The sequence below is a fragment of the Ictidomys tridecemlineatus genome, chromosome 11 (genome assembly GCF_052094955.1).
Source record: "Ictidomys tridecemlineatus isolate mIctTri1 chromosome 11, mIctTri1.hap1, whole genome shotgun sequence".
Taxonomy (NCBI): domain Eukaryota; kingdom Metazoa; phylum Chordata; class Mammalia; order Rodentia; family Sciuridae; genus Ictidomys; species Ictidomys tridecemlineatus.
In genome coordinates this window covers 118563392-118635480 of record NC_135487.1, presented here as the reverse complement: position 1 = coordinate 118635480, position 72089 = coordinate 118563392, and the positions used below count along the sequence as shown (strand labels likewise).

Genomic DNA, 72089 nt, shown 5'->3' with positions numbered 1-72089 from the left:
GGACAATATTATAAACATGAAAGCTTTCTGTATAGAAAAGGCACAGACAACTGAATAAGAATGTGTACAGGGCAATGACCAAAAGACAGCAATAGGACAACTGTGGCAAGAAGAAGAATGAGAAGAAAGGCAGCCACAGAAGTCTCAAGGAACATGGAAGATGCTTTCTCTGTGAGGAAAAAGGATGTCGCACACAGAAAATTTTCTAAATTCACATGACACACTTACAGAGGACCAGGAGATATTTGCATTAATAATTTTCCTTCATTGTGTCCAAGCCCTTTAGTTGTCATATTTATACCATTTGTCCTGGTGACAATGACAGTATCTGAGCCAGGAGAAGAGAAAGAAGAGCTGTGGAGGACCAGAGTTAGAAAATCTATGCCAACACCCCAAATACAGAGGAAATACCTGAATCTAGGGAGTAAAAACAACCAGTGTCAAGGACATCACAAACAGCCTGCACCCCAAATCATGCACAGTCTGGCCTTCACCACACAAGATCTAAGGTGCCAGGACTTCCCTCTCATATCATTAGCCGATATATGTCACATAGAAAAGCAAAAGTCAACAGATTGATATGTTTCTATTATTTAGAAAAAAAATGTTTGATGGATGGATATTCCACATGAATGTAACTTCCAGTAAAAACTTGTTAGGTACAATTTCATAAACCAACTTTGAGTATAATTTTCTATGTGCTTTCTAGTACAATGCCTTGTATTGAAACTTAAATATGCACAAAATCACATACATATATAAAATACACATACATATGCATATATATGAAATATGTATATGTTAAAATATTTATCAAGGGCTGGGGTGCAGAGTTCAGTGGTAGAATGAAGAAAAAGAAACCACTCTATATAGTGTGGCAGGTCTAGCATACACAGAAGAACTTGGGTTCAAATTCTCTGTATTATAAAAGTAGATCAAAATGTAAACTATCAACAAAAGGAGTTCCTGGTAAGAGGAGAGTGAGTCATAGCCAGGTTCCAGTTCAGGCCTCTGGAAGCTGAGAACAAGAGGAAGAGCAGGGACTGAGCCATGCTGCTGCATCTCAGCTGGTACATGGGAACACAGTGACAGGGAAGCCCTGTCAGGAGGAAGTGAAGAGGAAACTCAACACCACACCCACCATGGCAGCTCCAAAAGGGCAAGGCAGCAACCTAATGTATGCTGAGCACTTCCTGCCAGCTGGGTACTGTGCTTAGCAGTTTACAGATATATCTTACTTACAGGCCACAATAAAAAGTCCATGAAATAGTCCACTTTCATCTGACATTTGAGGACATTAACTGAAAAATGAGTATTCAGTGCAACCAGAGAAAATAAGGATTAATATGACCCAAGAATATCTGGCATGAGAATGTCAAGGCTCAGACTTAGAGGAATCTGAGCAGAAGTGATTGAGGATATGGCCATGCAGGTTATTGGAGAGGGTGAATTAATTGGTGCCCCCCAAAAGACAAAACAGAAGACACAGAGTGGAATGTTGTGTCAAGAGGCTGGGGAGTGGGGCCTCTGTTAACACTCAAATTAAAACTAGGGAGGCAAGATACAGGCTGGATATGGAAGAGAGCCAGAGAAATCTGGTGAACATGCTTATCTGAACAGGCAGGCAAGAGACTGGGGCAGGACTGAATGTCAACCACGTGAAATAAGTGTGCCTTCCACCCAGCACTTTTCCACAGCCCTGATTTCCTTAGGGACACGAGCATTGTGCCACAAACTGAGGTCCCCCTAGGTGAAGAAAAGGAAGCCCTTCTAGAGAGTGTGGAAGGTCTGTGATGCTGAGACGGAGCCTAGTGAGGTGGAAGGAAGACCAACTAAAAAGCCAAGCACCTGATTAGGTCTCTAAGCCCTGTAAACCCAGCTTGTCTATTAATGTCTCAGTTTCCCCTTTGTCAGTTGGATCATGTAAAATATAAAAATGTAGTAAAACCTGTCCTACAATAAATGACATTGGGAAACACAGGCTCCAGGCCAGTATGTGTCTCCCACCTATAGCCAAACTTCCATAGAAATTTGTTTTTGCCTTTTTAGGTTTCATAATGATTTTCTTACCTATATTTCTTTTTTAAAATTAGAACTGTGTAGTTATATATAGTAGTGGGTTCATTCGGTCAAAAAAATACACACATGCAATTTGACTTCAGTTCATGATTGCCCCCTTCCCTCTCTCTTTTTTCTCCCATTCCCCCTAACATTTCCCAAATCTCTTTCATCTACTCTATTAGACTTCTTTTTTGCTCATCTATTAATTTATATTTGATTGCTTCTTTCTACCTATGCATAAAGGTGGAGTCCTTGTGGTATATTTATATGTCCACCTAACAACTTTTTAAGAATTCATTCTGGGGCTGGGGTTGTGGCTTAGTCGAGAACACTTGCCTCAAATGCCTGAGTCCCTTTGATCAATCCTAAGCACCAGGTTAAAAATATATATAAATATATTGTGTTCATCTATAACAACAACAAAAAACAATCATCTGCATTGCCTCCCCTTACCCATCTCTGCACTCTGCCTCTCAATCTTCTCCATTACTGCTCTTTCCTTTATCTGTATGATATCCTATCCTGCCCTCCCCATTTCCTTTGTTCTACTCTAGTTTCTGCATGAGAGTAAACATTCAAGTTTTGAGTTTTTGTGTTTGGCTTATTTCACATAGCATGATATTCTCATTGCTATCCATTTACCTGTAAATGCCATTATTTCATTTTCTTTTATGCCTTTGAAGAACCCTAGTGTGTGTGTGTGTGTGTGTGTGTGTGTGTGTGTGTGTGTGTGCGCGCGCGCGCGCGCATGTGTGTTTACATACATATCATATATATGTGTCAGAATCATAAAATTTATTTATCTATTAAGGTGATTCCACCATTTAGTGAAATGTGCTTCTATAAACATTGAGGTGGCTGTCACTGAAGTATGCTGATTTTAGAAGTTTTGGCAAAATACCAAGGAGTGGGCAGATCCTCACAGGGTGCTTACATCTCTAGTTTTTTGATGAATCTCTACAGTGGTTTCTGGACTTGTACTAGTCTGCAGTCCCATTAACAATATACAAGTGTATATTTTCCCCACAACCTTGCCTGCATTTTTATGTATATTCTTGAACATTGCAATTCTGGAGTCAGATAAAATTTTAATATTTCTTTCATTTGCTTTCCCTAATTGCTAGTGATATTGAACCTTTTCTCATTTGGCTATTTGTAATTTTTTTCTTAAGAAGTTTCAATTTCATTTTTTCTATTGCCCATTTATTGATTGGGTTATTTGGGATATTTTTGTATGAAGCGCTTTGAGTTATTTATATATTTAAGAGTATTAATCCCTTATCAGATGAGTAGCTGGCCAAGATACTTTTACCATTCTGTAGGCTCTCTCTTCACACTCTTCTTTCTTTCTTTTGCTGGGAAGAAGTTTTGTAATTTGATGGTGTCCCACTTATTTATTCATAGTTTCAGTTCATGTACTTTTGAGGAAGCTTGTGCCAGCAATTATATGTAGAATGTTGGCCCTACATTCTTTTCTAACAGTTGCAAGGTTTCTGGTCTAATTCCAAAGTGTTTGATCCATTATCATTTGAGTTTTGTGCAGGGTGAGAAATAGGGTTTTAGTGTTATTTTTCTAGATAGTTATCTAGTTGTCCCAGAACCATTTATTAAAAATCCTCTTTCCTCCAATGTATATTTTTGCACCTTTGTTAAGTATCAGAGGGCTCTAAGGATTGGATTTGTCTCTGTCTTCTATTCTGTCCTATTGGTCTTTGGGTCTATTTTTGTGACAATATCATGCTGTTTTGTTACTAGAGCTCTGCAGCATTACTTATTGTCTGGAGTTTTGTACCAATAATAAAAAACAAACTGAAATAGAAAACTACTTCAAGAATTAGATAGTAGGAGACAACTATGTAGGCTAATATATTAACATCCCAACTTGAAGTGGTGGGAATTACAATATATATTTAGGAATACAGTATTTTTCTTCTGGCAGAGCTATTTTTGTTTAATACTTTTACTTTATTTATTTTTACCTAGTGCTGAGGATCCAATCAGTGCCTCACACATGCTAGGCAAGTTCTCCGCCACTGAGCTACAATACCAAATCTAGGAATACAGTATTTTTATTGAAAATTCTTTTTAAAAATATTATTATTTTTACATAATAGCATATTTTGGCATATTATACATACATAGAATAAGTATAACTTGTTGAAAATAGGATCCCCCATTATTGTGGTTGTACATGACGAAGAACTTCATTGTTTGTATATTCATACATGAAGATAGGAAAGATGTGTCTTATTCATTCTCCTGTCTTTCCTATTACATGTTCCCCCCTTCTCTTAATTCCCCTTTGTCTAGTCCAATGAACCTCTAATCTTTCACTCACTAGTTGTAAGTTAGCATCCACATTCTGCCTTTGGGTTTGGGACTGTCTTATTTCACAAAGCATGATAGTCTCCACTTCCATCCATTTACTGGTGAATGATATAATTTCATTCTTCGTTATGGCTGAGTAGTATTCCATTTGTATGTATACCAAATTCTTTATCTACTCATCTGATGTAGGGCACCTAAGTTGGTTCTATAGCTTAACTATTGTGAATTGAGCTGATATTAAATATTGAAGTGTCTATGTCACTGCGGTATGCTGATTTTAAGTTGTTTGGGTACAAAGTGAGTGGGATAATGGGGTCAAATAGCGGTTCCATTCCAAGTTTTGTAAAAAATCTCCACACTGCTTTCCAGAATGGTTGCACCAATTTCCAATTCCACCAGCAATGTATTAAGTGAATCTCTTTCCCCACATCCTTGCCATCATTTACTGTTGCTTTTATTTTTAATATTTACCATTCTGAGTGGGGTTAGTGAATTCTCAGTGTAGTTTTGATTTACATTTCTCTAATTGCTAAGATTTTAAATACTGCAACCTCTAAATCAAACAAGTTCAGGCAGCTTCTCTGATTTCAGGTTTTTCTGTACTCAATCTGTGTTTCTCTGTGTTCTCCCCTCCCTTTGTGGGGTCTCTTTGCTGCTTTCAGTACCCATGTGGCAGGTGAGTTGGCATCTATATATTCTTATATTTTGTTGTTGTACTCAAATTTCTGATTCCCTAGTCCAACTGAATGTACACTATTATATTTTGTGAAATTCCTTTTTCATCAACCTCAGTAGGTGTCTATATTCCTGCTGCTGTGCTCATGATACAAGGTAATGCAGCTTTCCACTATCTCACCATCTTCTGGTCTTGCAATACAGCTTTTTATCCAGGATGATTGCTCATCAATTTTAACACTTTTCAGATTGATGCCATCCCATTTGTGGATGTTTCATTTTATTTCTTGAACTTTAGGAGTGTACTTAAGGAATTCAGTTCCTGAGCCTCAATGTTAGGGTGTTAGGCCTACATGTTCTTCTGGTAGATGCAGGGTTTCTGGTCTACTTCTCAGGTCTTTGATATGCTTTCAGTTCAGTTTTAAGAGAGAGGGGCTAAATTTCATTTGGCTACATATGGATTTCCAGTTTTTCCAGCCCCATTTGTTGAAGAGGCTATCCTCAGCACACTATAGTGATATAATCACATCAATGTTTTTAGCAGCACAATTCACAATAGCTAAGCTATGGAGTCAACACACACACACACACACACACACATACATGTATTACTCAGCCATAAAGATGAATAACTTTATAATAGTTGCCATTATATGGATGAATCTGGAGACTACCATGCTAAGTGAATTAAGTCAGTCTCCCCAAATACAAATATCAAATGTATCAAATGTTTTCTTTGACATTTGGAAGCTAATCTACACTAAGGAGGGAAGAGTGGAAGAATACAAATTCCAGGTATTAGACAAAGAGAAATGAAGGAAAAAGAGTACGGTAAGGAAAGGAAATGAATGGTAAGAAAAGGAATGAACCTGACATTGTGTTCCTATATGTACATTTGCTATGTACATATAGGAACACAATGCAGAGAATGTCACCTTTATGTACATCAAAAGCCTGGGGTCCTAATTAGATTAAGATATATTCCATGCTTCTATATGATCTCAAAATGGGCTCTACTCTCATGAAAAACTAAAAAGAAGTCATAAAAAACATAATAAAAATGACACTTTTGCATGTCTAAGTTAACAATCCAGGGGGCTGGGTTTGTGGTTCAATGGTAGAGAAATTGCCTCGCATGTACAAGACCCTGGGTTTGATCCTCAGCACAACATAAAAATAAATAGGTGAAATAGAGGCATTATGTCCAACTACAACTAAAAAACAAATATTAAAAAAAGATAACAACCCAGGTTTGAGTTAGACTTGTTCCCTATGAAAACCCCCAGAGAGAGATCCATGAGCTACTAACTTAGTAAAGACTCATTCACAGCACAAAGAGGTAATGAAGTCAAGCAATTCAGGTACAGAAGGCAAAAAAGTGTAGAAAGTATACAATTTAAGAGAAGGGAGCATGTGTCTGAAAGATGCTCTTCATAGGGTTGGGACTGGGCTTCCCTGCAGCAGTTATCAAGAATATTAGGACAGCAGGCATGAGAACAGAGCAGATTTCAGAATGTAAATAGGAAATGTAGATGGAAGGGCAGGTCAGGGCTACAAGGCCATGGGAAGTACAGATAAGACCAAACAGAGGCTCCATCTCCTGTTGGAGACAAGCACAGATGAAGAGAAATCACTGCAGAAGGAGGAGCTACAATCTTACAGAGTTAAAAGGAGTCAAGTCCATTCCAGAGCCAACATACCTGAAGCCTGAAGGCCAGGGAATCTGCATGCTAGTTTCCTCTTGCTCATCAGAATTTTTCTTGTAATCATCTTCTCTTTGCTGACACCTGTGGCATCATCGAGGACATGCTCTGTAAGTATGTGCAAATAAGACAGGATTTGTAAAATGCAATAGCACCCAGATATATTTCCAAACACTAGAAAATCAGAGTGGAGGTAGGTTGTGCTTTGGGGAAGGAAGAGATAATAAAAATCAAGCAAAATCAAAGGAGAAACACATTATTAAAGAAAGGAAAACTCATCCTAAGGAATTTAAAAATATGCATAATAATAATACACTGCACGTATACCCATTATATATGAAAAACCACGTATAAAAAATGTGTAATACACACAAGAGGGATCTCTATATTTATCTGATGGACAACTGCTCCTTTGGGCTCTTGACTCCACCTGTGCATGGGAAACTTGCATCTATGATATGTACGGGCTCACATGTCCACTCAAAGGCCCTTGGGCCTTCTCAGAGGAAATTGAAAGGAGAAGAGGGTTCAGTAACAATCCCAATTCTCCCTTTGCTAACTACTCCTAGAAAACCCATTTCTTATGTCCCTGCCAATTGACCCAACCTATCAACCCAGGCACAGTGACAGAAATCACGTGTCCAATGGACATGTCATCTTTTGTACATGTGCCTAGGTATTCTTGGGTGGGTGGTGCCCATGCAAAAGTTCCTAAAATAAAGTAATACAATTGACAAAAAGGGCTTTAAAGTAACAATGAATTCATGTTTATTATCCAAATATAATTAATCTTAGTCACTATTTCTGGAGAGAACATTCTACAGAGACACCAGGGCATGGGACAAAAAAAGGAATTTATTGATCTTGATCCACAGGCAGAAAAGATCATGAATAGAAATGATGGACATCATATTTTTCTTTGGGGGGGGGGACAACAGGGATTTAACTCAGGGGACTTGATCACTGAGCTACATCCCAGCCCTATTTTGTGTTTAATTTACAAATTGGGTTTCACTGAGTTTCTCAGCACCCCGAGGCTTTGAATTTGAATAATACTTTTTGCTGAGGCTGGCTTTGAATTCATCATTCTTCTGTCTCAGCCTCCTAAGCCACTGGGATTATAGGCCTGAGCCCCCATGCCAAGCACAGCAGACATAGTTTAAAGACAAAATCAGTCAGATCCACCTGACCTCTGTACCTACTCTGAAACAAGATGGGTCTCCTGCCTCTGCATGCATATATCTCAGCCTACACAGTAGAGTTGAGTGCAGAGAATTTTTGCTTTCCTAGGGAGAAAAGTTAGATTCATTTGAATTATGATAGGAATACTCACTGGCTTCATCCATAGCAGAACTGACTGTAGGCTCAGCTGATGGGAAGACAGAGCTTCTGACAAGTTCTTGTGTGTTAGATGAATTAGGATGATCCAAGGGTAGAAAATAAGTTTTCCCCAGCAGGAGGTCATCCTCTTTCTCCTCCTGCAGTTCACCATTGGGAATGCTGAGACAAGGAAGAATAACCAAAAAATCAAGGTGGTTTAGAAGCTACAGCCTCCCAGTTGGTTATGATTCAAAGTTGAAGAGTGGAGTCCCCTAACAGGTGCCTGCCTTCAAAAATAATCTAGAAAACCATTTTCAACTCATGGACATAATTTAGGTGCCATAGTATGAGAGAGAGAGTGAGAGCCACCAGTGTCCAGTGTACTGGCCAGATAACAAGCTGATGAGAAAGGAGGCTCAACTTCATCTATAAAGTACAACTACAGAAGGATCATACAATGAGAAGCAAAGCTGTAGTTGAACCTAGGGCATGACTGATGCTGACACTTGCATATAGATGGCCAGCAAATACAGTCTGGTACATGAGAGAGTGCCCTCAAAATGTGTGCCTTCTAGAACTTTTTCTATCCATTTTTTTGACATAATACTTTTGGGGGGGGGAAGGGGTAGAAAGGGAGTGTATTTCTGTTTTTCTTGCTATGACATACCTGTCCGGGATTATCAGGCCATAGTATAGAAAGATAGTATGCCTCTAATTCTGATTATTCAACTTAAAATAAACAAGTGATTTTGTTAAAAGGAAGAAATGCCCAAGACTGACTGTGCAGTTCTTCTCAGTCACGCTCAGTGTACCAGCACCAGGAAGATAAAAGATAACCTTGCTAAAGGGCTCCATCACACTGGGCTTAGTCAACATCACCCCTGCCAACAATAGTCTTTTTTACATTTGGTGATCAAATGTGTCTACTTTTGACCTCATGGTCTAATCTTTCAGGTTATCCTTAACCCCTTATTTTGCCTTTTCTTACAATCTCCAGATTATTTGTTGTTACCTGGAATTCAGTGAATTTTGGTCTTTTTCATCATCATTTTCATGGTTTTCTACAAACAATTCAAAAACATCCAGGAGTCATTACATAGTGCTATTTCACCCATTTCAACACAGAGCCCAAGTGGGTTCTTCAGTCACCTTGGCTAGACAGGAATAAGAATCTGCAGGAAATCTTGAAAGTTATTACAATTTCGATCAGGAATGAGCAGAAAAAAGAGTCATGGAAAATGGAGTGGGCTAAGGGGTGAAGACAAAATGACTTCTGCCACGTATAGCCCAGATAAAGTTCAGTTGTCATAATCTTTCCCATCAGTTTTCACAATTTTTCTTTGTGTGTTGACTTAGTCCTGTTTGCCAAGGAGGGTCCAAGAAGGAGCCATGTGCTAGTGACTTATGAAGGCCATGTTCCCAGAATAAAGAGGCAGCAGAGTCAAGGAAGCAGGGTAGATCAAAAGCCTAGACAGTGTGTGATTCCAGGGAAGGTGGCATGTGTCTGAAAGATGCTCTTCATGGGATTAGGACCCCCCATTAAGCTGGGCTTTCCTGTGTCAGTTACAGGGAATATCAGGACAGCAGATGTAGGAACAGAGCAGATTTCTGAATGCAAACAGGAGGTGGAGATGGAACAGCCTCTCAGGGTGGGAGACCATAAAATAGAGACATAAGACCAGACAGTCTCCATCTGCTGTTGGAAAGAACCAATGGTGAAGAGAAATCACAGCAGAAGGAGCTACCTCCTCATAGAGAGAGCTAAAAGAGGTAAGTGCATCCCAGAGCCACAGAAGCTGTCACCACTCTACCCGAAGCTTGAAGTCCTGGGAATCTGCATGCCATTCTCCACTTGCAGAAGAGTTGTTTTCTTTTCATGATCTTCTGCTTCATGACACTCATGGTATCAGTGAGGACATGCAGCTCACATCCAGGTGTTTTGACAGCCAAGCCTCCAAGGGCATCACCCTCAAGCTTGGGAAGGTTCTGCAGTTCAATGCAAGTATCCAAATTCAGTTCTGAAAATAAAACAGGAACTATTATCCTGTGACACAACTATTGACCCCAAAGGGTCACCTAATGAAGAAAGCAGCCTTGCACAAAAAAGTCTAAGGATTTATGTGTAGCTTATAGAGACTGATACTTTCAGGGCTGGGGTTGTAGCTTGGAGTTAGAGCACTTGCCTCAAATGCATGAGGCCCTGGGTTCTATCCTCACTACCACATAAATATAAAGACATTGAGACTGATACTTTCATTTTGTTGATGATTCTGGCATATCCAGTATGATAAACTTGACAGGAGGCAAGTGTGCTTACAATTCTTGAAAATATTCAAGAAATATGGAAGTTATAGACACCTATAGCTCCCCAATATAAAAGGCAATAATACCACTAGAGATCTAGGCAGAGCTTTTAGTCAGGAAGTGATCATCAAAGTTAAGCAAAATCATAGTAGAAGGAAAACTATATGAAAGTAGAGAACTGGGGAAGAATCATCCCTGGAATATTTTAAATCTTACTCTGACTAACTTATTTTATATACAGGCATTATTACTAATAGAACTACTGTATATGCCTAACATATAATGGATATATCTGATGAACAGAAAATTATGAACATTCACATGTGGGATTGTATAATATCAATATTCTGGCCACAAGAAGTCAGAAATAATTTAGAAACCTGAGGGAAAAAAAGAGATGTTTGAAAAGCAGATGCTCAAAAATTCCCTGTGAGACACCAGAACACAATCACTCAACTGAGCCTGTAGGCTTAGTCTTGACTGGGATTGTGGGAGCACCCAGTAGAGTCCAGCAGGAAGAAAAGATGGTGAACCTCCGCAAGTTTTCACACCTGCTTCAAGAACTACACACCAGTGACACACACAGAGCCCATGCCAGGGAGTGCTCTACATGAGGCACAGGTGTTTCTTCTCTTGCATGGCCCTCAGATGTTTGTAATGAGTGCAAGGGTGCCCACATCTGTCAGATGAGTGTGGCACCTGACATGAGAACCAGAGGCTCCAGAAGCTGATATTGAGGGAGACAGAGAATCAAGATGAACACAACCCAGATTAAGGGGACAAGGAGGGACTAAAACTCAGTCTTCACATCTGAGAAGAATTGAGTCCTTGTGAGGACACTGGCAACATGGCTATGAAGACAGACGAATGGAGAGGATGGACTCAGTGTGGAATCAGCAAGGAGACAATTTGTGCACTTTCTGGGTGAAGGTGTCACATTAATTTAAAGAGATGAGGAAAGGTGAAAAGTGAGCTGGATATGTCAGGACACAGAATTGTGGGCCCAGGATTTATACTATTACTGAAAAATTGCTCTATATCCAATGAAAATATCTTTTGTGAAATTATATTTATCAAATAACCAGAAGTTATCTGATGATTTGAGATTACAGAGTCAAATCTTTCATTAAAAAATTTTTATTTTTATTGAACTGGTACTATGGAAATTATTTTAATAAACCATGAAAGAGATGAAAGCACCTAAGATATGCCCTTGGTAAAGGCCAGCCCAGGACCTGAGAGTGTATTTAACCCTAGGCCCCAGGCTCCAGCTCACATCACTATGTCAGAGAATCGCAGCTTTAAGTCTGACCGAGAGAACATGTAGAGACCCACCATCTCTGCCACCCACAATATTCTGACAACCAACATGTGGATCAGAGCTTACAAATTCCCTTGCCTTTCCTATCTGGGAAGAGCATCCACTGTTTTCCAGGGTCAGTGTTGGCTACACAGCTATCGATAGCAGAGGAAAGACTCAGCCTGGCTCCACCATCACCACAGATTAACTGGTGATCCAACATTGTCCCCTGACAACTACTCATTTGGGTATTTACATCCAGGTGTGCATCTGAGGCTTGCATCTCTGACACACTGGGGCTCACATGCCCACTCAAAGGCCATTGGAGGCAGGCCTTCTTAGTGACACCTAAAAGGAGAACAGGGTAACTATCCCAGTTCTTTCTTTCTTTAGTACCCCCACCCAGAATGCCCATTTCTTATGTCCCTGTCTGTTGGGGAAACCAGCTTGTGTCTCAGGTACAGTGACAGAGATCATGAGTGTGATGGATATGTCACCTTTGGTTTCTGTGCCTGGATGCTAAGAAGGCCAGAATCAATAAATGGGATGGCAAACTGCAAAGCGTCTTCAGAGTAAAGGAAACAATTAATAACGTGATGAGAGCGCCTACAGAATGGGAAAAGATTTTTACCCCATGCACATTAGACAAGAGCATTCAATCCTCAGGATGTATTAAGAACTCAAAAAACAAAAAACCCAAAAGAAAAAAAAAACATTAAATAACCCAATAAATAAATGGGCAAAGCACTGAACATGCACCTCACAGCCGAAAAAATACTAATGGCCAAAAGATACATGAACAACTCTTTATTATCTCTAGCAATTAGAGAAATGCAAATTAAAACTATGCAGAGATTCCATCTCACTTGAATTAGAATGGCAATTATAAAGAATTCAAGTAACAATAAATGTTGGTGGAGAATGGGGTGAGAAAGGTACTCTCAAAAATTTGAGTAGGACTGAAAATTAGAGCAGCCACTATGGAAAGCAGTATGAAGATTCCTTAGAAAACTTGGAATGAAACCACCATTTGACATCATCAACAGATGAATGGATAAAGAAAATGTAATGTATATAGAGAATGGTATATTACTCAGCCATAAAGAAAAATAAAACAATGGCATTTGCAGAAAATGGATGGACTGGAGATATCATGCTAAGTGAAATAAGCCAATCCCAAACACCAAAGGCTATGTGTTCTGACTTCTAGATGATAACCGGAAAAAAGGGAGGTTGAGGAAGGGAATAATAGAAATCTACTGTATTGGACAAAGGAAAATAAAAGGATGGGAGGAGAGGGAGAAACAGGAAAGACAATAGAATTAACTGGACTTAACTAGCCTTAACTAGCCTTGTATTTGAATACATAACCAGGGTAAATTCACATCATAAACAAAAAGAGCGGGATCATCCACAGGATAAGTTATACTCTACTAATGTGTAATTGGCAAAATACATTCTACTGTCATATGTTACTAAACAAGAACAACAACAACAAAGGCAGGTGTCCAGAAAAGAGTGTCCCTGAAGAAAAATCATCCACTTAAGATGGCTTTGAAGAAAAAAATGAGTTTAAGGCTATTTTCCCAGGATTATTAAACTCCATCACTGTTTGTAGAGAGGACATTCTATTGAGACTCAGTGACCTGATTGAAATTAAAAGGTTTATTGATCTCTCCCCCGAGGGAGGAAAGATCATGGAAAGAATGTAGGATACCATGGAGAGGGGTGTCCAGTGGTTGTATAACATTCCTAGTTATGGGACCCTCTCTGCATTTTGGAAGCCTATGACTCCTTGTGGCCTATGTACCACCTACAATCCATATACATATACAGTCTGTTGCCACCTGGAGGCTGTTAGCAGCTATAAGCAATGCAGCAGAGGAGCTGGCTCCTTATTGTAAATCAACTGTATGAAACTGTGAAGAGATATCGGGTCCATAATCCTTATATTTTCCACATACTACAGAGGCAAATTGGACATTCCTCCTGATATACTTGAGTTGTATGTCCCTAGGGAAATGAATAATGTCCTCAGAAATTGAGCTGACTGGAGGTTTCCAGCAGCCTCATGTCTATCCAGGTCAGACTCAGGAAGAACTGGGTACAATAGGGCCTGCTGCCCACTACTGTGTTCTCCACACACTCTCCTTGAAAATCCCTCATTCTCACCACGATCTGCTTCAGTTTTCTCAAAATTTCTTCAATCTGACTGTTTGGCTCCATCACCCTGAGAGCACACCTCATCATACTCTCATCACTGGTGTCTAGATTCTTCCACTCTCCTCCTCACTATCTTCTCTTCTTGTAAAGTTCCCCAAAGATCAACTGTCTCATCAGGTTAACGTTTGTTAAGATACAGCTGCACAGTGTTACCCATGCTGGCCTCATGCTCCTGGCCATGAGAGAACCTCCTGCTGGGACCACTGAGCCCAGCCTCACTAACCTCTAACTCAATGGACTGCTCTTACCATGTTCCCACTCTGCTTGGGAAAACTGCATTCCTACATCCCCCTGAATAATTCCAACTCCCTATCCTGCATTTGAAGTCCTCATTCCTGGCCCCACAAGGTTATCCAACATCACATCCCAACACTCCAATACACCATCCTTCCTTGTCAGGCTGTCTCCTCCCTGACTCTCACTCTGCTTCTCTGTCTTCCAGCATTCAGGTCTTTGTCTACAGGTGCTGCTCCCTGCCTGTCATGTACTGTGTGTCCCCAAGTCTCAGTACATCCATTATTAATCATCTGTCATTGAAGACGCTCAGTAACATGCATGAGAGATCCTCTTGACCTGAAGGAGAAAGTATCTTAAACCAATATACCTGTTTGTGAAAGCAATGGTAAAACAGAGAAAAAAAGGAGATTAGACCCTGAAGAATTGAAAATGGCTACTGACACAAGAATCTCTTCATGGACTCTTGGCAATGTGGACAGTTTCTTCACAAAGGTCTTGTACAGCATGCTTTCTACCAGCCACTCTGTCGTTATATAATTTTGGTGGGAAGGAGAACTCCTTTTATATGTCCAACCCCTGAAATCCTGGCCCATTCCTTTTCATGAAAACCTATTTAGTATCATTATATCAAATCAAATTTCCTCCCCTTCAATCTACTTCTTTCAGTTCCTTGAGGCTGGATCCCTCAATCATTGGGTACAATATTTATTTCCACTGTGTCTAAACCTCCAGCCCCTCCTACATATAGTATCTATTATGAAAAGTGGCCAAATCTGTGAAGTCCCTTGGGAAAGTCTCACCTTCCCTCAAGGATATTACTTTTAAACTACCTTGAACTCAGACTGAAGGGCTTTGGGGTAGTTTGGTCTCAAAGTGGCTGTAATTCAATGTAGACTCACTCTCTCTACCACTTCCGTGAATGACTACAGAGCTACTACTACCCTCTAGGTTATCTGCAATAAATATTTTAAATTGGGTTAGAATTTTGTCCTGTTTTCGGTTGCCTGCTTTTATCAGGGAGGAACCTTGCTGACATTTTTCAAGGCTCACAGTAGAAGATCCTCTGCAACTATTGGAGCCATTTATCAAACTCTAAAAGTATTGTTGCATGCCATTAGTGGGCAAGATGCAAAAGTCCTCAACAAAATATCAAGTTGTAGCTTAGTTATATTCATTTTGTTTCTGCAGGGCTTTCTATGTACACAGAGGATAGGTCCGAGCAGAGAGGTCAGCACCACTACTGTAGTTACAGCTGTGTCCTGTTCACAATATACACATTAGGGTCAGTGAACCCACACAGGATGAATATTAGTACAATTAGAATGCTCTTTTTCTTCATTTCAGATTCATGTATAAAGGTGAATGTGTCCATCTCTATTTGGAGGGAATGGATGAGGCACTGGCTCTTCCCAGGGACAAAGTATACTGATTAATAGCTCAAAAACCCATGTGAGAGGCTTTATGAATTCTTTGTTCCAGAGAAGCAATGTCTGTTTCTCTTTGAAATTGTCTCAAAAACATTTGTAACATACAGAATTAGAAATGGGTGAACACCCAACCCAGCCTCCTCTTTGAAAGATCAGGCTGCACAGCAGTAAAAATATGTTGGCTGAGGAGCCAGGCAGACATGGGCCCTGTGTTCCCACCACACACTAGTGGAGATTTGGGGGCAGTGACCATGCTGAATCTCAGTGTCCTCAGCACTACTGTAGAGACACCACCAACTGTGAATAGTGTCTCTTGAGGATTTAATGGAGTAGTCTGTATACAGAGATCCCTTGGCAGTGGTTACAGTTCACACGTGTATTTTATTTCTTTTTCTGAAATGTTGTGACACTGAGATTAAACTTTTGCATCACTGCACCTCAGTGGAAATGGGAAAAAGAAAAAGATGGTCACACCTGAAAAGGCACTGACTAAAGCAAGGGTTGGAAAATAAATTTAGTCAGTTAATTTTACTATAAAACATTCTGATACAGTGAGACATCAGACTTCTGCTCTTCCTAAAAACTGATTTAATGAGTAAAGACTCAAGAATTTCAAAAGTTTATCTGAGGAAAAGTTGAACCCTACCTTGAGTGAGAGGCAAGAAGAATATATTTTTTCTCTACATACTCTATAAAGCTTCTACCACTCATGGCTCTTGTTCAACAAGAGTGATATTCCTGGGAATTGTGGAGAGAAATGCTCTCTGCTGTCTGAATAACTGGGTCAGTTCCCCATCATGTACACTGGCCATTGACAATTTACATGAGAACATAACTCTCAGATGGAACAGATGATTCAACATGTAATCTATGGAGGAAAGAATCATTTGTGCTCCGTTGGGTTGAAAACTACAGCAATGTATGGTGGAACAGAAACAGGAATGATTAATTGAAGGATAGCCTTCTCAGAGGAAGTTGAAAAAGTGCGTTAACACTCAAGAACCATAAAAGATCTCCACAATGATTTTTGAATATTCTATCTCATGAAAAGAAGAGAGGAAATCATTAGAAAATAAATGCAATTTCCAAGGACACTGCAGAAGGAATGATTTAACCCCTTTAAAGACTGAGGTCTGACCAATCCCTCCTGGAACAAGTTGTAGTGATGTCTGTGAGATGCTTCTAATCCCCTCCTCCTAACTCCAGTCTACCTGCAACTGTGGCTGGCACATTGCAGACCAGGATTAAAAACAACTGACCTGGCAAGAAAAATAACAAAGCTTCAGATCCACCTGACCTCTGCACCTGCTGAGAAACAAAATGGTCTCCTGGCTCTTCAGGCATATGTCTCAGCCTAGATAGTGGAGTTGAGTGCAGAGAATTTGTGATTACCAGGGAGACAAGTTGCATTCATGTGAATTAGGATAAGAGTACTCACTGGTTCCATCCACAGTAGAGCTGAATTTAGGCTCATGTGATGGGAACACAGAGCTTATGACAAGTTCTTGTGTGTCACATGAATTAGGATGACCAGAGTACTCAAAATATTTTTCATCCAGCTGGAGGTCATTCTCTTCCTCTTCCTGAAATTCACTGTTGATACTGCTGAGACAGCTGAGGCAGGGAGGAACAAAAGATGAAATCATGGTGATTTAGAAGTTACAGTCTCCCAGTTGTTCCCGATTCAAAGCTGAAGGGTGGAGTCCAAAACAGGTGCCTCCCTTCAAAAATGATCCAGAAAACCACTTTCATCTCAAGGACATAGTTTAGGTGCCACGGTATGAGAGAGACCAAGGGCCACCAGTGCTCAGTGTAGTGATAACAAGATAACAAGCTAATGAGGAAGGAGGCTTAACTCACCTATAAGACACAGTCACAGAAGAATCACACAATGAGAAGCATAGCAGGGGCCAACCTTGTGCATAAAGCATGGTGAATTTTAGACACAAGTGTCTGATCAATAGTCTCCTTAATTGAAGAGTCTCAGAGACATTTTGCCTTCTTTGCACATCCATGTTATGACATGATATCATTTTTATTCTATCTATTTTTCTTGCTATGGAATACCTGTTGATGAGCTCAGGCTAACAGTACAGAAATGATTTTTGAGTCTCATCCTGAGTTTGACATTTACAAAGGGAACATATGATTTATTTAAGATCTAGAAGTGCCCAAGGCTGCTCAGTTATTCTTGAGAAGACTTACTCTTACAATACTATAAAGAAGACAAAGAATTTTGCTAATGGGTTCCATCATCTTGGGTTGAATCAACAACTTCACTGCAATCAGCACTCCTACTGTGCCTTTAAGAAACTTGACTACATTTGACCTCATGCTCTGTACTTTCAGGATTCCTGCACCCCTTTTATTTTATCCATTTTTTTTCTTGCCCCTGGTCATTCATTGTTACCTGAAATAAAGTGACTCTTCTTTATCATTGTCCTCATTGTCATGGTGTTCTGTAAACATATTCAGAAATGCAGAAGTCATTAAATAACTCCCCTTCACTCATTCCAATACAGACACTTCCCTCAGAAGAAGACATAATTTATGTATATATAATTCAGGGAGCAACTAAGGGACTTAACCTGGGAGAGCTCACATGTTGAGTTTAAAGAAATGGTCAGAAATGCTATGCTGATCCATCATGCACAACGTCTCTGACTGGGGGGATCATTATGGAATGCTCTTCATGTAATTGGACAAAGTCAAAATGCATTTTGGTCTCCTGATCCCTGGATACTCATCCAGGTTCTTCTGGATTTCATTAACTGCAGCTTCCTTCCTCCCACAAAGCTCATTCCAACACTTAGTGGCTCTAGGCCCCCTCACAATTCTCAAATAGAACCAGTTTCATTCTCTATAAAGAGGATTAAAAGCCCTGAGCCTCATTTTTCTCAATACTAGGGATTTTTTTTTTTTTTTAAAGATCGCAGAGTTAACTTTGGCAGTGTACTAGAAGGAAATTCCTTTCAGAACTGTTCTGGTATAAATATTACTGCCACCTTATTCTAGCATTTCAATGGAAGCAAAATTAACCATTTCAATGTTCTCTCTCTTTTATGTTTTTGGTACCGGCCATTGAACTTAGCGGCACATGACCACTGCACTACATCCCCAGGCCTATTTTGTATTTTATTTAGTGATGGGTCTGAGTTGTTTACTGGCTTACTTTTTCCTGAGGCTGGCTTTTTAAATTTTTAAAAAAATTTTTTTAGTGTTAGGTAGACACACAATACCTTTATTTTTTATTTTTTTATGGTGCCGAGAGTTGAACTCAGTGCCTCATGCATGCTAGGTGACTGTCCTACCACTTGAGCCACATCCCATGCCCTCTGAGTTGGCTTTAAACTCAAGATCCTCCTGCCTTAACCTCCTGAGCAGCTGGAATTATAGGCTTGTGCTTGTAATCAAAGAATTAAACATGAGCAAGAACACTTAGGAGAGATAAGTTTTCCTAGGTTGTAAGAATAAGGTCATACACAGCCCTGATATGCACACACATAAATGGTACCTGTGAGTAGGTTACAGTCTCTATAACTTCCCTGCTCTTGTTAGTTCTAGGTTTACCATCCTGAATTTGTCACTGGACCATCAGAAGTATTATTAATAGAAGTGCATTTGTGTTTTAATGGGGTAGTCATGAGCTGCAGCTAGACAAAGGGAAACTTCATGCTCACCCAAGAGATCATCACTGAAGCAGGTGGGCTGGTGGATATCTGATGATTCAGAGTGACTGGGGCAAGTGTTACAGCCCTCATTCAATATGTCCTGCAGGATTTCTTTCTCCTCCTGTGGGGCTTGTCTCAGACTGGAGGGATAAAGAGTACAATTAAATGAGAGGATTAAATATGAGTCCCAGTTGGTCTAAATAGAGGCCTAAGGGAGTGGTCACAGAAGGGCAAGAGGGTACTCCTTTCAAAGAGAAAGAAAATGATCCTCCTAGGATGTGGGCAGGGTACACATGTCTTTATGACAGGAGATAGGAAGAGGGGCTCAATCTACTGACTAGAAAAGAGCTGAGGACAGACACTCCACTCTCCCTGTGTGATACAACCATGAGCCACAGCATACACAGAAAATGAACTTTATGTGTGTGTTTGTGCGTATATTTGTATATGTGTGTGTGTGTGTGTGTGTGTATGTGTATTCCCCCCACCCAGCTATGACATCCCTGCCAAAAAGTCTTATCAACCAGAAAGAAATCGATTTATATCTCATATTAAATGGACCCATACAAGACAGGAGATGTAGATTCTGTCAGGTTAAAAAAAAAATTAGTTAGTTTGATTATTTCTAGTTGGATACAGACAAGAACCACAGAGAAAAGAAAAACACCTCCTTAAAAGATGGACTTCTTCCATGGTTGAGCAATGCAGTCATACCAGCAGCTTGTGTTTGCCTTTGCATGTGAATAGTGTGGACACTTTGTACCTCTTGGTTTGCTCATCTGGGGACCCTCCTCATATTTAACCCATCCTCTTCCAGGCTCTTAACACTCATTGTTACCTGGGAGCCAGTAATTCCTGTTCTTTTCCACTCTCCTCCTCTGCACCACTCCCTGAAATCAAATTCAGAAATGTCCAGTCAGTCAATGAGTAGTTTCTACATCACTCACTACAAACACAGGGGAAGCCTGAACTCAATGGAGAATCATTAGTCCCAGACCTTTACCAACACGGCCGTTATATGTGTGTGGAACTGATATGGTACACACTGGATCCTAATACAAAAGATTTGAGCTATTCTTGAGGATGAAAAGGCATTTTCATGTCTCCAGTAGAAATCAGTAACTGGGAATTAACCTATGCCCACCCTACACTTCCCTGTAAACTAAAAGTTGCTATAGTCTTTGTGTTTCATTATTCCACTGTTAGTAAACTGAAGGCAAAATAACAATATCTTTACTTCTAGAAATGATGGATTTCCTTTTGATGAAAGAAAAGAGGAGAAAAAGTTTTGGAGAAGATCTTTTTCTCAGAGGGGAAACAGACAATCATACCTCACTTTAGTGACCATAAACCTATCTGCAACTTACGATATTTCTGGAACTCGTTGGCCAGGGTATACACGGTAGATTGACATAAGATGAATTTTTCTTCCAGATCACGGAAATTCAGTTTGTGTTCTTGTAATTCGGCTTGTAGTCCCCGTATGATTTCTTTCAATTTCATCTGAGGCTCTCCGTCAAGGTTCATTTCAGCCCCTCCATCAGGGGAAGGGCTGAAGAATACTGCCATGTTTGTACAGTAAATGTACAGCCAGGACCTGCAAAGAGGAAACCCAAACATGTTATGGGTTAAAAACAAGTGAATCCAAGAGCTGGATGCAGTGGCAAACGCCTATAATCTCAGAGGCTCAGAAGGTGAGACAGAAGGACCTAGAGTTAGAAGTCAGCTTGAGCAATGACAAGGTGCTAAGCCACTCAGTGAGACCCTGTCTCTTAATAAAATACAAAAAAGGGCTGCATATGTGGCTCAGTGTTTGAGTGCTTCTGACCCAAATATTTAAAAAAAAATAAAATAACCCAAATAGAATTCATTGGGATTAAGGGAAGACAGCAGCTGTCACGATTCACTTACTGTTGAGAACTAAGTACTCAGCAGTCCACAACACTTCAAACTCCTTCACCTTTCAAACAAGGATTCACACACCTGAGTCTATAGCATGGACTCAAGAGAGAAATGAGGAGGTAGGGCTGAGTGCGCTAGGTAACAGTCTAACAGAATCAGAAGGTGGGAGATGTCACGGAATGTGGGAGCCTCTGCCTTCCAATGGCCTCATGATGGCTGACCCACTGGTTTCCTCAGAAGGTCACTACAGATGTAGACCACCACTCATTGGGCAGTCTCAGTACTTGTGTACCCTCAGGGCAACGTTACCAACTTTTCTTTGTTCCCTTCTCCAAACACCATATTTCACATTACTCCTACAGGTATATCTTGAGAATCCTCAAAGTAAAAATGGTTTCCCAACAAGTTAAAATTATCTACAGGACTACCCAGTGGTCACCTCATTATTTGCTTAATAATAAGGTGGATCATAAGGCTTTTCCTCAAGGGAACAATGCAAAACTGTCAATGTAACATAGTCATAATGTTCTTCTCTGAATATGCAGCCATTATTTCAAAATCCACTAAAAATACAGAACAAAGAGTAAACCATGAGTGTTTGAAATTGTGTTCTGCACTCTCTTAATATTATTTTGTTATACTCCATTTTTATTGTGGCCTCTTTTCTCTCACTGGGATATCTGTTGGTGTATAGGACTCTGAAGGAATTCCTCACTTATTACAAAAGTTCCAATTGCCTTAGGCAATAGCAACGTGGAAAGGAGAATAGAAACATGGAGGGGAGCCATGCTAAGTCTTTGTGAACCCTCAACTGTGGGACGCTCATTGGAAAGAAAATTTCCAGATCCCTCTTACTAAGTCCAAAGCAGATAATGTCCAGTGCTGACTCTGCTCTTCCTGGCAATCTTCCCTTCACTAGGTCAGGCTACTGGTGTCTGCAATCAATGTTCTCACCTACTGAGAACCATGGCTGAATCTGAAGCAGATACATTAAGCTCTTTTCAGTAAGGATTGGATACCCTTCCTAGCATGCTGCAGGGAAATGAGCCCAGTGCTTTATCTGTAGGACCTCAGCAAATGCATTCATTTGCTTTAACCCACTTATAATGTAAGTTCTCTAGATACATGGAGATTTTACATTTTACACACGTCACAGGGTAAACTGAGGAGCAAAGCAGGGGAATTAGTTTATTCTGCTTCTATGAACACAAGAGTCATGGACTCTCATCCACTTGAATGTCAGAAAGCCTGGCTTTTAGCCCCACCTTCCTCCCTTTGGACTGCAAACCTGAACATTACTTCAATTATTTACCTGCATTTGAAATGAAGTTCGAGTAAAAACAAGAGTTGAACTTTGAGGAATGACAATATTAGTTTGTTTTGAAGTGGATAGAAAATGCAGAGGTCTAGAGAAAACATCATGATAATCTTCGTAAGGAAGAACTTATGTGTCTTACTTATCCTGCCTCTTTCTCCAGCTGGCCAGAACATACTCAGTATCTGTTGATGGCATCAAAATCATCTTCAGATCTTGAGAATATGGATTTCTATGAGCCAAACTGGAGAGCAAGTGTTGGTCTGAGAAGTCATACATCATTATGCTGGGACCTGTTGGAAACAACCAGTAGGGGGATCAACCTGACTATCAACATTTTTTGATACAGCACTGGCTACACTCATCAATTAGCCCACTATCAATTCTTTCACTTGCTGTTCACCAGACTGACAGTTCTGTAAAAGCTAAGATAATGTTCTACCCATCTCTGTGTTCACAGTTTCCAGTGAAGACCAAGCACTGAGGCACCTGGCAGGATACACTGAATGAGTGCATAAAAGTGGTTGCCTACCACTGTCTTTACGATGAAGTCCCTTTACAGTGTCATCTAAAGCCTTCTAGTTAGTGTCCCCTTCAATGAATCCACAAGTGCCACATACAGAGTCTTGCACATAACTCTGCATGTGAAGAAGAGAAAACTACCCTAAGAACACTTTGTTTCCCACCTATAATCCACATTGCACTCTAGGGTTTGTAATTGGGGCTCTTGCCAGTTTTAAATTTTTTTATTAAATTTTTAATTTGTATGAAAGTTAAAGGTTGACTGAAGAAAAGGCTTACAGTTGACTTACTCTTATTCTAAAAGATAGGTGTTAGAAAAGCATCCATGTGCCAGTGATTTAGGAAGACCATGCCTCCCAGGAGAAAGAGGCAGTGGAGCTGAGGGAGCTGGGAGGAGAAGGCAAAACAGCCGACAAAGTGTGATTTCAGGGACAGCGCCATGTGTTTAAAGGATAATTTTTATAGTATTTGGACACTGAGTTGGCTCTGCGTCAGTGTGGCAGTTACAGAGAAGAGCAGGACAGCAGCTTTGGATACAGAAAAGTGTTCAGAGTGAAAACCACAGGAGTGAGTCAACCTTATGCATAACCAAAGTTGAATTTTACACTCTCCTATCAAGTGAATACAGCTTCCTGCAAGTGGAAGGTCCCAGAGAACTTGTGCCTTCTACCTACACAATATTTTGATATGTTGTTTCTGTGTGTGTAGCTGCTGTTTTTGCTATAGCAGAACTGTCCAGGATCTTGGAATAACACTTCAGAAAGAAGTTACTCATGTCATTCTCATTTTAGTTCTTTCAAAGGAACAAGTGACTCTTTTAAAGGAGAAAGTCCCCAAGTCTTCTCAGACAGATGATAAAAATGCTCAACAGAAAACAGGCAATTCAGAGTGGTTTAGCAAGGGAAACCAGTGACACCAGCAGATGGTTTTTACCTTTGCAGCTATTTTGGCCTGTTTATGTGCTCTTTTTGTCTGATAATTACCCTCCCATGATGATTCCCTGCCAGTGATTCAAGTGATGCTTTTCTTCATCATGATGCTCTTCACTATTTCCTACAACTGAATTTATTAAACCCCCTTTAGATATTAGGCAGTTCTATCTCATCCATTAAAAACTGTAGCCTATCATGGCACAGAGAAAATATCGGTATGAATTTAGAAAGATCTCATGCATTTCTTTAAAGAAATGGCCTGCCCAGGTATTCTTATCCATGAAACAAAGTGGCCCCCATAAAGTAGATCTCACAAGGAGCATGCTAGTTGTTTAACTGGGCAGAGGGTAAAATGTCCTTTCTTCCCCACATGAACAGAAACTGGAAACAACTGGTGAATGCTGGTAAATTTCAGGTATACCTACCTCCCATTACATGGCTGCTTCCCAGGCACAGTGATTTACTTCCCAATACGCCTTTCATAGAAAACATATTCATTCCTCTTCAGGGAAGAAAGACAACCCTGTCATACATCTAGGAACTCCATACATCTAGGAACTACACAGGACCCTCCATGCCTGCTCCTATCACTTAACCAGGGAAAATTCTCTCCATGTCACTTCTTAAGTATTAAAGTGTACCCTACATCCCACCCTCAGATTTTACTACTTCAACTCCCTAAAACAAACCCTGAGAGTGACTTTTGAAAGTACACTCATAAACATTCCCTGTTTAGATGCTACAGCTATCATGCCATGTGCATTTTAAGCAATATTTTGGAGAAGAGAAAACATAACCAGAAAAGATAAATCTCCCTTGGCCCACAATTAAATCAGCCTGCAAATTCCTTAAAAGTTTTCTTTCTTAAGCCATGCTCTTTTCAATTTCACAAACTTGCACCTGTCACACTCTCCTTCCTGAAAGTATGTTAGGTATTTGCTGCCTGCCATCTTAAAGGCACATGCCTGGTTCAGGAAGGAACATATGGGATAGTATGACCTCTGCCTAGTGGGTGAATCTACTGTCCTCCCACTTAGGCAGTCTCCATCATTCAAGACCACACACAAGATGCAGATACCAGGAGAGAAGGTACAAATATCACTTGCCTAATGGAATCTCTCATGAGCTGGGCACCTTGGAACATCTTTCTGTGAGCAGGGCCTCTGGGCACCTTACAAAATGCTCTGCCAACTTGTGCTCTTCAGCCAGTTCCTCTGGATGGCCCTCAGGGTCATGCTGGATAAGGAGGTCCTTGATATGCCTACTGAGGAAGAAAGAAGCATCTTCATCTTCCTGCAGCTTCAGGGGGCCAATTCTGGTGCCTGAAATTCAATCAGCAAATTAAAATCCCTAAGGTAGGATACAAGGGGAAATTTATAACTAGAACTCAATGAATGATGGGATAGTAGGATTTGGACACAGATTTCTATGACAATATCCCTTTGAAGCCTTCAAACCAATATTCTGGTACTTTTGGAGCAATTGTTCACACATTCTTGCACTTGCCAGTTTACCTCCTGCAGACTACTACACACCCAATGTTGGTACTTCATCTACTTTCTTGGTACTTTTCTTTTGATACTATTAAAAAATACATTTGTACATGTGTATATATTTATACATTTAGGCATATAAATGTATATGTATACACATGTACACGTACATATGTATAGATAAAAACATACATAAGTACAGATATATATCTAACTGCATTCCTTGCTTTGAGAGCCCTACTACAAAAGATGAAGTATGTGGAAGGAAGTCTGAATTTAACCCTGCATTTAGACTCTACATGAGAAGGTGGATGGGACCTGGGTACAGGAAATCCCGAGACTGATTCATTCAGAGTGACTCTACAAGTACCAAAAGGAAAACAAACTTATGTGGGGAATGACATTGCTGTTTGGGTGAATGGAATTGGTAGTAATCAGCAGCTTGTATGTACAGGGTCGTGTTTCTCTCTGTCCTTCCACCTGGGTTGAGCTTGGAGACAAAGTGCTGTGCCAGCCTGTTCCTATCAGCAATTTGCTCTCAGAGGACCTTCCCCAGGGGACTGTCAGAGTCTTCCATGTGAGGAAGTCCTTGAGATGCTGACTGAGGAAGAATTAGGCATCTCTCCCTTCCGGGGACTGCTGGGGTAACTGGGTGACAGCTCTCAAGCCTGAGCATGACTTAGAACAAAGAATTTCCTGACGCAGGTAGAAAGGAATGCATCAGAATGCATGCAGCATTGAGAAGCAATAAGGATTTGAGAGAGGTGTTTCTGAAGACATCATGAGGAGTCCTTCAGTGCAATTCTGACTCATTTAATGCCAGAAGTCCATGAGCATTCATAGTTTACTTGAACTCTATTTCAGTAAGTTCAGAAATAATAAGTTTTGACCTTTAATACAGGAATATTGAAGAAAGCAAGCAATATCCTTTAAAAACACACTTTGAAACTCTGTGCAATACGTACAAACATACAGAAGACCAATTTTTCCCTGGATCTGGAGGGAAGAATATATACAATCAACATATCACATTGGTTAGCTCAGCACCCCTGGATGATCAGAATTACCTGGGGGCATTGGCTCCTGTCCTTCATCCTTACCATGTTATTTATTTCCTGCCAATAAAACCAGACTGGGCCAGCCACATTAAACTACTCCTGCTTTACACATTGCAAACACGAGCATAGAAATGTTCTCTGGGTACACTGGGATGTCCTGAGAAGAATACTGAAGGAGAACTTAAAAGAAGGTACCCTGCACTTACCATAAAAACTGGCCTTGTTTTGGAGACCAGGTGAGTAGGCAGTCCTGTTCTGATAAATTATTGACCCAGATCCTGTCTCTGAACTCTGGAAAAAATCAAGCATGCACTTTTTTCCCCCCAAGAGATTCTGGTAAAAGTGCCTAGCTGCCTTCTAAAACACATGGGTAAGTTCCCTCAGCAGACACTTTGTTTCATGTTGGTTCAGATTAGAAAAGTCACTGAAAATAGATTTAGATGGAATATGCAAACTCTCACAAAGGAAACATTTATTGGTGTGCCATTGACACAGTATCCTTGGCTATTAATGGATTTTGCAGGTGACAGGGTAAAGCCTTATCTTCAGGGAAAATGCCATACATAGGCAATGAGAATTTGGGACTGGAGCTTAGAGCCAAGCAAACATGGTACCATCTTGAAACATATAAGTGATTTTGCTGTCCTTCTTGGATAGCCACAAATGTTCAAAAAACACTGCGGAGAATTGATATTTTAACAGGACAAGTAGAGGAGAGATAAGAGGACCCACTGCAAAAGAGTCTTTTGGATAGATGATTAGGCATCTGCATGCTAAAGAACTAAATGAGATTCTTTGAATACATTCACTCTCCTCATCCCTGCCTGCAAAGTTCCATAACTTGCATTTGCCAGTGAGTGCCAGGAGGGACAGGTGGGGCTAAAAGTTGGAAGAGTGCAAGCTACCTGACCCACCCAATGCCTGTACTTCAGACCTTGTCCTAGTGTTTGACTCATACCAATGAGTAACTATGGGACCTGCCTGCAGGGAGATCTCTCTACCCACATAGAGGGTTGAAATTGAAGAATAGGGAGGCTACCTGGGAACCCCCCAGGAGCCACCTTTTTCTTTTTAATTTTTTTAATAATTGTAGATGGACAGTTTTATTTGTTTTGTTTTTATGCTCTAATCTCTTTAGTTTTTTATGCAGTGCTAAGGATCAAACTCAGTGCCTCACACACATAGCCAAGCACTCTGCCACCAAGCTACAGCCCCATTCCACCACCTTTTTCATGGAAGCAGTGTATTCACTGGCCCCATCCAGAGTAGAGTAAACCACATGTTCCTCAGAGAGGGAGGCTGGACTCTTGCTTGGGAGGCCAGAAAAGTGAGACAAGTCATGACAGCTGGAATGAGCCCAAAGCACCTCTTTCAATGAGTCCATCAGCACTTCATTCATATCCTCCTCCACTTGCAGCTCCATGCAGAGACCTGTATGATATACAAAACAATTACATGGCTGCATTTTCTTAGTTTCAGAAGAGTATATCACTGCAGTGTTTTGTACAAACACTAGTTTTTCCTATACTTACACACAAAAAGCAACCTTCAATGACAATAAATATACTCTACGTGAATGGCAGTAGTGATAATGATTTATATGCTCCATTCAAAGTTAGTAACATGAAACGCAAAAGTACTAAAAGAAATGATCTGAGCAAGTTTGACAGCCAGAATCGAAGATTATTGTCTTATATCATCTTGTTATTCTGAATAATTGTAATATATGTGTGTGAGGTTGTATGTTCTGAACTTAGTCCTATCAACAAAATTAATTATTTGATGGAATTAATTATTTTGAGTTTCAAAATTCACAGGCAGGGATAGAAACATTTTTATATGCAGATCTAGCTTCCAGGCCACAGGTCAGAATACCCAACATCACATTTAATTCCCATTAGTAGTCCAGTCATTATTTTATTATGATTATACAGTCTTGTAAAATGTCCTTTTTATGAAATGCAATCCATTTTCATCTAATAACATTTTAGATGCCAAGTATTTAGAAGTGACTCTGAAGAACAAAATTATTTCCTGAAAATGTTCATACTAACATACAAATTAGCACCAGACTGAAGACAAGGACAAAACAAAATCAAATATAAAGACTGGATTTTAAATGCCACTACTAATACCAGATTAATTTTGAATATTCCTATTTGTACTGGAGTATTCATTACAAAAAGAACATTTCTAGTTTAACATCTTCAGAATAAAGTTTTAAATACCAATCCTTAAAATAGTTCATTTGAAAATATATAGAGAAATGTAATAAGCATGCATAAATGTTTTTTCATCAGATTTGATTACATACTTATTGTAGATATTTGTAAGTTATTCACCCCTGATTATCAGTAAAGTTTGCTAGATGTCATGAAGTAAAAGATCCGAAAAAAGATTCTAGAATAAACACTGCCACTGGAAAAGACACTGAAAAGCAGCCGTTTGCAACATTTTGAAAATCTGTTTTCATATTTCAGTTTTATAAGAAGTAGTTTTAAGTATTACATACATGATGATAAAGTTATACTTGTCTCATGTAGTCCTGAATTTGGTACAAAAGAAACTACGTTAAAATCACATCAAGGGCTGGGGATGTGGCTCAAGTGGTAGCGTGCTCGCCTGGCATGTGTGCGGCCCGGGTTCGATCCTCAGCACCACATACAAGCAAGATGTTGTGTTCGCCGAAAAACTAAAAAATAAATAAATAAATAAATATTTAAAAAATTCTCTCCTCTCTCTTTTTTTAAAAAAAAAAAAATCACATCAAATCTCAGATCGAGAAAAGTAGTTTTGTTTTGTTTTTTCCTTTTGATAAGTGAGCATGTGTTTTGCAATCTCTCAATTCACAGGAGTACAAAGTTAGACCCTGAACATGTCTTGTGGCTGTCTTTGCCTTCCTTCAGAGCTCCCAAATCACAATGAAGTACATTGTAACACAGTAGTGAGGTTCAATAGTTGAACACCTGCAAAATAGGACTGATTAATTGGTTAAAATGTAATCATATTTGTCAATATAATTTAAGATTAAAAATAATTCTCATATCTTACTACTGATTTTCAATATAGCCCATCATTTTGATTCTTCAATACTTGGTATATTTTTCATAAAAAAACATATTGGGAAAGGAAAGTTTCATTGAGATAAGGACAAGAACAAAAATTATTGAGCTCTGTGGAAACTTTGATGATAAAACAGACAACAGTTCAAGCACCTCTTACTTTCTTAGCTAAAGGTACTATTGATGAGCACATCAGGTACTAGGAAGGTCAAAGTGCATTGTGCTAACAGACATGAGAGTTGTATTTAAGGTAGTGTGTTAATAAGCACTGAAGAAATCCATTAGTAACTACAATGAGGTTGTTTTAGTCAAAGGGAGTAATTAATAGAATTATGAATAATGGTTGTTATGCAATTCAACCCTAGAAAATGATATTGAATATGAAAAGACAGACTTGATATTATACAATAATGTAGTGTTTGGCAAGTGTCAACGTTAGACTAAAAAGGAGTTGATTGTGTATATCTCTAAGTTAAATACTATTGCCTAATTGTTGAGTGACTTCTACAAGTGTTTTGTTTGTAAAAAGGTTATTTTTTTTTTCTTTAAAAGTGGGAAGACACAAATTGCTATTTGCTTACTGTATTTCAAACTTTCACAAATAGTGAGGATGGGGGTTAAGAGCATAATGTTGGATAAAATGTTCAAATGTTCTAATAAAGACCAAAAAAATGTAAATAAATCTACAAGTGCTGCAAGACTACTTATTTCTCAGTTCAGAGACTGATTTTATGACATCAATGACAGCTCATTGTAAAAAAAAAAATTGAAGACTAACTCTGATAATAGGAATTTCTTAGAAGATACTGAAATTGCTCTTTTCCTTCATTTAATATAATTGATTCACTTTCTGCATTCCCTTCTGCTTTCTACCTTCCTTTAAATACATTAACAGATTAAATATATTAACAGACTTTCCCACGAAATATATTAACAGATTTGCCATTCTTATTGACTTTCTATTCTCATTTAACATCCCCCAGCCTTCAGTGCCAAAAGGAAGCACTAAAATAACAAAATGCTTGGCTCCAGAAATTACTCTAGGCAACAACCTTTATCTTCTGTCCATTCTTTTTCAGTTCATCTCCCATTGACCATGAGCAGTCTTCCTCCTTTCTTTTGACATCTTAGAGACTTCACTGGCTTTGAATCAGCTTCTACCCAGGTGGGAGCTATAAAACTACCCCAGTAATCACAGAGGACTGTGTAAAGGCAAATTCAAAACCTTTTTCACGGTGAGGAAGAGATGAAAGGCTTAGAACCCTCATAAATTAATAAATTCTTCTAATCACAATTCTGAAATAGTATTCTTCCTTTATATTTATATTTGTCTTTCCAGAGCTCAGATCTTCAACAATTATTATAATAGTATACTTATTATTCATTTCCTCCTCAATTCACTTAACTACATATACACACATACAATAAAGGACTCTAATAACTCTATCAATGCAATTTTCACAGAGAGTATACCCGATTGCATTATTGTCATTAAAATCATTTAATATCACTCTTTGTTTTTAGAAAAATTCTATTTGGGGGGATTGGTGTTTCATGACTTGGATCCTTTTCACTAATTGGACCTGCTTCTTTGCACTTTAAAACAAAAATGCTAATTCTAGTGTTGCAAACCACTTTGGGTTCTCTAGATGGTCAAGCTTGGGTATTTCTGTGCACCTTCAGTCCCTTACTCCGTAATATGGCATTTCCAATGACTTATAATTCCTGCCTCATACCATGTCATTGCCTGACTGATTCCTACCTAGCTTTCTAAAGTGAGTCTATCAGTGAGATGTTCTGATAACTGGTGCTTACAATTCGCTCAGTTGCTCTATCTAGGTGATTCTATGGCACTCTGTTAATTCCCATCCAACAGATACAGAACGTGCACAAATTCTTTTTCTGCTTGCCACTTTATGCAACTATACCACACACCACCTGAGGGTCTTACATCTTGTATGTTTGAATTCCAAGCACTTTGTCACAGTAAGTGCACAAAAAATGTTTGCCAATTGCGTGCCATAAACTCCAGATACTAAATTTAAAATTTCATATATGGAATTTCAAACTTAAATTTGAAAATATGAATATTGATGTTAGGACAAAGTTTCCCTTTTAGAGTCTTTCTATTTGACGAACTGGATTCTAAACTGGATATCAGAGCTCTTGGAACATGAGGCAACAACAAAAGCCAGGGACACTTAATACAGGAACTTTTCTCTACCTACTGGACTTCCAGAATACATCTCTGTGTTCTATAGATCAAACAAAGCTCCCAAATACATAGCAATTCTGGATGTTGAGAAACTTTAAAAAAGGAATGTCCAAAAGAATATCATTTCAACAAAACACAGAAGTCAAGGGGAAGAGAAAAGGACGAATAGCCAATAGTAGTGAGTGACATCTAATATTATGATGATAAAATGGAGACAAAATAGTCTTTATGCTCATTTATGATATGAAAATACTACAGTTTATATAGCGTAAGGATGAGAGATTAAATAGAATATCAAGCATAACAGACAGAAGAAGCAATTTAAAATCATGACTACACAAGGTATTTGTGACTAAATTATTAAAGACATCTTATTCAGCTTTACATGGTTTCCTTTATTTTGGTAATTTAGCTCAATGTCAGTATTTCCCTTCAAATTACTGAAAATAACTTTAAAACACGTTGGAAGATATTAAACAGTTAAAAGCATACTCTACTTATAATTCTTACTAATTCCACACTTAAATGTATGACTTGTAAAGTTGTTAGTACGTATTATATTAGAAACAAAAAGTTGTCGCCCACATCTTTCTCTAGCTGGGCCCAGTTTTACCTTAGAAATTGTATTATTTTAGGACGTCAACTGAGTGGTCCTCCCAATTATGCAACAGTGTGACGAAAAATCACGCTTCTGTGAATGGGGACAGAGATACTTGACCTTCAGTGTTCTGACTGAAGCTTCTCTGACCACTAGTCCCTTTCTGTGCAGAAATGATTGTAGAAAAAGGACAAGGAGCCTGCTGGGAATAAAAGGAACAGAGTTCAGGAGTCAACATCCAGAGCCCACAGAGACTCTAAATTTCAGAGCTACTTCCAGCAATAGAGCCTAGAAGCATTTGAATATGGAAACTTGTGTGCAGCATACTTTGAGCTCATCAACTTACATTTGTGTATTCTTTAGAATGGAAAAACCTCCAAACTAATAGAATTCTGGAATTTGTGAGGTCCAAAACAGTTGATATTAGACTTCTTGGCAAAAAGGAGAGAACTCATGCCATTAATTGGGCAAGTACAATATTCAACGGTATTTGTACCACCAAACTTGTGAAGCAGTTCATGCAGCTTGTGCTGAAGGGGAAAAATAGCATTTGTAACATTCATTTCCAGATATGAAATACTTTTACTACAAAGACATCTGTCTCTGCATAACAAAGTTATAAATCATCTGGGGAAAAATTATTTCCTGTAACTCTACCTTGTATGGATGCTAAAGCATCAATCATTTTTCTTCTACAAATGCTATTTTGGTTCCAATATTAATAAATATAAACCTATTTCCTCTGTTGACCTCTCAGTCATGTTAAAACAACTGCTGCCTTAGCAATGCTTTTCTCAGACAGCACGTACATCCTAGCCAAGCTAGATTAATTTTATCTGCTTTCCTGTTTCTCTTTAACACAGTACAATAAATTAATTCAATATGAAGTAAACTTTAACATATCCAAAATTTTGTACATGTAACAGATACAGTATTTGTAAACTTGTTTTTGAGGGAAAAAGTAGCTTAAATTTTAGTTTTTTCAGTCCACTTAATCTGTATTAATTACTACATTCTTACTTTGAAGCTTAAAAGCAGGCAATATGTACACGAATGATCATGGTTATTCTAACAAAAGTTTATTTACAAAAACACTCATAACAGGTCAGATTTGAACTGTGGGCCCACTTTTTTTATCCCTGTCATGTATTAAAAAACTGGGAAATAATACATAAAAGAACGTGCAGTAAAGCAAACCATGACTAATACAAGTAACTACAAAAAATTTCTAGGACATAAAGTATATTTACCTCAGATTTGTTATTATTATCTCATAATTAAGTGGCCTACAAATGGTTGAATAATGGAAATACTCTACCAGCATGCAGGTAATTCTAACCTAGTTCAGTGAAAATCATATTGCCTCTCAAAAATTCTTTGTTGGGGCTGGGGATGTGGCTCAAGTGGTAGCGCACTCACCTGGCATACACAGGGCACTGGGTTCGATCCTCAGCACCATATAAAAATAAAATAAATATGTTGTGTCCACCTAAAACTAAAAACTAAATATTAAAAAACTCTCTCTCTCTCTCTCTTTCTCTCTTTAAAAAAATTCTTTGTCAAAGCTCTAAACAATTGCTTTGGCTATTGTTGAATTTTAATAGTATACTTGCAATTTTCATATTATCATGTTGTCACTAGTGATCCTTAAATTGAGGAGGAAAAAAAAACTGTATGGAATATGGGTGTTAATTGAGCCACCTTCATTACACAGTCAGGAGTGTGGTCATGAAGTTTTGATATCCTCTGCACTCACTTCAGGCAGAGTTCATATCCACAGACCCTGTGATATTCCCTATTTCTGCAATAAAACTACAGATTACATGAGCTATTCCTCACTGGGCATAGGGTGTCAATAATGCAAGCTGAATAAATTCTTGACATCTGCTGGACAAATTTGTTCTTCTTAACCACACTGTCTTCTATACCTAAATGTTTGCTAGGGGATACATCTTATGTTAAGTGTTCTTACCACAATAAAGTAAAATTTAAAAGTCACAATAGATTAAATATAAGCACAGACATTATATTATTATAAACAGGAAGAAACAAATTTGAGTTACCTCATTTCTGTCATTCAATGTAACAACTTGAGTTTCACCAGGGAAGAGGTGGGAGGGAAGGGGGACCGACAGCGCGAAGGGGAGGAGGTGGCAAGGGAGTCTAACAAGGAGTCCCGCCCCCTGCGGGTCCAGAAGCGAAAGTGGGGAAAGCGGAATCCCTGAGGCTACCACGCTGTGCGCTCCGCCCTAGTCCAAGAGCGCAGCTGGCGCCCCGCCTACGCCTTCCCCCGCCTTAGGGACGCAGCGCAGGTGGGGGCAACGGGGAGTCCAGCCTCGCTTTGCGCTGGTTGGACTCAGTTCACTGTCTGCGCTCAGCTCTCTCAAGCTCTGGGCGGTGAAGGCCAGTGAGAGTCAGCGAGGAGAAGGGGGTAAACTCTGTGCCTTGGAAGACACATGCCCAGACGTCCTTACTGACCAAGGCTCTAGAGCTCTGCAGGTTCCCAGGTCCTGCACCTCAGGCAGATGAAAAGGGCGCTCCACTCTTCTGCTTTGGTTCCACTGGCCGCTCAGGGCAAAGTAATTTCTTTTTCTATTTCTCACTTATAATGTTTCCTCTGAGGCCTAAGGACCGCCGCTTGTCACAGAAAGGAGCTGTCATGGGGCAGAGAGCTGGGGTTTGCATCTGTCCTCCCTTTCTCTCTCTCTCTCTCTCTCTCTCTCTCTCTCTCTCTCTCAACTTTTGCACACACCACCACCACTGCTGGTTTATCTCTTGCAAGAGAAAACATACCTTATACATATTTACATATACGTAGCCAGGGATATAGTAAGTTCTAAATAAATAATAAAAGAATGAAAGGTAAATGAAGTATTAAGAGAGTTCTTTTTTTCAAGTGACAAGAATTTTTGGCTAGCAGCTTAGCAGTGGAAGAGAAATTAACCAAATCAGGGTAAACTGAGTATTTATACAAAAAAGACAAAATTGAAGTGCCAATCATATAGTCAGAAAACTTTCTACTGAACAGTTTGCAATTTTATTAAATAGATATTAAATGGACATGTAAGTCATGTCCAAACTATTTTATCTCAGTGTAGTGTCAAGATTACAAAATTCACTTCTTTTATACGGGAGAAAAACAGTGTTTTTATATGTCATGTCAAACATGATGAGACTTCCCTGAAGGTACTCAACGATATATACTTATCTTAGAAAAACAAAGAACACAAAATCAGATATTTTTATGTTTCATGGATTATCTTTTTCACTTTTTAGAAAAATAAGGAACATTACATGATTACACAGGCCTCTCCCTAACCTCTTAAAGACTGAGTTGGGATGGGTGTCATAGGCATCACTTTCCTGGTCTTTTGCAAAGCCCACAAGATGGTACCCCTATTTTGCATGAATTAGGCACAAATAAAACTTGCCTTCTTGGGTTTTCTATCTATGTCCTTGATCTTCTTTGCCAAAATGTGGGTATGTAGAAAGACTTGTGTATGATGCAATCTATGACAGTTTTATCATCTGTATAGTTTGTATTCAATTAGAGACCTTTCCTATGGAAATGTTACTAATTTTTATTAAAAGATTGCTATTGTTCATGTAAAACATGAAAAAAAAATCAGTGAATCTGATAGTGTGAACTTGGGGGACTAGATACTCAGAGCTATGACCAAGCAGAGGGATTCATGCAAAAAAGTATGTGCTTTCCGCTCCTGGGCTCAGTTCTGTTTCATACTCTCTTGCACTTCAGATGATCAGTGATGTCTCTCCAGCAAATGCCTGATGAGATCATGGGCATGCGAATCTTGGCATCAGGCCCGCAGCACCTTGCTCCACATCCTGCCCCAGCTCACAAGCACTGTTGTGCAGTATTAGTGGGAATTGCTTTGTGTTGTTGGAAGGCTTCTTGGATACTCAGCAAGCATCAGCCTTTTAATTTTGGAGGCTTATTGTCATTCAGATGTGTAACTCTGCAGGTGTACAGAGTATCAGATTTTACTGTCAGTGGGTTGTACTTGACATGTCTTAAATTGTATGTTTTTTGGAGAAGTTTATATACTTTCTTGAAGACAGGATAGCCTTTAATATCCATTTAAAATCTATTCATTTCATTTAGTGGGAGTGTTAACTTGTCACCAAACAGGACTCTACTTAAAAGAAAATTTAAAACTCTTTGGCTTATATGTGCAGGCTGGGTGTGGTGGTACATGTCTGTAATCCCAGCAGTGCAAGAGGCTGAAGCAGGAGGATGGGGAGTTCCAGCCAGCCTCAGCAAGGGCAAGGTGCTATGCAACTCAGTGAGACCCTGTCTCTAAATAAAATACAAAATAGGGCTGAAGATGTGGCTTAGTGGTCAAATGCCCCTGAATTCAATCCCAGATACACCTCCCCAACCCCCACCAAATTGCTTCTAAACCCTGATGCCCCTTGACTATGGGATGAGAAAGTCCTGCTCCTGAACTATGCAGACAGTGTGCAGGCCAAAGTACAAATGCCGGACAACTTCCTGGACATTGGGATGGCCTGCAGTTGGCTTAGGGGTGGATCTGATGACAGTAGCAAGGACCCCATTGATGTCAACTACAAGAAGCTCAAAAGTGACATTAAGGTAGTTGACAAAGACTCTGAAGAAGCAGAGATCATCAGGAAGTATGTTAGGAACACACAGGCACAATGCCTATGACCTGGAAGTTTGGATATCTCTAAGGTAGAGTGCAAAGGGGAGAGCCAACACTACAAACCCTTTAAGTAGCTTCACAATCGAAGGTTGCGTGCACAGGTGCAGGACCACCAACTTTGCTGGGATCCTGGTCCCCTTCTAGGCATAGCCCTGCCTGAAGCACCTGTGACAGGCTACATGTTTGGCAAAGACATATTTTTTGCTGATATGGTCTCAAAGAGTATCTACTACTTCCACACATCTCAGGGAGACAAGATAGGCTAAATCCTGTTGGGAGAAGTTGTCCTGGGGAACATGGATGAACTGAAGCCTGCTTCACATATCAACCAATTACCCAAGGGCAAGCAGAGTGTCAAAAGATTTGGGCAAAACTATCCCTGATCCTTCGGCTAGTATTACTCGGGAGAGTATAAAGGACTGGGATCTCATAAGGTGTTATCTATACCTGCCTACTATATAATGAATACATTGTCTTTGATATTGCTCAGGTAAATCTGAAGTATCTGCTGAAACTGAAATTCAACTTTAAGACCTCTCTGTGGTTAACAGAAATATGAGTTGCACCCTGGTGACTCTCATTTGAATTAACTGTGTGCTCATGCACCAACACACCCAGCAGAAACCTCAACTAAGCTGCCAATGGATGTTACCTTTACTAAATCTCCTTGGAAAGGGTTTTTACATAAACAGGTCAAAAGGTTTTTCTCAAATTTTCAAATCCTTTTTATGTTTAATTTTGCATTGGAGGGTTTGAGGGTTCTATCTAGCCAGGCACAGTCCTGACAGATACATCTGACAGTAGAGGGAAAGTGGGGGAGAGGTTTTTGGTTTGTTTTGTTTGCTTAGACTAGTCTTGTTTCAAAACAAAACAAAAAAAAAAAAAAACAACAACAACAAAAAAAAAAACAAGCCAAATTACAGCACTTGCCTTATTGGTTTCCCAAGAGATGGAAACAATGTGTTTCCACCCTTTTCTCTAAGTGTTCATCTTTAGTTTTAATTCTGGCAATGTGTGATGCATTTATTTTGAGCTAAACATAAAAACTAATTTCATACTAAAAATGCTACCATTAATAATATTTGTCAACATCATCAGTGATCACTTGCCTATTATGTTTCTCAAAACCAGAACTCTAAAAACACAAATAGTTTTTGGTGGTTACATACATTTTCTTTCTGTTTTCCTTTTTTGTATTTTTATTTAGAGACAGGGTTTTGCTTAGTTGCTGAGGTTGACTTTGAACTTGTGATCCTCCTGTCTTAGACTCCTGAGCTGCTGGGATTGCAGATGTGCACCACTGTGCCCAGCTAGAAAAAAAATCTTGTCTGGTCTTCTGGTGGTGATATGGACAGAAGCTAATTGAGCCATGTATGAAATGCTTGCTTGTGCATCAGTCCTATGATGAACCTGTCACCTGTTTACCCCACTAAATTCACATGACCCAAGAGTAGAGGAAGCATGAATCCCAAGGGACAATCAAGGTGCTATTACCAGCAGAAGGGGAAACAGAGCCTGGAAATCACAAAATAGAGTGGCAGGTACTGCCAGCATTTAACCCAGGCTCCTAGGGAGCCCTGGACACCTCATCACACACAGTAGCCACCATAGCTTTCCAAACTTCCTGAGTTTGAAATAAGCTGAAGAAGCTGGTGGATTCCTTCTTGCCCTCTTCCTTGATTTTCTCTGGTCCAAGTATTTCTAAGAATTTTAGGACACCTCTGACCTCAAGAAATTCTATCCAATTACTGTCCAGGGAGTAGAAGAGTTGAAACAAAACATTTGACAAATTCCTTGACACTAACCTCCTAAGGGAGTCTAAGTTCCTTTCCTCACATATTTTGCCTCCTATCCTGGAAACGTCCATAGGTAAAGTGACATGATACTTTGGATATTCTTCCTTCTAGCAGGAAGTGGACATCTCTTTATTTGGGGCTTTCCAGCCTCTGTTTCTCCTTCTGCTGGTAATAGCACCTTGATTGTCCCTTGGGGACTCATGCTTCCTCCATTCTTGGTCATGTGATTTTAGTGGGGTAAACAGGTGACAGGTATGTCATCCTTCTGGCTATAGAAATTGGTCTGGGGCCAGGCATGTGACCTAAGCTGATCCAATGAGGCTCAAAAGTCAGAATGTTCTTGGGACCCATGTAAAAGATTGGTTTCTTTTCAGCATAGCTGAGCTATAAGGTGCATGTCTGGAGCTCCTGGGAACCTCAGCACACAGAGCCTTCTGAATATAGAGGACAGATGGAGACTTTAAGGGGAAAGAGGGAGGGTGGGACCAAATACTGATGATAGTGTTTGAACCCCTGGGTCTAGTCAGGTCTGAAATATGTATTTCCACCTCTGGGTAATTCAGTTAAGCAATCCAATAAATCTCTTCTTTCTGAGTGTAGCAGGAATTACTTTTCTGTAATTTTCAATCAAAAGGATACTAACTAGTAAAAGGCCAATGAGGAACATGGGATGGAGGAGTAATTGGAGCAGACTTCCGGGGGACACTACATCTGGGCCCACCTTGAAGGTTAGGGGGCACCTACAGATACCTAGAATCCCATGTGGTATGAATGCCCAGGATACCACGAGAGACTGGAATTTCTCTAGAGTGGATCTTACCTGCCCACAGCTGATAAGAAGATGCCAATTGACCTGAAAAGCTTTTCTAAACATAGGTAAAGTGATATAGCTGAACCACAAGTCAAAGAATGCTTTTCAAGGTAGTTTTCCCTAGAGAAATAGATCCTGTGCCTGATTCTGGGTAACCCTTCAGGTCCAGGATAACAAAGCAGCTGGAGTGCACCCTTTAATCTGAGAGGAGCTAACGGGGAAGGGGCAACACACAGAGGATAGGTGCTGGGTCATTCCTTGTTATCCAGGAAGTTCCTCCATGATAGTTTAGCCACTTGGCTCTGACAGGTTCCCTAGGGAGCAAGGATGCTTGCATCAATCAAAGGTGCATGGAAAAAGCTGAGGGTGAATTTCTCAAGTCTCTCTAAGCCATGATCATTGTACTCTTGCGTCTCAGTATAGTTCATTATTTTGGGCCCAATCCTAGATTTTAACTTCCTAATTAATTCTCAATTGTGTACTTGCTCAAAGTTTTACACTAGAGGTTACTATCCTTATGAAGAACTGCATGGCTTCCTAATAAGAATAACAAGAGATGGTAGAAAAATTAAACTTTGATTTAAAACAGCCTCAATATTTAATGTTTATTTTTAAAAATCAGCCTTTGCAAAAAGTCTCATCATAATATAGCACCCAGAGCACGTGTCAGCTTGGATACAAGGTATAAAATCAAGCCACAATAGAAAGGGAACCAGTCAACAATTACTAGGCTCATAACATATCACAGGCTCTTTGAACACTTTAAGATATTAGCTGAAATTATTACAGCTCATGGAGGATGACTGAGAGCTTCCAAGACTGATAAGAGCTAATGTAATGGGTTGGATGTAATAATGCTTTGTTGGGGGAAGGGTGGGGGAATGAGTCAAATTGTCTCTGCTGCACCCTGGTTCCCAGGATGCCAATAGAAGTAAATACAGATTGGTTCATTAGGAAAGGCTCTTTACTGCAAAAACATCATTTGCTCTAGAGCTAGGCTCCCCTGCATGTTGCCACCATAGCTGGGGGCCAGGTTATCAGCCACATGGAAGTCTCTTTATCCCTACCTTATCCCTTCCCTGTTCCCCCATCCTCTGCCCTGTTCCTGACTCAGTGCATTCTCCTTTTCTTCAGTGACCAGCTAGGCCAACCAACTTTTGTCACCATCTTTTCTCTCTGTACTAGACTGGTCTTCTTTTCATAGTCACTTGCTCTACATATTTTGGGTCTATTATTTTCATTATTTAGTTCTAGAAGGTTGCCATAGTATCAGCAGTAGATAACAAGTACTAGGCAGTGTGCTAACTGCTTTGCTTGAATTGTCTCATATAATCCTCACTGCAGCTCTCCGGTGCTCACTGTCAGTATTTCCATTTACTCCATGAGTATAACATGAAGTTACCAAAGGTAACTGGTGGATCTGGGATTTGAACCTGAGCAGGCTAGCCCAGGTTCTTCCTGCCAGGCCTTTCTACCTGTAGACATAGGGAGTGGGCGAGGCTGCTGATGTGGGTGGTCTCCCTGTATGGTGTTGCAGGTGGAGTTGTGGGTTTGCACTGCCTACCTAGTGGGAGATCCTGGAGTACAATAGATGGCCTATGGGCTTTGGGTCAGACAGATCCATTCCTATTTACTAGTAAATTACTCAATCTTTCCAAGTTCATTTTTTCTTACCTATAATAAATGTCAGTCCTCAGTACTCCCCCCACCTCCCAAAGTTAGGAAATAATACATAATTCTGGCTATAGAAAGTGAATCTACAGCTGTACCTTTAAGGCCTGGTTCATCCAGTCATTGCATAAGCATTAGCTGAATGTCCACTAAATGTAAGGCACTATTACTAGCACCTGAGGTATGGGGAAGAATGACGATGCCTAGCACAAGTGCAATGACTGAGTAAGAAAGGAAGTGGGCTGGACACAGAATCCTTGGAAACACTAACATTTAGGGTGGGAGGAAATTCTGCAGCTGAGGCAAGAGAAATAGCAATAGAAGAAGAGAGCTGAGAAGGGGCAGAGGCCATCAGGCTGGACTAGATGAGGTGAAGGAGGCACAGCACTTGCCTTGGATCTCGAATTTAAAGGGGCACCAAAGTTGTGTGCAATGGCAGACACCTATGATCCCAGTGACTTGGGCATTTGAGACAGGAGAACTGTAAACCTGAGGCTTGTCCTTGCAACACAGCAAGACCCCTCCCCCCCCCCGCCCCCAAAAAGGGGTGGGGATATAGCTCAGTGGTAAATCATCTCTGTAAAGGGCACCAAAAAAAAAAAAAACACACCTCAGCAATAAAATCATATTTCAGTGCAATATTTAAAATAATCAAATTAATATAAAATTCATGATGAATCAAATATCAACATTTTACATAAAAACAGGATCTGACTCTGCACCTGAGATCCCGCCTCACTTACCTCACCCTGTGTTCAAGTGGAAAATGTTAAGTAAGACAAGGAAAGAAAACTGGAAATCTAAATTTGGCTGCACAGAGGTTGCTGGTAACCACGGTGAGCTTAGTTTCATGACTTGAGGGTTGAGAAGCCAGATTACAGGTACTGACATTTCTCAAAGCATGATCTGTGAACCATAGCATCAGAGTTATTGGGAGCACTTGTTAGAAAAAAAGGTCAGGGCCCTATACTTAATCTATTAAATCAGAACCCTAGGGGTGGGGTGGGCATAGGGAGGTAGACTAGTAATTTGTACGTGTTATTTTTAATTTTTTGCTGAGCTGGATTAAAACCCAGGGTTTCCTGATGTTAGCTGGGGAGCTATGTCCCCAGCCTTAACCTTTATTTTAAACCTCTTTGCTAAGAGCCATAGCCAAGTAGGAATGATGCATGGCATTTTTGGTTGAAAGGTGATGCCAGCAAGCCATTGAGATAATGATTATGTTAAGATGTGCATTCAATTGGACATTGGACCCCTGCTGTCCTCCTAGGCCTGTTATTTTGGAGCTCTTGCGGGACTCCTGGAGAGTTCCCATTGTTTGGGGAAGTGTGGTAGGAGGGATTTCCAGAGGAGGGATTTTCCTGTTGGTGTGGTGTGTCCCAGGAGAAGGCTGCATGTGTGGTGTTCAAAGGAGTTTTGGAAATAAAGTTTGTTCTTGCTTGAGTGGCTTGTGATTTTGTGCCCAGCCAGACTGTGGCAACTCTTTTATGCACACCAAAGTACGACATTAGGGTGAACCTAGAGACATATTCTGATATTCCCTTTGGTCTGTGTTCTAGGTCTGAATCTGATCAATAATTTAAAAAAAAAAAAAGTAGGTGCCCTTTCTCACTGTGTTATATCCTCAGCCCTTTTTACTTTTTAAAAAGTTTATTTTGGTGGTATCAAATCCAGGGCCTCATGCATGCCAGGCAAGCATTCTACCACGGAGCTCCATCCCCACATCTCCAGACACCCCTACTTTCCGTTTTGAGAAAAGGTCACACCAAGCCACCCAAGTGGCCCAGAATTTGTGATCTTTCCACCCCAGAACACCCATAGCTGGGTTTACAGTCATGTGCCGCCACACCAGGCTGTTTAATAATTTTATCAGTAACTTAAATGGAAGGAAAAAACAGCTCTGTTTAATTAAGTCTTTAGTCCTGCCCAGCTGCAGACTCTTTGGTTCATTCTTTCCTTTATTCAGCAAACAAGTGCCAGCCCTCCTAGATAAGAGAAATGCAGAGCTGAACAATGAAGGAGACAGATGCAGCTCCTGGTCTCTCAGTGGGGGTGAAAGAGATATTGACCAGGTAGTAACAATCAAATGTTATGACTATCAGGACACAGGGAGGGACTGTGAGTACAGGTAATGGGAACCTCAGGTTCTCAAGTAGTCTGGGCCTCAGTGAAGGGCTTTCTAAAAACTGATATTTAAATTGAGGTCTGAATATAGGAGTATGAATTAGTTAAATAAGGAGGGGGGTTTCAGAAGAAAAGGGAGTTCAGGCTAGGGGAAAACCCTATAATAAAAGGGTCTGAGTTGGGTGTAGTGGTGTACACCTATAAGCCAGTTACCAGAAAGACTGAGGCAGGAGGATTACATTCCAAGGGCAAGCTCTGGCAATTTAATGAGATCCTTTTTCAAAACAAAAAATACAAAGGACTCGGGTTATATCTCAGTAATACGGTAACCCTGGGTTCAATCCTCTGTCCTGCCAAACAAAACAAAATAAATGAAATGGTCTGAGATGAATCCACAGGCAGATAGACCAAGAATATCCCCAGATCTTTCCATAATACAAACCACCTCAAAGATGTCCGAATCTGCTTTCAGTCCTGCTCTGCCTACACGGCTCCTGAACACAGGAACCTCAAACTCAGCATGTCCCAAATCAAACTTAACTACACCTAAACTTGCTTCTTTTTTATGTTATCTTCCCATTCACCTCGTTTCCCAAGCCAGAAATATGAGAGTCATCCTGAGGCATGAGTGGAGAGAGTAGCTGGGTATATAAATATGGAGCCCAGATTCCAGAAGGAAATTATCATGAAAACGCATGAGACCACTTAGGGAGAATTTGATAGTGTGAGCAGAGAAGAGGTAAAATAGATGGAGTCTCAAGGAACAACTACATTTAAGGGAAAGTATTCCCTTAAAGAAGAAAAAAAGGGAGAAACAAAGAGTCTTGGCATCACAGAAACCCAGGGAAGAGTGTTTTGAGAAGTGGGAAAGTTTGATTGAAAAATGCCACTCTGGTCATGTATAAGGAATGAGGATGTAGTCACTGGGCTCCACAATTAGAAAACCATTGGTAATCTTGACCAGACCAGCATCAGTGGAGTCAGGGCAACAGGGATTAGACTGCAGTAGGCAGAGGAGGAACCAGGAGAGCATGTGGAGACAGGGAGAGTAACTAGCCTTTTCAACAAGCTTCACTATGAAAGGAAGGATCTGGGTGCAACTTATGTTTGAGGCATGGATTTAATTTTATTTTTAAGGCAAAAGAGATTCTAGCATACAAAATACTGATGAAAAAAGCTGGTAATGAGGCAAAGGGGAACACTACAGGAGAGAAAAAATAAAGTCCTTGAGGAGATGGGAAGGGATTTAAATGTTGAACAAATGAGAATTAGTCCTAAGAAAGAATACCAGCTTCCACTCTGATAGGAGAAAAAAGAGATAGAGGTCAGACTGGGGACACATTTACAAGTTGGGAATATGGAAGTCGATGGAATCCTTGATTTTGGGGATATGCCTGTAATCCCAGCAACTGGGGAGGCTGAGGCAGAAGGATCAGGAGTTCAAAGCCAGCCTCAGCAACTGAGTGAGTCCCTGTCTCTAAATAAAATGCAAAATGGGGCTGAGGACATGGCTTTTTTTTTTTTAATCATCAAATGTTCTGTTCTAAAATATTAGAGAATATCAAGAGAAAATCTCCCTTAAAACTGTTCTCTTTTTCTTTTGAAATTTTCTATTGTTTCCACCACTCAGCAAAGGCTACCTGCTTCTAAGGCAGGATCAAGCTTACAAGGAACAAGCTGGATCCTTGGGAAAACTCCTGCTTCAATTCAGGGGAAGTCATGCCTTGGTCAGTTTGAATGAAATTGTTGAGGATGTGATTCCTTGTGACTTTGCCAGCATCGTCCCACTCTTGTAAAAAGCTTAAGAGCCTGCTAATTACTGCCTGTTCTTTTATAAAAGTCATGATCAATCAGTAGTCCTGAGGTGGGCTCACTACCCCCAAAGCAGTACACTTCATATGTGATTCCAGGAAGGGTGTCCACTTAGCCTAGCCAAGCAAGACAACTGGGTGGACAACTGTGGATCAATCTCCAGCCCTGGAACTGCAGCTGGTAGTGGATAGTGGAGGCAGCTGGACAATGAAACCAAAGGGCACTGTCTTCACAGGATACTAATAGATGCAATATGGAGAGGAGAGACCCTCTGGGTTGGCAGAATAGGACACTGCAGGCTTCCTACCTTCACAGCTGTGTGAGGGGGTACATTTTCCATTTATGGCTCAGTTTAAGCTTTTTGATGTTCCATAAACAAGACAAACATATATATTGGGCAAATCTGATGTTTCAAACCCAGCAACTGCCAGGAGTGGTGGCTCCTGCCTACAATCCCAGCAACTGGGGAGGCTGAGGCAGAAGGATCAGGAGTTCAAAGCCAGCCTCAGCAACTGAGAGAGACCCTGTCTCTAAATAAAATACAAAATGGGGCTGAGGACATGGCTTGGTGGTCGCGTGCCCCTGAATTCAATCCCTGATAGTCACCCCCTACACCCACCCACTCACCCCCCCCAAAAAAAAGAAAAACCAAACCCAGCAACTGAAAACTACCCTCTTGGCTCCTTGCTGGTAGACCCTCTTCTTTCTCCTTTCTGTTGCTATCCCCTCCCTACACGACCGTCCAAGGCTCCCAACTCTTTCTTTTCAGATGCTCCCAAGTGCGTCCCTCAAAAAAGCAACCATTTTCCACGGAAATTTAAAAAAAAAAATCAAAGAAAAGCCTGTCTAGCGCCAGGTGGGGAACATTTTAACTAGACAGGAAGCTCCTTTCAAATCCTCTTCTAACTTTCTCCGTGAAGAGGAGGAAATCGCCATAACTTTTCATGGTCTCCAAGGCGCCTCCACAGAGCAGAGCCTGGCAGAAGCGAGGAGCAGCCCTGCGATGCTGGGGGCGCCCCTGAGCTGCTCAGGCTCCTCTCGCCTTCTCCCAGGACGAACTCCGCTGGGATGCCCTACACTGAGGCGCAAGACCCTGGCACCTGCGCCCCCTACTGGCCTCAATAGACACTTGGAAGCGCGCGGTTCTTCAGGTCAAACGTGGGTGACAGTTAAGAATCTAAGTAACTGACTGAACTGCTCCCAACCGCTTGAACCCAGGACTGGAAACTGAGTCTGATCATCCCACCTCTGAGCCTAGGAACACCTTTTCCTATTTCAAGTATTTTCTACTTGAATGGAAATAGGACAATAGGTCCAAATAGAAGCAGGTGTCCTGGCGAAGGATTTGGTGGTCAGCGGCTTAGGGTCACCTGAGGACAGAGGGGGTCTTGCAGGGTCATGGGGCCCATTGGCCACGGGGTGGAGACCTCCAGTGCCAGCAAGCATGGAGCCCTCAGAATCACTGGGGATAGGATGTCCCAAGCTTAGACACCCAGATTTGATGTATCCAGTTTTCCAGTGGTTGTGGCCTCAGGCACCTGAATTAATGAGGAGCCAGGGGACATCACTGGGAGACAGGGCTGAATGGACAAGCAGCAGGGTACCATGGAGGACTCAGGGAGCAGCCACTGTCTTGAGCAGCCTCTTTCCCTGTCCTGAATCCTGCCTGTCCCTTCAAGTAGAACTCAGAGGGGAAACCAAGTCTCACTTAAGGAGTGAGAGAAAATGGGCTTTACCCCAACTAGACAAAAGGTTCCACCTAGAATTAAACTCTGATTGTTGGACCTAAAGTGTGCAGAGTGCTCACCATTACTGCATGGAACCACAGTAATGAACAAGTCCCAAGTCGCCCTAGATTTGCAAGCCCTTTCTCAGGCTCCATCATGCCCCAGCTTTTCTTCCTGCGGTGAGTACAGATATCACTCAGCTATTACTCTGTGGGTCTTCTAACCATAAACACATTATATCTCCTAATTTAGGTGTTCGTTTATCCTTTTAAAATTCTTTGCCACTTATACACTCTTATATGTTTTTTTTTTTGAAGTATTTCATTTTGGGAAAACCATTTTAAATGGTATTGATTTCAAAAGTTTCCTTTCTAGTTATGTATATATTTCTATTAATAGAAATACATTTGAATTTTGTTTGTGTACATTGCACCCTACAATTTAACTAATCCTGCTCATTAGTTTTAATATTTGGAGGAGTTTTTTTTACCCAGAATCTTTGGGATATTTTATATGGACAATCATATCATCTGTGATAGAAATAGTTTTATCTCTGTCTTTCCAAGAATGGATGCCTTTCTTCTTCTGCACTATCTCATTGGTTAGGACTGACATAGAATGCTCATGTGACTGGTGAGGGTGGCCACTTTGCCTTTTTACCAGTGTGAGGGGAGGGCATTTGGTTTTCCCCAGGAAATATGATGACTGTGATGTTAGCTATTCCATTTCATAGATATCCTTTATCAGTTTGATAAGTTTTTCTTCTATTCCTAATATGCTATTTTTTTTTATCACCAATAGATGTTCTCAATGAACTCCCTTTGCCCTTTTGTCAATAATCAATTGACCATACTGATGGGGCCCTTTTTGTGTAGGTTAATCTTTTTGTTATTTTCATTTATGTGTTTATCCCTTTGCCCATAGTACAATATCTTGTTATAGTGAGTCTTAAAATTGGGTAGTGCAATACATATTGTCAAATATAGTTTCTATTAAAACTGATATTATTATGTAGTCTTAGTATTTAACTATCAACATAGTGAATTACAACAATTGATTATTTTACAGAGAGCCAGTCAGGCATCCCTGGGTTTAACCCAGCAATTAGGGAGTTTCTCCCCCCACAAAGAGAACCAATAAGATATATAGATATAAAAGGATGCATTATGAGATTTGTCCCACAATTGTGAAGGCCAGGAAGTCCCATGATGTGCCATCAAAGCTGGAGCACCAGATGTAATTCAGTCTGAGTCCACAGGCTTAAGAAGCAGGGGAGCTTTCACTGCAGAGTTGAAGTGATGACTATCCAGAAGACAAAGTGAATTAGTTATTCCTCCATCTTGATTATTATTGCTGTTATTATTCTTTGCAGTATTGGAGAATGACCCCAGAGCCTTCTACACACTAGGCAAGCAATCTGCCACCGAGGTACATTCCAGCCATTTTTATTTTATTTTATTTTGTGACAGGGTCTCACTGAGTTTTCCAGGCTGGCCTTGAACTTGAGATCTTCTTGCCTTAGCTTCTCAAGAAGTGGGAGTACAGTTGTGAGGCATCATGCTCAGCTCTCTATCTTTATTTTTTATGGGACTGTGGATGAATTGAATAATATGTACCCACTTCAGTGAAGATGGATCTTTTTTCCCAGTCCTGGGCCAAATACTAATCTTTATACAGGCAGAAAAAAATGTCTCACCAGTTATTGGTGTGTACTTTAATGCAGTTGAATTCACATTAGAAAAAAAAAAACCACACCCACTTATTGTATTGCTCATTTTGTACATTGCTGGAATTAATTTTTAATACTTTATTACAAACTTGCATGTATGTTCATGAGGGTTATTGATATGTAGGTTCTGGGGTTCTTTGGTTAAGTTTCTTTTAGAAAGCAGGGATCTCTTTAGTATTGTATTAAGGGCATGCTGACTTCACAAAATAAATCATGAAATATTTCCTCCTTTTCCATTTTCTGAAAAAAAAATTCTGTAACTTTTATAATGTTTCTTCTTTAGTTGTTAACAAAATTATCCAGTTAACTAATATGGACATAGAGATTATTTTTTATTATTAATATGGTTTCATTTTGAGTTAGTTTAGTAGCTTGGGGTTTTCAAGAAATGAATCCACATTTGAATTTATATGATAGGGTAGTTCATAATGTTATAAAATTTCCATATTATGCTCTTGATATTTTTAGGATCTTTAATGATATTCCATGCCATTCTTGATAATACTAATGTGTGTTTTCCTTCTTTTTTCATAAATACCAGTTAGAATATTACATTTTTTACTTTCTCAGAAAATAACATTTTCAAAAATTAGAGGAAGAATTGTGGGAGAGAGAATCTGAACAGTGGAGTTGGAGAGTCAGAAGAACCACTGAGAAGGTAATGAAGGTAATGCATAGAGCTGATATGTCCATTAACTCAAGTGTGACCTCAAGGAAAGAAGTGCTGGACTCACCTAGGGAGTTATTCCTTTGTGGTTCTGCACCCAGATATCTGGGTATGGGCTTCATGCCACTGTGGGTCTATGCTGGCAGCAGTCACGAAGGAGAGCTCTGTGCAAATGGAGGAGAGCAAGGGAAAGCTGGAACCCACCAGTTCCTCTCCATCTGTTCATCACCACATTAAACCAGAAGAGTCCTAAATTTATAATCTAGACTAAAATTATAATTGATATTTTAAGAAAACATGCAATTCATAAAAGTGTGTGCAACTAATATAAGAGTTTCAAAATACGTGTAGAGAAAAATGACAAGAATTAAAGGAAATCTACCGTCACATATAGAGTTATAAACATTTGTTGTCTGTAAAAGGTAGAACAAGTACAAGAAAAGAAAAAAGTGTGTATGGCTATAAAAGATTTAAATACTACAAGGGTATTTAGATTATTATATCTAGCAGATAGAGAAGAAACATTCATTTCAGGATTACATGGAACATTCACCAAAGTAAACTGTAAGGAACATCCTGGTTATAGTTTTAATCTTGTATTTTCCACACATACTTAAGTGCTGAATGTTGGGTCCCTCACCGTTGGCACTATTAGGAGTGGTGGAAACTTTGGGAACTGGGACCTATTTTGAGGAAGTAAAGTCATTGGAGGCATGTCCTGGAAGGAGGCAATAAGGACTTGGACCTCTTCTGCTCTCTCACTTCCCACACACCATGATGTGAACACCTTTGCTCCACCACATGACTCGGACCAAAGTGTTTAGCTTCACCACAGGTCAAATAGAAGGGGCAAAGAATCCATGGATTTAACCTTTTAAAACATTTGCTTAAACATATTTTTCCTTCTTTTAAGTTGTTTGTCTTAGGTATTTTGTCACAGTGTTGGCAATTTAACTCATACAATATAAAGTGAGTCTCAAGATTTTCTTAAGAATTTTTTTCAGTGTATATTATTTGACAACAGAATTAAATTATGTGTCAAAATTGTAAGTATCTGAAAGATAACCAAACCTTTTGGAATTGAGTAGTGTATTACTTTTTAAAATACATGTGTGTTAAAAAAATTACAAGGGAAATTGGAAATTATTTTGAGCTGAAGGATAACTGAGATTCAACCAAGCAACAGCAGTAGTAGGTAGATGAAGAAGATCTTAAAAGAGCATTTCTACGTCCACCTGCTTACATTAGAAAAAGACACATAAAATCAAGGATGTCTTAAGCTCCCACCTTGGAAGCTACAAATAAAGAAAAGAAATAAGCCAAAGTAAATGGATGAAGGAAAATAATAAAGATAGGAGGAAAAATAAAAGAGAAAATGATGACACCATAAAGAAAAACAATAAAATGGAAAATGATTCTTCAAAAAGCTAAAGAGCAAGACCAAGCAAGAGAGAGAAGCGCAATAAGCAATACCAAATACAAAAACCATCTCAATAGATCCTAATGTACTACAATAATGTAGTATTGTGTATCTTCCTGTAAGGTTCTATTGTATAAAAAACATTTAATTCAATGACAACATTTTTTTTAAAAAACCAGAAAAAAGTGAAAAATCTGAATAAGTATATATACATGTGATAGTAACCAAATTTATAAAAACATATCAAATGTACTCTAAAACTATGACTTCATTGGTGATTATGTCATATATTTAAGAAAGAAATAAGACTAACCTTATCCAAAGTTTTCTGATAACATTCCCTGGATATACGATACAGCCAAACCCATAATATGAGGTCAGAAGGATCCTGGTCACAAAATGCCCAAACCACACTTAAATGTTTTATTAAAACTTATAACTAGTATCACTTTTTTCAGTGCTGGTGATCAAACCCAGGGCCTTGTGAAGCCTAGTCAAGGATTCTACTGCTGAGCAACCACCTCAGTCATCCCAAGGGGAGCGCCCACCGACCGGCAGGCGGCGGCGGCCCGCGAGGGGGAGGCGGCTTCGGGCTTTGTGGCCGCGGCGCGCGCGGCGGGGCCTGGCCGGCAGGGGGCGCGCCGCCGGCGCCAGGCGCTCCGGAGCCCGCGGCCCTCCCGGCCGCTCAGCCCGCGAGAGGAGTCGAGGCCGCCGCGCTCGCGCCTCGCCGGCCCCTCCCCGGGTCTCCGCGGCCACCGCGCCACCCCCTCAGGATAGCTAACTGCCCAGAGAAACAGAGTGGAAAATGCAAAACAACGAAATTATAAAACCTGCCAAATACTTCTCAGAGTGGGAAAAGAGCATCTTGCTTGCTTTGGTAGAAAAGCACAAATATGTGCTGGAGTGCAAGAAAAGCGATGCCCGAACTATCGCCCTCAAGCAGCGGACCTGGCAAGCGCTTGCCCACGAAGACAACTCTCAGCCCAGCGTGTCGCTGCGGGATTTCAAACAGCTCAAGAAGTGCTGGGAGAACACCAAGGCTCGGACCAAAAAAATTATGGCCCACGAAAGGAGAAAGTGAAGCGAAGCGTCAGCCCACTGCTGAGCACCCACGTCCTGGGGAAGGAGAAGATGGCCAGCATGCTGCCCGGGCAGCTGTACTTTCTGCAGAGCCCGCCCGAGGAGGGCCCGAGTACCATCGTGATGCCGCAGCCCCAGAATCATTTGCTGTTTCAAATAGAGAACTGTGCGATGGTGAGAAAGAGTTCATACATTTTCCGGGATGTGAGGGGACCTCTCAACCTGAACCCTAGTGTTCAGCTGTCAGAATAACAGCCAATAAAAACTACAGGAGCAAAACCTCTCAGGAAGGTGCTTTAAAAAAGATGCATGAGGAAGAACACCATCAACAAATGTCCATCTTACAACTGCAGCTGATACAAATGAATGAGGTGCATGTGGCCAAAATCCAGCAGATAGAGCGAGAGTGTGAGATGGCAGAGGAGGAACACAGGATAAAAATGGAAGTTCTCAATAAAAAGAAGATGTATTGGGAAAGAAAACTACAAACTTTTACCAAGGAATGGCCTGTTTCTTCATTTAACCGGCCCTTTCCCAATTCACCCTAAGACTTTGGGGTGGCTCCCTTGTAATTAATCTGTTGGCAAAGGAAATCTGGAACGTGAACTTGCGGTCAGTAACCTGTAACAGAGCTACAACTAGGAAAATTAGAGTGGTAGTAGTCACTTATTTAAGAATACATTCAGGTAAACAGCTGCACCCTATGTACCCCTTAAGTGGCAACGAAGCTGTTATAGTTTCTGAAAATTATCTCTGAGTGCTATAATTCTGAATGTATTGTCTCTTAATTAGAATTCATATAAGAACCATGTGTGAGTGTTGTATCTTTTTTTAATCAAATGCAAGTGTGACTATAAAGGAGTGTGGCTGATTTTTTTCTTTTTTTAAGCAGACAACAGAATTTTTCTATCAAATGAATGCTCTCCCCATTGAAAGTGGCTGTCCAGGCAGGGTGCCCATCCGTTTCTCCAGTGGCTGTGTTATTACTCAGAACTTGCTAGAGGTCTTTAAGGAATTTCTGCAAAAGCTGCAGCACCTCTTTTATTTTTTCCAGTGTCATCCTCTGACTGTGGATTTTCTGTTTCCAAAAAGCCCAGCATTTGAAAGGATAGTTTCTAATGTGGCTCATAAACTGCCTTTTAAGGCTCTTCCAAATACTGTCTCCAATAGTAGAGAGTTTTGTTGGGAACTAAGGATGTAACAACTTTGAGGGAGAAATGTTTATTTAGGTTTCTACACTGTTATGTTTGTTTTATTTAAAAAAGACTTGGAATTTAAAAAAAAGAAAAAAAGTAAATCTCAAAAAATTACAAAATGGACATGGCATTGGGAGCACCTGTGTCTGGAGCTGATCTCTGGGGCTGCTCTCCTTCCTGTCTCCTTTGGTCCCCTTATGCTGTGGTCGCAGGCCTCCACTAGGATAGGAGTCCCTTAGGTGCTGTGGCAACATGCCACTTCTTCAGGCTTCAGTGTTGCTGGCATCTCCAGCTGACATGCCACCTTGCAGAGGAGCTGAGGTGCTGTAACTGGATGCAGAGAGAATCTTTGGGGAGATAATCCTGCAGTTCCTGGACACAGTGACACATGGAATGTTGACATATCCAACCAGACCTTGAAGGACAAATATGATGCCATGAAGGTCATTTTACTGTCTTTGAGGAGAACCTGAGGAAAACTACTGCAGAGAACTAGGAGCCAGTCACTAGGCAGATGGCCAACAAGGCCCAGGAAGCCAGCTGCCTCAATGCAGAGAAGGAAAGGGACTCCAGGAGACAGCAGGCCTGGCTGCAGAAAGAGCTTGCCGAAGCCACAAAGGAACCGCTGCCCGTTGAACAGGATGATGACACTGAAGTCATTGTGGGTGGGACAGAGCACACAGAGGAGATCTCCCCTGTGCAAGCTATCAGCAGAGCAGCTGCTAAGTGACTCTCACAGCCCACTGGAGGTCTTCTGGATTCTATCACTAATACCTTTAGGAGATGCTCTGTCTCTCCGTTTCCACTCCCCCAAGACAATGTGAGCACTCATCCTGGCTCTGGTAAACATATGAGGGTACCAACTACTACTGCCTTATGTGTCTTTGATGCACATGATGGGGAAGTTAATCCTGTGCAGCTCAGGGCAGGTTCCCTATTACTGGCCACAGGTGAATGGAAATGTTAAGTTATGGGAAGCATTTGGAGACAAATATGAGTTCAAAGGCTCCCTATCTGGTAGTAATGCTGGAATTACAAGCATTGAATTTTTTTTTTTTTTGAGAGAGAGAGAGAGAGAGAGAGAGAGAGATTTTAAATATTTTTTAGGTTTTGGTGGACACAACATCTTTATTTTATTTTTATGTGGTGCTGAGGATCGAACCCAGTGCCCCATGCATGCCAGGCAAGCATGTTACCACTTGAGCCACATCCCCAGCCCCAAGCATTGAATTTTCATTTTTTTCTTTTTCTATTTTTTATTGGTTCTTGTTGGTTATATATAACATTAGGATTCATTTGATAGTACTAGGGCTTACAACTTCAAATAATTTTGAAGCTGGACTGTGGATGATTATTGATTATAGCACATGCTCACAGGACATAGTGGGAAAGTGTTCCCTGCTGATTTCCTGCTGGACAATGCATGGATGTCTCAGGAAGTCATGACCTGACTCTTGAACTCTGGGATCTATGCAAGAAAGCATAAAGAGAGCATTTGCAGGATTCAGTTACAATGATGTTGTTTGCACAGAGCAATGTGTGATGAGTGGACTTTTTGACAAGAAAAGTCATTTCAGGGACATCTGGTCAGAGTGTGGTGTGAGAAATGGAGCTGTTGGGGAAGATTTTTGCTTTGGATCTAAACCCAGAAAGGACTGAACTTCTGAGCTCTTCCCATGATGACTTGCTGAAAATCATTGGTTTTCAGACAAATGCTCTCAAGCAGAGGTTCAGTGCACCTGGATTCAAGTGCAGCTCTGTACCAGAGTCTTCAGGCCTGATTGCAGTTATGTGGCAGCAGTCTTGGCCAAGGGCTCTCTCTGTTCTCTCTCTATGTCTGGATAGTGCTCACAGGGAAAGAGGAGAAGGTTCTTTCAAAACAGCACAGCTGCTCCCTTAGGCTGGATTCAGTGAGGCCCGACTGCTAAGTGAGCCAGACTTACAGTGCATGGGGAATTTCTCTAGAATTCTTTTGCTGTCAACGAGTCTCTGCCTGGGCAGGTACAGCTGGATTTGGAATGCACTGGGTATGGTTTACAGTCTTGACTCCAGTGCTCTTCTGGTCTCTCCCAGAAGCTCTTCTGTCAACACTGTGGTGTGGTGTCTCTCCAGTATGCATGTTGTCAGTGTGAACAAAAGCAGCAAATCTATGCTAAGGGCACAGAATTGATGACCTTCAGGAGAGTAGCAGGGATGCACACAGTCCTGTCCTGTGGGCACAGGTCCTTCCAGAGAAGAGCCCATGTCATGCAACATGGTGGCCTTCCTTTGTACAGGATTTCTGAGAATTTTGACTAAGCTCTCTAATGGCTTGGAGGAAAAAATACTGAAACAGCCTGACCCTGCAAGTCACCTGGCCAAGGATCAGGCTCTTGTCTCAGTTGGTGTGGGAAACACTAGTAATTCTGATCTTCCATACCTCATTGGGGAGCCACAGGGTCCCCTCTAGCTCTTCTCACTGGATGACAGTGCCAGTGACACCCACATGTCCAGGTTTGTCCGCAGCTGTGCTGCTCCCATCCAGTTCTACCAGATGCACAGCTATGGGAGGCCATCCTTGCATGTGATTTTAGTTACCTCCCTGGCTGGGTGAGAGACGCTTAGAAACAACTGTGTAGAGCCTTCCCCACCCTTTTCCAGGTCTGAGGGCTTGTCCTTGCAGAGGCATGTCTGGCCACTGCCCTGAAGACCCAAGCATCACCCCTGACCTTGGGATGCTGCCCCCCTTCATCTTCATTGGATGATACTTTCCCTGGAAGTTTTTGTTCCCCAATAAAAGCCCACTTCCTGACATGCTCTCTCTCTCTCTCTCTCTCTCTCTCTCTCTCTCTCTCTCTCTCTCTCTCTCTCTCTCTCTTCTCTCTCTCTCTCTCTCTTTCTCTCTCTCTCTAGCCTCTTCTGTAAACCTTGCCACCACTTTAGGTGGCTGGAGGCAGGAGCTAGGAGAAGCCATCTCAGAGCTGGTATTAAAGGTAATGAGAGTCTTGTCTCTTTAATTTTAAACTCCCTAGCAATTACTTATGAACCAAACCTTCTTTCATGAAGTCAGCGCTGGTCGTGTGGCAGACACAGCCCTTCAACTGGAAGTCCTTTGCCTAGTGGACTTGCTCTAAGCATTGGATTAGAGGAAATCCCAAACACAGGGCCTGGGCTGATCATTGGGCTCTCATGAACTCATTATTGCTGAAACCTGAGGTCTTTTGAGTGGTCTTAAAAACTTTGATTCCATCCAGCTCAGTTCTTCTACATATCTACTTCTTGGTCAAGAAATGTATATTGATTTGGTTAAAAAAATTTTGAGACAGGCAAGGACATGTGCCAGCCTTTTCAAGTGAGGTGGGTTTGTGACAGAGTTGAAAATTGGGCTCCTGAATCATTTTGCAAATGCATGGAAGGTGTGTGCTTGCCACATTCTTATTGATGACAAAGGATTTGAGGTATCTGATGTATTTTCTCCAGAGCTGGTGGTGGTGATTCCAGCCACTGACCCTCTCCAGTCCTGCATGCACTGACCTTGGAGTTCAGTGCAGGAAGCCCAGTCCAAGGAGCATGGTGGTGTTGTGTTTCCTGTTGGGCTGTGATGAAGGCTGGGGAAACATTTATATTTATCCGTTGACCTGTGTAAGATTTTAATTCTGTGTTGGTGTCGATAACATCATGTTTTTATCACATTTTCATTTGCACTTTTTTCTTCCACACTTGTTCTCTGGACATGAGGTACATGGGTACCAGAAAATGAGAAAGGAATGAGGCATCTTTGCTGACAGGGACATGATCTTCATTTTCCATCATTTTCCTGCTTGCATCTTCTTTTTTGTTTTGCCATTCAAAGAACTTGTATTGAGGGGAGTGGAAATTCACAGCCAGGGCACATCTTTAATTTATTTAACTATGTATGTTGCCCAACAGAACTTCATAAATAAAAAAAGAATCAAGAATCAAGAAAGGCAGTCTTCAAATTGCAGGGTGGGTCAAGCCCATAGAGACATTTTGATTTCTTTATTTTTATAATCTTTCTTACATCACTGCATAATGATAAACTTGCCAGAAGACAAAGTTTGTCTTCACTGGTAAGTGAGCTATTCAGGACAAATAGTATAAACATGAAAAGTTTTCTGGATAGAAAAGGCACAGACAAGTAAAAGAATGTGTACAGGGCAATGACCCAGACAGAGCAATATGACAACTGTGGCAAGAAGAAGAATGAGAAGAAGCCACAGAAGATTCAATGAACAGGACTGAAGGCTTTGTTGCGCACAGAAAACTTTATAAATTCACATGACACACAGAGGACCAACAGTTACTTGCATTAATAATTTTCCTTCATTGTGTCCAAGTCCTTTAGTTTGTCCTGGTGACAATGACAGTACCTGAGCCAGGAGAAGAAAAAGAAGAGATGTGGAAGACCAGAGTTAGAGAACCCAGCCAACACCCCAAACTACAGAGAAAATAACTGAATCTAGGGAGTAAAAACAACCAGTGTTTAGGACACCACAAACAGCCTGCACCCCAAATCATGCACAGTTTAGCCTTCACCACACAAGGTTCCAGGACTTCCCTCTCATTAGCATGCATATGCCACATAAAAAACCAAAAGTCGTCAGATAGATATGTTTCTATTATTTAGAACAACAACAACAAAAAAACATTTGATGGACAAGTATTCCAAATGAATTTAACTTCCAGTTTAAAACTTGTTAGGTATAAATTTATAAACCAATTGTGAGTATAATTTTTTATGTGCTGTCTAGTACAATGCTTTGCAATGAAACTTAAATATGTACAGAATCACACATATATAATACACATATGAATATATGTGATATATGTATATGTTAAAATATTGATCAAAGGCTGGGGTGCTATTCAATGGCAGAATGCTTACTTAGCACACAGAAGGACTTGAGCTCAAACTTCCTGTATTATGAAAGTTGATCAAAATGTTATGTATCACAAAAAAAGTAGTGTGGTAAGAGGAGAGCGGGTCAGAGCCAGGCTCTAGTTCAGGAATCTGGGGTCTATGAACAAGAAGAGCTGGGACTGAGCCATGGTGTTACACCTTAGCTGGTACATGGGAAAACAGTGATGGGGAAGACTGTGTTAGAAGGAAATGAAGATGTGGCTCAGCACCACACCCACCATGGCAGCTCCAAAAGGGGAAGGCAACAACCTGATGTGTGCTTAGCACTTCCTGCCAGCTGGGTACTGTGCTTAGCACTTCACAGATGTTTCTTACTTAAAGGCCACAATTAAAAATCCATGAAATTGTCCATTTTTATTTGACAATTGAGGTCATCATCTGAGAAATAAGTATTCAGGGCAACCAGAGAAAATAAGGACTAACATGACCCAAGAATATCTGGCATGAGAATTTGGCATGAGAATTTCAAGGTTCAGATTTAGAGAAACCTGAGCAGAAGTGATTGAGGATATGGCCATGCAGGTGATTGGAGTCGGCAAATCAATTGGAGCTCCCAAAAGGCAAAACAGAAGACACAGAGTGGAATGATGTGTCAAGAGGTTGAGGAGTGGGGCCTCTGTTAACACTCAAATTAACCTAGGGAAGCAACATAGAGTCTGGATATTGAAGAGAGCCAGAGAAATTTGGTGAACATGCTTATCTGAAGAGGCAGGCAAGAGATTGGTGAAGGACTGAAAGTCAACCATGTGAAATAAATGTGCCTTCCACCCAGTGCTTTCTTCACGTCCTCGTTTCCTTAGAATCAGGAGCATTTTGCCACATAGTGAGGTCCCCCTAGGTGAAGAAAAGGAAGCCACTCTAGAGAGTGTGGAAGGTCTATAATAATGAGACAGAGCCTAGTGAGGTGGAAGGAAGACCAACTAAAAAGCAAAGCACTTTATTAGGTCTCTAAGCCGTGTAAACCCCAGCTTGTCTATTAAAGTCTCAGTGCCACACTTTGCCAGTTGGGTCGTGTAAAGTATAAACATATAGTAAAACCTGTCCTACTATGAATGAAATTGGAAAAAACAGGCTCCAGGCCAATATATGTCTCACACCTATAGCCAAACTTCCATAGAATTTTTGTTTTTGCCTTTTTATATTTTACAATAATTTTCTTACATTTTTTAACTTTAGAAGTTTATGGTCATATGTAGCAGTGGATTCATACATCTATGCAATTTCAGTTCATGATTTGCCCCTTTCCCTCTCTCTTTTTCCTCCCATCCTCCTTAACTTCTCCCAAATATCCTTCATCTACTCTACTAGACTTCCTTTTCCTCATATATTAATTTATATTTGATTGGTTCTTTCTACCTATGTATAAAGGTGGAGATCCCTGTGGTATATTTATATGTGCATATAACAACTTTTTCAGAATTCATTTTGGGGCTGCGGTTGTGGCTCAGTGAAGAGCACTTGCCACTCATGCCCAAGTCCCTGGGTTTTAGCCTCAGCACCCAGTAAAAATAAAGATATTGTGTCCATCTACAACTAAAAAAAAATCATTCTTCACTGCCTCCCCTTACCCATCCCTGCACTCTGCCTCACAATCTTCTCCATTACTGTTCTTTCCTTTATGTGTAAAATACCCTATTCTGCCCTCCCCATTTTCTTTGTTTTACTCTAGTTTCAGCATGACAATAAACATTCAAGCTTCAAGTTTTTGTGTTTGCCTTAGTTCACGTAGCATGATATTCTCATTTCTATCCATTTATTCGCAAACACCATAATTTCATCCTCTTTTATGGCTCTGTAGAACTCCAGTGTGCATCTCTCCCCCCCCTCTCTGTCTCACACACACACATACACACAAACATTATATATATATATATATATATATATATATATATATATATATGATTTTAAATTCATTTATCTATTGTGGGGAATATTGAGGTTGATTTCATAATTTACTATTGCAAAATGTGCTGGTGTAAATATTGAGGAAGCTGTCACTGTAGTATGCTGATTTTAGAAGTTTTGGAAAAATACCTAGGAATGGGAAGATGCTCATAGGATGGTTACATCTCTAGTTTTTTGATGAATCTCAATTCTGCTTATGGAATGGTACTAGTCTGCAGTTAAATGTACAAGTGCACCTTTCCCCCACAACCTTGCCCACATTTTTTGTTTGTGTATCCTTGACAATTGCCATTTCCGGGTGAGGTGAAATTTCAGTTTTGTTTTCATTTTGTGTTTTTCTGATTGCTTGTGAGGTTGAACATTTTCTCATATATTTGACTATTTGTATTTCTTTTGTTAAGAAGTTTCCATTTAGTTATATTGCCCATTTATTGATTGGGTTATTTGGAATATTTTTGTGTGAAGTGTTTTGAGTTCTTTGTATATTCTGGATATTAATTCCTTATCAGATGAGTAGCTGGTCAAGATTTTTTCCCATTCTGTAGGCTCTCTGTTCACACACTTATTTCTTTCCTTTGCTGGAAAGAAGCTTTCTAGTTTGATGGCATCCCACTTATTTATTCTTAATTTCAATTCATGCACTTTTTTTCTTTTTTATTAGTTGTTAAAAACATTACAAAGCTCTTGACATATCATATTTCATACATTTGATTCAAGTGGGTTATGAACTCCCATTTTTACCCTATATACAGATTGCAGAATCTCATCGGTTACACATCCACATTTTTACATACTGTCATACTAGTGTCTGTTGTATTCTGCTGCCTTTCCTATCCTCTACTATCCCCCCTCCCCTCCCCTCCCATCTTCTCTCTCTACCCCATCTACTGTAATTCATTTCTCTCTCTTGTTTTTTCCCTTTCCCCTCACTTCCTCTTATGTATAATTTTGTATAAAAATGAGGGCATTTCATGCACTTTTGAGTATCCTGTTAAGGAGGTTGGTGCCAGCAATTTTATGATGGAATGTTAGCCCTATATTCTCTTCTAGCAGCTGTAATGTTTCTGGTCTAATTCTTAAGTGTTTGATCCATTTTGATTTGAGTTTTGTGCAGGGTGCAAAATAGGGTTCTAGTGTTATTTTTCTACATATCACTATCCAGTTGTCTTAGCACCATTTATTTAAAATGTTTTTCCTCCAATGTATATTCTTTTGCACCTTTGTTAAGTATCAGATGGCTCTAAGTATGTGGATTTGTCTCTGTCTTTTACTCTGTCCTATTGGTCTTTGGGTCTATGTTGGTGCCAATATCATGCTGTTTTTGTTATTACAGCTCGGCGGCATTATTTATTGTCTGGAGCTACAATATAATATAGAGTTAAAAGGAGTCAAGTGCATTCCAGAGCCAACATACCTGAAGCTTGAAGGTCAGGGAATCTACATGCACTTTCTCAACAGAATTTGTCTTCTGATTATCTTCTGTTTGCAGACACCTCTGGCAACATTAAGGACATGCTCTTGAAAACCACGTGTGTTGTCAGATGATCCTTTAAGAGCATCATCCTCTATCTTGGCATGATTTTTTATTGGAATGGAAGCATCTAAATTCAGCTCTGAAAATAAAACCAGAGACAACAGAATCCTTTATTATCTATGATGTCACTGTGACACACTCTTCCACTAAGAGGGTCACCAAATGAAGAAAGCAGCTTTGGACAAGGAAGCCCATGAGTTGATATGCAGCTTATAATGACTTTGATATTTTATTTTTCCTTTATTTTACTCTTATGCTTACTTTTATGTGTAGAGCACTACACAGACTCTGACTGATTCTACCCTTAAAATTGTCCACTGTACTGGGCACAGTGCTCAGGACTATAATCCCAGTGGCTCAGGAGGCTAAGACAGGAGAATCATGAATTCAAATCCAGACTCAGCAACAATAAGATGCCCCTACCTCCTAAGTGCAAATAATATGCAAATATATGGCTGGCATAGCAAAGGCACAATGAAAGAAAACTGACCAGGATATAGGAAAATAGCAAAGCTTAAGATCCACCTGATCTCTGTACCTACTCTGAAACAAAATGGGTCTCCTGCCTTTGTATGCATATATCTTAGCCTACACAGTGGAGTTGAGTGCAGAGAATTTGTGCTTTACCAAGGAGACAAGTTGGACTCATCTGAATTATGATAGGAGTACTCACTGGCTTCATCCACAGCAGAGCTGACTTTAGGCTCATTGATGGGAAGACAGAGCTTCTGAGAAGTTCTTGTGAGTCAGGTGAATCAAGTTGACCAGAGGGTACAAAATACTTTTTGATCAGCAGGCGGTCATTTTCTTTCTCTTCCTGCAATTCACCATTGAGACTTTTGAGACAGTAAAGAATAACAGATGAAATCAAGGTTGTTTAGAAGCTAGAGCCTCCCAGCTGGTCCTGCTTCAAAGCTGAAGGTTGGAGTCCCCAGAAAGTCCCTCCCTTCAAATATGATCTAGGAAACCATTTTTTTTTTAAATTTCATGGACATAGTTATCACTCTATGAGAGTGGGAGAGCCACCAGTGCCCAGTGTACTAGCCAGAGAACAAGCTAATGAGGAAGAAGGCTCGACTCCATCTCTAAGGTATATGGCCTCAGAAGGAGCACACAATGAGAAACAAAGCTCTGGTTGAACCTCCTGCATGACTATATTGATACTTACATATAGATGGCCAGCAAATACAGCCTGGTATATAACAGAGTGCCAGAGAACTTGGGCCTTCTGTTAATTTATCTATCCATTTTTGACATAATACTTTTTTGGGGGGCATAGGGGGTGTCTTTCTGCTTTTCTTGCCATTGCATACCTGTCCATACTCTCAGACCATTAGTATAGAAAGACAGTTATAAAATCCTGATTTTATAACTTAAAAGTTAATAAGTGATTTTTTTAAAAGCAAGAAATGTTCAAGACTGACTGCACAGTTCTTCTTAGCCAGGGTATAGGTGGTACATTTACATAAGAATTTTTTTTCCAAATCTCAGAAACTCTGTTTGTGTTCTTCTAATTCATATTGTAATTCCCATATGATTTCTTTAAGATTCATTCCAGGCCCTCCTTCATGGTTCATTTCAGCCCCGAAAGATACTGCCATTATGGTGTTTGTAGCAGTACACAACATCTAGGGCCTGCAAAGAAGGAACCCAAACATGTTATGGGTTAAAAACAAGTGAACCTGAGAGCAGGCTTCAGTGGTGCACACCTGTAATGCCAGAGGCTCAGGAGACTGAGACAAGAGGATCTGGAGTTCAAAGTCAGCTTGAGCAACTGCAAGATGCTAAGCCACTCAGTGAAACCCTGTCTCTTAATAAAATACAAAAAAGGCTGGGAATGTGGCTCAGTGGTTGAGTGCCTCTGACCCCCCCACACACACACACAAAAATTTACCCAAGTAGAATTCATCAGGACTAACGGATGACAACTGCTGTCATGATTAACTTACTGTTGAGAAATGAGTACTCAGCACTTCAAATTCCTTCACCTTCCAAACAAAGATTCAGATACTTGAGTCTATAGCTCAGACACAAAACAGGAGTGAGGAGGTAGGGATGAGTGTGCTAGGTAACCGTCTAACAAAATTAGAAAGTAGGAGATGTCATGGAATGTGGAGAGCCCCTGCCATCCAATGGCCTCATGCTACCTGATCCACTGTTTTTTTCAAAAGGTCACCACAGACGTAGACCACCACTCATTGGGCAGTGTCAGTAGTTGTATACACTCATGCCAATATTACCAACTTCTCTTTGTTCCCTTCTCCAAATTTACCATATTTCACTTTTCTCCTATGGGTTGATGTTGAGAATCCTCAAAGTAAAAATGGTTTCCCACCAAGGTAAAATTATCTGCAGGAATTCCCAGTAATCACTTCATTATTTCCTTAATATTAAAGTGGTCATAAGACTTTTTCTTAAAATGCAAAACTGACATTCTAAAACAGTCATAATGTTCTTCTCTGACTATCCAGCCATTATTTCCAAATCCATTAAAAATACTGAACACTAAAAAATAAACCATGTTTGAAATTGTTTTCTGCCCTTTCTCAATGTTTTTTTTTTTTGTTTTGTTTTGTTTTGTTTTTGTCATACTCCATTTTTATTGTGGCCTCTTTTCTCTCACTGGGACATCTGTTGGTGTATAGGACTCTGAAGGAATTGCTCACTTCCATTACAAAAGTTCCTATTGGCTCAGACAAATACATGATGAAATTGGTAGAGAATGGCTGCAGATCATAGACTACATATTTAGCATCCACTGGGTCCAACGTTTTGCTGTACTTTTCTAAGAAATTGTGCTAATCTGAGCCAGCTAATGTGCTCTTTTCAAAGCCCTTGGGATGCCTTATCTTTCTTGGCCCTAGAGTCACAATCATTTTTCCAGCTTGTTTAAGTGCAAGAGGGGCGTCAGGTTACTGTGAGGTCAAGGGAAGTCTTTGCCATTTGGCGTAGGGCCACCAATTATATTACATGGAAATGTATTTTCTCCTGAAGTCATTAAGAGTTCTAAGTGCAGTGATTATTCTCTCACAACAGGACAGTAACCCCCCTAATGCATTGAATTCCTCTGGCTTCACTTTCTGGGCACAATCTTGACCTTGTTGGAGAATCACAAAGTCATATATATCAGGCTTATCCACTTCCTCTCTGTGAGGATTCTCTTGATTTTGCTACTATCTAAATATGATCAGTTAATAGAAACATGAGGGAAACCATGCTAAGTATTTGTGAACCTTCAACTGTGGGACACTCACTGGAGGAGGTTTCCAGATCCCTCTTACTATGTCCCCAGCAGATAAAGTCCAGTGCTGACTCTGCTCTTCATGGCAATCCTTCCTTCAGCAGGTCGGTCTACTGGTGTCTGCTATGGATGTTCTCACCTACTGGGAACCATGGCTGCATTTGGAGCAGATATTTTAAGCTCCTTTCAGTAAGGTTTGGATACCCTTCCTAGCATGCCCCCAGTGAAACAAGCACAATGCTTTACCTGTAGGAACTCAGCAAATGCATTCATTGAGCTTAACTCATTTATAATGCAAATTCTCTAGATAACAGGTTGATTTTACATTTTATAAATATAATAGGGTAAATTGAGTAACAAAACTGAGAATTTTATTTTATTCTGCTTCTTTGGACATGAGTCGTTGACTCTCATCCACTTGAACTTCAGAAAGCCAGGCTTTTGTTTCCACCTTCCTCCCTTTGGACTGCAAACCTGAAAATTACTTCAATTCTTTCTCTGCATTTGAAAAGAAGTTTGAGTAAAAACAAGAGTTACACTTTGAGGAGTGACCAATATTAGTTTGTTTTTAAGTGGATAGAGATTGCTGACATCTAGAGAAAACATCTCAATAATTTTTGCAAGGATGAACTTATGTGTCTTACTTAATTTTCCTCTTTCTCCAGTTGGCCAGAAAATACTTAGTAGCTACTGCTGTCATCAGAATCCCCTTTAGACCTTGAGAGTATGAATTTCTATGAGTCAACCTGGAGAGCATGTGTTGACAGTAATCTGAGAATTCATTCATCATGATTCTGGGACTGTTGGAAACAACCAGTAGGGGGATCAACCTGACTACCAACATTAGTTGATAGAGCACTAGCTACTCCCATCAATTATCCCACTACCAATTCTTTGACTTGCTGTTCATCAGATTGACAGTTCTGTGAAATCTAAAAAAATGTTCTACCCATCTCTATCTTCATAGTTTCCAGTGAGGTCCAAGAACTTAGGCACCCGGCAAGGTAGACTCAATGAATGCATAAAAGTTGTTCCATACCACTGTTATAAGAATAAAGAATGAAGTCCCTTTACCGCATTATCTAATGTCTTCTAGTTAGTGTCCCCTTCAATGAGTCCATGGGTACCATATACAGAGTCCTGCACATAACTCTGCAGATATGATAAAGAGACAACTGTCTTAAGAACAATTTGTTTTCTACCTATAATCCACCTTGCACTTTAGGGTTTGTAATTGGGGCTCTGGTCAATTTAAAATTTTGAATTTGTATAAAAGTTAAATATTGACTGAAAAAAAGGCCTACATGTTTACTTACTATTGTTTTAAAAGCTAGGTATTTGAAAAGCATCCATTTGCCAATGATTTATAAACATCATGCCTCCTAGTAAAAACAGGCAGTGGAGCTGAGGATGCTGGGGAGAAAAGGCAAAACAGCCTACAAAGTGTGGGATTTCAGGGACAGTATCTTGTGTTTAAAAGATAATTTTCATAATATTTGGACACTGAGTTGGCTCTGCTTCCACGTGGCAGTTACATAGAAGAGCAGGACAGCAGCTTTGGGAAAAGAAAATTTCAGAGTGAAAAACATAAGAGAGGGTCAACCTTATGCATAACCAAAGTTGAGTTTTATACTCTTCTATCCAGGGAATATAGCTTCCTGCATGTGGAAAGTTCTAGAGAGCTTGTGCCTTCTATGCCTCTTTCTCTACAACATTTTGACATGTTGTTGTTTGTGTAGCTGCTGTTTTTTTCTATGGCAGAACTATCCATGATATTGGGATAACATTGAAGAAAAGAGCTATTCATGTCATTCTCATTTTAGTTCCTTCAAGGGAACAAGTGACTTATTTAAGGGAAAAAGTCTCCCAGACTCCTTGGATGAAAAAAAAATACCCAACAGAAAATAGGCAATACAGACTGGTTAAACAAAGTAAACCAGAGACACCAGCAGCTATCTTGGCCTGTTTGTGTGCTTCTTTTTGTCTGATAATTACCCTCCTGTGAAGTTTCCCTGGGGACAAGTGATCTGACTTATGCTTTTTCTTCATCATCATGCTCTTTACTATTTCCTACAACCAAATTTATATAAGTTCCTTTAGGTTTTAGGCAGTTTTACCTCATCCATTAAAAACACAGTGACCTATCATGGCACAGAGAGATTATTAATATGAACTTAGAAAGGTCTCATGCATTTCTTTAAACAAATACCCTACCTAGGTATTCTTATCCATGAAACCAAGTGTCCCCTGCCAAAAGGATATCCTTAGCAGCATGCTAGTTGCTTAACTGGGTAGAGGGATAAATATCATTTTATTCCCACATGAACAGAGACTGGAGATAACAGTGAACATTGGAAAGCTCCAGTTGTACCTACCTCCTGTCACATGGCTGCTTCCTAGGCTCCCAATATGACTTTCATAGAAAATGTACTCATTCCTCTTCAGGGAAGAAAGACAACCCTGTCCCATGACACTCCATACATCTAGGAACTACACAGGACCTTCCAGGCTTCTATCACTTAATAAGAGAAAATTCTCTCCATGCCACTTTTTAAGTATTCCAGTGTACCCTATATCCCACCCTCAGATTTTACTACTTCAACTCCCTAAAACAAACCTTAGGAGTGACTTTAGAAAGTACACTCATAAACACTCCCTGTTTGAATGCTACAGCTATCATGCAATGTGCATTTTAAGCAATATTTTTGAAAATATTTGAAAACATAAACTAGAAAGGATAAATCTCCCTTGGCCCACAATTAAATCAGCCTGCAAATTTCATAAAGTTTTCTTTCTTAGGCCACGTTCTTTTCAATCTCACACTCTTGCACCAGTAACACTCTCCTTCCTGAAAGTTAGTTAGGTAGTTGCTGCCTGCCATCTAAAGGACACATGCCTGGTTCAGGTAGGAACACGTTGGGATAGTATGACCTCTACCTAGTGGATGAATCTACTATCCTCCCACTGAGACAGTCTCCATCATTCAAGACTACAAACAAAATGCAGATACAAATATCACTTGCCTAATGGAATCTCTCATGAGCTGCGCACCTTGGAGCAGCTTCCTGTGAGCAGGGCCTCTGAGCAACTTACAAAGTGCTCTGCCAGCTTGTGCTCCTCAGCCAGTTATTCTCAATGGCCCTCAGGGTCATGCTGGATGAGGAGTTTTTGATATGCCTATTGAGAAGAAAGAAGCATCTTCCCCTTCCTGAAGCTTCTGCCTTCAGTGAGCCAATTCTGGTGCCTGAACCTCAGTCAGAAAATTAAAAAAACCTAAGGTAAGATACAAGGGGAAATTTATAACAAGAACTTAATGAATGATGAGATAGTAGGATTTGGACAGGGATTTCTGTGACAATATCCCTTTGAAGCTTTCAAACCAATATCCTGGTACTCTTTGATCAATTGTTCAACATTTTTGCACTTGCCAGTTTACCTTCTGTCGACTAGTAAACACCCAATGTTGGTAATTTGTATATTTTCTTGGTCCTATTCTTTGGATACTATGAAAAAATACATTTATGCATTTAATCATATGTAAGTATGTGTATACATATGTATAGGTAAAAACATATGTAAGTACAGACATATATCTAACTGTATTCTTTACTGTGAGATCCCTACTATAAAAGATGAAATATGTGGAAGAAGGTCTGAATTTAACTCTTCCTTTAGACCATATATGAGAAGGTGGATGGGACCTGGGTGTACAGGAAATCCTGAGAGTGGTTCATTCAGAGTAACTCTACAAGTACCAAAAAACAAACAAACAAACAAACAAATAAAAACAAGAAAACAAAACAAAACAAAAACAACAAAAGACATACAAACTTATGTGGGCAATGGCATTGTTGTTAGAGTGAATCGAATTGGTAAAAATCAGCAGCTTGTGTGTGTGTGGTCATGTTTCTCTCTGTTCTTCCACCTGGGTTAAGCTTGTAGAAAAAAAAAGTGTTGTGCCAGCCTGCTTTCATCAGCAATTTGCTCTCTGAGGACCTGTGCCAGGGGACTGTCAGTGTCTTTCTTGGTAAGGAAGTCCTTGAGATGCTGACTGAGAGAAAATTAGGCATCTTTCTCTTCTTGTGACTGCTGAAGTAATTAGGTGACAGCTCTCAAGCTCAAGCATGACTTAGAGCAAAGAATTTCCTGATGCAGGCAGAAGGGAATGCATCAGAATGCATGCAGTATTGAGAAGAGATAAGAATTTAAGAGAGGTGTTTCTGAAGGTATCATGGGGAGTCCTTCAGTGCAATTCAGACTCATTTAATGCCAGACGTCAATGAGCATTTATAGTTTACTTGAACTCTATTTCAGTAAGTTCATAAACTAATAAGTTTGGGCATTTAATACAGGAATATTGAAGAAATCAAGTGACATCCTTTCAAAACACACTTTAAAACTGTGGACAATAGGTACATAAATACAGCAGACCAATTTTTCCCTGGAATTGGAGGAAAGATGATATACAATCAACATATCACATTAGTTAGCTTAGCAGACCTCAATGATCAGAATTACCCGGTGGAATTTGACTCTTCTTCTTCATCCTTACTATCTTGTTTGTTTTTTGCCAATAAAATCAGACTGGACCAGCAACATTATACCACCCCTGCTTTACACACTGCAAACACAAGCATATAAATGTTTCTCTAGATACAATGGGACATCGTGGGGAAAACACTGAAGGAGAACTTAAATGTAGGTACCCTGAACTTATGATAAAATATGGCCTTGTTTTGGAGACCAAGACCAGTCTTGTTCTGATAAATTATTCACCAAGATCCACTGTCTGAACTCAGGGCAAAAGTGGAGCATGCACTTTTTCTCTCCCAGAGATACTGTTAAAAGTGCCTAGCTGCCTTCTAAAACACATGGGTAACTTGATTCAGCAGACACTTTGCTTGATGTTGGTTCAGATTAGAAAAGACAATAAAAGCAGATTTAGATGGAATATGGGAAAGAATTATTGGTGTCCATGGACACAAGACGCTTGGCCATTCATGGGTTTTGCAGGTGACAGGGTGAAGCATTCCCTTCAGAGAAAATGTAATATATGGGCAATGAGAATTTGGAACTGGAGCTTAGAGCTAAGCAAACATACCATATCTAAAAATATAAACTATTTTGCCATCCTTGTATAGCCACAAATGCTCAAAAGCACTGTTGAGAATCTTTAGAAGAGGAAACATGGGAAAAGAATTCTGTATAAATGAGGCATCTGAATGTTGAAGAACTGTCTAAGATTCTTTGGATACATTCACTCTCCTCACCCATGCCTGCAATGTTCCATAACTTGCAATTGCCAGTGAATGCCAGTTGGGACAGGTGGGGCTAAAAGTAGGAAGAGTGCAAACTACCTTACCCACCCAATGTCTGTTCTTCAGACCATGTCCTAGAGTTTGACTTAAACCAATGAGTAACTATGGAACCTTCCTGCAGGGAGATCTCTCTACCCATGTAGATGACTTAAATTAAGAATAGGGAAGCTACCTGAGATTTCTTCAGGAGCTGCAATTTTCTTTTCTTTATAATTTTTTAACAGTTGTAGATGGACAGCTTTATTTGTTCATTTCTTATACCTTTATTTGTTTAGTTTTTTTATGCAGTGCAAAGGATTGAACCCAGTGCCTTACACATGCAATGCAAGCATTCTGCCACTAAGCGACAGCCCCACTCCACCACCTTTTTCTTGTAAGCATGGTGTACTCACTAGCCACATGCAGAGTAGAGTACACCACATGTTCCTCAGAGAGGGAGGCTGAACTCTTGCTTGGGAGGCCAGCTGAGTGAGACAAGTCATGGCAACTGAAATGAGCAAAAGCACCTCATTCAATGAGTTCATCAGCACTTCATTCATGTCCTCCTCTACTTGCAGCTCCATGCTGAGACCTGGTATATAAGGAGAGCAGAATGCTCTAATTGAAATATTGGACTTTACAACGACTCACATGGTCTTGGTTAAAACATTCAAGGAAAAGCTCTAGAAAGCAGAGTGTTTATCCCTTCAAAGCAGAGGAACAGATAAAATCCCCTAATTATAGAGTTTGACTTTCCTGGGAGTTTGAGAAGGAGGGTGGAGTGTGAGAGAGGGCTTCAGGTGCTCAGTTCACTGGTTAGGTAACATTGCTGATGAGAAAGAAGACTCTTCTTCCACAACCACCCCACTCTGTTTATTCCTGGGTTCACCATCCTAAATTTTCATTGACCCCCTCCCCCCAGAAAAATGACTGATGTGAATATAATTCTCTTTTAATGGACTACTCCTAAGCTGCACTCAGAGAAGAGACTTCATACTCACCCAACAGGTCAACACTGGAGCAGGGTAGTTGGTGGATTTCAGGCAGTTCATAGTAAGTGGAGGATGTCTTATGGCCCTCATCTTCAGGGCTTTTTCTACTTCTTCCTTTTCCTCCTGTCCCCCTTTGTTCAGCCTTGTGTGATGAAGTGTATGATTAAACCAAGAAATATTGGATGCAAGAGTTCCAGGTGGTCCTGAAAGAAGTCTAAGGGAGTGGTCACAGTAGGTCAGGGGGACTACCTTCTAAGAGAAAGAAATTTGTTCACCTAGGATAATGGCAGAGTGCTGCTGCTTTCATGGCAGGACATAAAAGAAGATGTACTGACTGAAAATGTCCTGAGGTGCCGCAGTCCGGCTGCAGCAAAATAACGGGGGGGGGGGGGGGTGATGAACAATTTGTGTAGATTGATACAGCAGGAGTGGAAGCCATTTATTGTAGGACAGGAACGGTATTTACACATTCTACACAGCTTATCTAATTAACATAAAATAAATACACCAGTCAACCAACAAGGAATCTCCACACTTAATGGCTCGCTGGTGTTACTTCACAAACCACTCCCTCTGTCATTTTGCCAGGCGCCATTCAGACTTGTTTACAGAGTCTAACATTTCTCTGGCAAAATGCCAGGCACCATCCTGACTTGTTTACGGACTCTAACACTGAGGATGATGGATTCTCAACATTCCCTGTTTGATATAAGCATGGCCTACAGCACACACAGAGAACACATCAGTGCCTCCAACTTTTCTATAAATTGCATCAATTTTTACATACATTGGAAGTCAATGCTCTTGAGACATTGCAGAATTCAAGAGATGTTTGGCATTCTAGGATTATTTCTCTACATATTGTGAATACATATTGTTGTTGTTTTTTTTTTTTCTGGTTCCTTGGAATGAAATCCCTGCTATTATGCTACAGCCAACCATGCATCAACCAGATATACATCTCATCCTGAGTTTCTCCATACAAGAGTGTATGGATTCTGAGTTTAAAAACTTTAACAAAGTTTATTATTTCTACCCTCATGAGGCCCAGCAAAGGACAGTTCCCCAAAAGAAACCCTTGTCAAATAAATAAGTGAATTTAGTATTTGTGTTACCTTAAAGTTGAAGAGAATAA

The 72089-nt window shown here is 40.2% G+C and overlaps 1 protein-coding gene, 1 long non-coding RNA gene and 4 pseudogenes across 2 annotated transcripts in view; 4 read left to right on the top strand and 2 right to left on the bottom strand.

Moving 5' to 3' along the window:
* LOC144368364 (myomegalin-like) overlaps window positions 1-425 on the bottom strand; it is a 6076-nt gene extending 5651 nt beyond the window's left edge. Inside the window, exon 1 of the mRNA XM_078027183.1 lies at window positions 1-425. This exon is cut by the window's left edge and continues 468 nt beyond it. The gene's annotated coding sequence lies outside the window, so the exon portion shown is untranslated.
* A 6345-nt stretch (window positions 426-6770) lies between these two features.
* LOC144368363 (uncharacterized) lies at window positions 6771-17910 on the bottom strand. Its single transcript, XR_013428136.1, has 3 exons — window positions 17017-17910; window positions 8101-10105; window positions 6771-6875 (listed from the first exon to the last, which is right to left on the bottom strand). It is a non-coding gene; the product is annotated as an uncharacterized LOC144368363 (long non-coding RNA).
* An 18800-nt stretch (window positions 17911-36710) lies between these two features.
* Window positions 36711-37590, top strand: LOC144368704 (poly [ADP-ribose] polymerase 1 pseudogene; annotated as a pseudogene).
* Window positions 37591-51453: 13863 nt separating this feature from the next.
* LOC144368361 (myb/SANT-like DNA-binding domain-containing protein 3 pseudogene) lies at window positions 51454-52677 on the top strand (annotated as a pseudogene).
* LOC144368703 (autophagy-related protein 16-1 pseudogene) lies at window positions 52174-54685 on the top strand (annotated as a pseudogene).
* Window positions 54375-54992, top strand: LOC144368362 (autophagy-related protein 16-1 pseudogene; annotated as a pseudogene).
* The last annotated feature ends 17097 nt before the right edge of the window (window positions 54993-72089 follow it).